The 53,741-nt window shown below is 52.4% G+C and overlaps 2 protein-coding genes across 2 annotated transcripts; both read right to left on the bottom strand.

The window, feature by feature from the left end:
- Positions 1 to 11,127: 11,127 nt before the first annotated feature.
- On the bottom strand, positions 11,128 to 14,145 carry LOC119101001 (trichohyalin). Its single transcript, XM_037224236.1, has 3 exons — positions 11,987 to 14,145; positions 11,691 to 11,755; positions 11,128 to 11,350 (listed from the first exon to the last, which is right to left on the bottom strand). The coding sequence occupies exons 1-3, from the start codon at positions 14,117 to 14,119 to the stop codon at positions 11,257 to 11,259; spliced, it is 2,292 nt and encodes a 763-aa protein (XP_037080131.1). The 5' UTR covers positions 14,120 to 14,145; the 3' UTR covers positions 11,128 to 11,256.
- Positions 14,146 to 27,380: 13,235 nt separating this feature from the next.
- On the bottom strand, positions 27,381 to 53,466 carry LOC119101004 (cartilage oligomeric matrix protein). The gene is made up of 20 exons (XM_037224241.1): positions 53,329 to 53,466; positions 48,719 to 48,889; positions 48,046 to 48,269; positions 41,086 to 41,209; positions 40,436 to 40,600; positions 39,823 to 39,984; positions 38,559 to 38,678; positions 38,047 to 38,255; positions 37,198 to 37,455; positions 36,646 to 36,750; positions 36,006 to 36,113; positions 34,473 to 34,641; positions 33,694 to 33,871; positions 33,050 to 33,331; positions 32,232 to 32,353; positions 30,333 to 30,420; positions 29,799 to 29,982; positions 29,353 to 29,466; positions 28,810 to 28,933; positions 27,381 to 28,122 (listed from the first exon to the last, which is right to left on the bottom strand). Exons 1-20 carry the CDS (start codon positions 53,411 to 53,413, stop codon positions 28,004 to 28,006), a joined length of 3,111 nt encoding a protein of 1,036 aa, XP_037080136.1. The 5' UTR covers positions 53,414 to 53,466; the 3' UTR covers positions 27,381 to 28,003.
- Positions 53,467 to 53,741: the final 275 nt, after the last annotated feature.

Below are 53,741 nucleotides of genomic sequence, written 5' to 3'. Positions count from 1 at the left end.
GAGAGAGAGAGAGAGAGAGGAGGAGAGAGAGAGAGAGGAGAGAGAGAGAGAGAGAGAGAAGGAGAGAGAGAGGAAGGAGAGAGAGAGGAATAGAGAGAGAGAGAGAGAGAGAGGGAGGAGAGAGAGAGAGAGAGAGAGAGAAGAGAGTAAGGAAGAGAGAGAGAGAGAGAGAGAGAGAGAGAGAGAGAGAGAGAGAGAGAGAGAGAGAGAATGTTGGAAATGTTGCTTAAATCTCGCGCGAGATTCAGATGTGGAGAGATTTTGAAAAAGCAAAACATGATACTTGATGTTTGAAATTTTCCAAGAATGAGAACCTAGGTTTGAAAATAACATAACCGAACAAATCAACTAACCATTTCCTCCCATCGGCGAAGTGACGCGGTATAAACAACTGACGGCCAAGTGCGCAGGCACACCAAATGCACAACAATGATGGGTTTGGCAAGAAAGTTTGTGTCAATAGGTACATTTACCCTACGTTCAGAGCTTGATGTGAGAGTCATTCACCAGTGTTAATGAGTTTTTTCAGAAGTAAACTAAGTTAAGACTTAAGTATCCAACCGATGCATACAGCATTGAATTTGCAATTATCCATTTTGTTCCTTTTACTAGACAACGTATTTTCACATTAAACCAGAGACCTCAGTCCATTCTCCGCTCCCCAGAGAGACACATTTTTTGACGCATTAGCTGAGCAGACTAAGATAGTTTTCTGGCTCAACCTCCCAACATATTTTGCAAAGCTGTTGCGGCCTCGAAAACGTCATAGTGCACGTGTTACAAGCCAGTGAGACATCTTTCAGTTTAGTGACACCCGGTATGATACAAAAGGAATCAAAATTTTGCCAAAAATTTCTACGAACGGAACTCACCGCCTACATTGGCGGTGAGTTCCAGTTCCATTCGGCAGGAAGGTCCAGCGGACCTTCCGGCCGAAGCTGAGGTGGGTTGCTCAGGTTCCCCATGAAAGCGCTTCGCTGTCACCCCGCAGACGCAGGTAATTCAGTCACTTTACAAAGCCCGACAAGTCGGCAGAATTTTTCAATCCCTCAGTTTTGTGTTGTATTCTTTCTTACTGTTAGAGCCCAAAGGCTCAAATCAATTTAAACCAATCAGTATGCGCTACCATGGTGCGAACAATGTTTAATGTTAGTGTCATAACGCAGTAATAATATTGCCGAACTAAAGTGAAAAACACGCACAGGCACCGGCACACACACACACACACACACACACACACACACACACACACACACACACACACACACACACACACACACACACACACACACCACACACACACACACACACACACACACACACATACACACACATACACACACATACACACACACACGAATATGTATACATATTTGCACATATATCCACACCTGCATATATATATATATATATATATATATATATATATATATATATATATATATTTGAGATGCACGAAAAGACCAGACGTGAACTTTGATATTTGAAGATTACAAACAGCGAAAGTTTAGGTTTGAAAATGAACTGAACAACAAAATCAACTCGCCATCTTCTGCCATCACTATGATGATGGCATAAACAACTAACAGGCAAGCGCGCAGGCACACAAAATACACAACAATGAATGGTTTGGCAGAGAAAGTTCGCATCAAAGGTGCATTTACCACAAGTTCAAAGCACAACGTGAGAGCCCTTCAGCACTGTGGATGAGTTGTATTTGCACAAGTAAGCTAGGCTAGGAAGTGTTCAATTGATGTGTACAGCATTATTTTGCAATGATTTATTTTGTTCGTCTTACCAAGAAATGTATTTTCTCATTAAGTCATAGACCTCAGCCCATTTTCCTTTCTCAGGAGCCACACTAACCTTGTTTTCCAGCTCAGCCTCCCAACATATTTTGCAAAGTTGCATTGAAAATTTCATTGCGCTCACATGCATGAGAATTACCAGGCTTTACAAGCCACTGAAAGATATCTCAGTTTGGGGACATTTGGTATGATACAAAACATTACACTTTGGCCAAAAGCTCTTATTGATGAAACCGAACGACTACATTGGTGGTTTTCGTGCTCAAACCTCAGATGGAATGCTCACAAACACAATGTCACATGCCCCTCCGGCCATCAGAGCCCACGGTTATGGCTTCTACCAGCGCTGACTGTCTCATACCGCCACGAAACGAACCGTAGACAACCCATCAGATGATACCACGAGCATTGAGCCAATCTGACCCCGCGCATCACACATCCGTTCTCCCTTACCCCGTTCTTATCTAAACACTCTTCTATCTCCTCCTCTCTGCTGTTCTTCGGCGTGAACTTATGGACAGATGACACAGATCGCTTGTTTAGCTCCAAGTTATTAATTCTAATTCCCAAGAAAACGTCTCAGGGTTACAACTAGCGACAGACGTGCTCATCTCCATGAACAAATTGCAAGTTGTCTGTGATATTCGAGACCGACTCTAAAATGGCTTTATCGATCGTCCCTTTGTCACCTACTCGCTTCACTATATGCTTCAACGGTGTTGTGTTGATAAAGGTATCTTGAGTGTTGGTGTGTTGACGTTGACCACGCTGCCAGCCTGTGGTGCTTGGCGCTCGCGTGGGTTGGGTTGGTAGTATATTTCCATTTACTTTGGTCTTTGTTTGTGTTATCGCCCAGGATGTCTGAGTTCTTACATCAATCTTCAATGACGCCTAAACAGTCAATTTCGGATTCGTATTTGCATCGTACTGCACGTGACTGGGTGCACATATCGACCCGCGCTTTTGTTAGTATAGTTGTCCGTTCCCTATTTGGCTATGTCGTGCTGGTTTTATGTCGGTGTTCTGTTCTATCGAGCGCTGAGTGCAAAATTGATAAAACTCTGGATTTTCTTGTATTTTTCGGTGTCATTTGGCCTCTTCAACGCACTCATCTGCCGCCACTACATTGCGTCGCCTGTCTACCATGGGAGGAAGGGGGGGGGCATCGTGGTGAATCGAATACTCTGGTTTCCCAGACGCGCAGCTTCACTACTACACTGTCGATAACCCCATTGTTAATGCGAGGCCACTAGGTATTTTTATATTTTTACTTTCTGATGACTTTTGGGCACATTCAATCAGGTTGGGCTTCACCATCGAGTTCATCTGTTTGATCATAGCCTTAGGCGGTTTAAAAGCAGGTATCAGCTCCTGTTCAAGTGCCGGATATCTATAATTGTGGCTAAGTTCTTCCACCTCGTGTTTAGATGGTTTAAAAATGACGGAAACAAATCGGCCAAAAAAGACATACAGACCAAGGTTCCTGCTCCTATTTGCACAGCACGTGGCCTTGGCTTTGGGCCTGGCACGGCGCACGTAACGTTGGACGCCTTCCTTTGTAGTATGTTTGTTAAGAGCGCAATCATATCACACCATGAGATACGCTTCTAAATTAAAGCAGTCGTGGGAACGGTCAGATATTCCACAAAAAATTTTTAGAATTTGCCAATGACCTGTAGCCCTAATACAAATCTAACTTCAATGTTTTGTGTGGTCTGAGACCGCAAGCTACGGCGCTATCGATTGCGATTTCAATTTTTTAATCCCGCCGACATTTCTTCAGATAAGCAGGGGAGCCCAAACCTGTCCCCTCCGGTCAAAGGTGTGCCACTGAGGAGCCAGGTCAACGCCGGGTGAACATCGAAGTCCCTCGTGTGATAAAGAGGTAGCTACGATCACTAATTTAAAAGAAGTTTATAAGCTGTATATTTATCAAGTATGACTCTACGTCAGTTTCTGAGCGTACTGGTAGGTTGACAGTTTTTGCTGTTGACGCATTGTATTTTAAATCGATGCTGAAAGATGCCTGAGAGCGAGATATATTTCGTTGCATCGGCTTGCCTGAACGTAATGTGTTGATCCCATTGGTTTATGTGATACATTTATCCTAGTCCAGTGTCACCATTTGGAAAGTGCTATGTGCTTGCGAATTCAAAAACGGACATGTTTGGTGAATCCGCGTTCATGAAACTTACACCTCAGTGTAGTGTACGTTTGTGATGTCAGATGTTTAAGATTAAACCACTTGGAAAAGGGCATTTTTAGAAGAAATAACAACATTTATTACAAAGCAGCAACTTCCACGGAGAGCTAGGAAAGCGCGTCTCCTACCTCAAGAAAACAAAAGAAGTTAAATGGAAACATAACCTAAAAATAAGGAGAATCCAAGGAAAAGGTATCTGAAAGCAAATTGATTCTGTTAAATTACTTTCGGGTGGATTCACGCGCGGTGAAATGTACGAAGTGTGTTGCGTCAAGAGGAATCTTCTTTTGAACAAGTAATATTGATCAGTTGCGGGGCAAGAAAAACAAGTGCTGGTACCACCCAGACAGTGGTTTCTAAGGCGAAAGAACCCGAATTACAAAACGCAGAGCTAGACGCGCGCAGCAATGCAAAACACGCAAATGGTCGGTAAGTTTTTTGCTAAATCCGTCGTTACCGTCGAACAACAAACGACCGATTAAAGCATAAACGAATGAACACGCATGCTGCAGTTCATTGATGAAGGCATCTACATTTGCTGGTAGTGATGAGGATGGAATGTTTTTATGCAGCTATCAAGCAAACTTGACACTCAACAGACCAGTCATTTTATATGTCGCGAACGTTTCAAAAGTTGTGCTTTAATTTAGCACTAAACAGGTGCATTAGATGCAATAGGAATGAGCGAGAAGAAATATGTGATACACGGGATAACAATGACTAAGTTGGCTCGCATTAGCGTGTGGATACCTCCCGACGCGTCTCCTGGCGTGTGAGAGAATCGTTGCCAGCAGCGGCCATAACCATGCATGGCTCATAGACGAAGGCGACCCTCGCGGTCATGCGGTACCTGCCGGGCACCTCCAGCACATGTCACCACCACCGCCCGTTCACACAGTATAAAACGGTCTGCCACCCTACTGCAGACATCAGTTCACAGGTCATAGCCCGTGTGCAACAGGCGACTTCACCAACAGCCATGAGGTGTTTTATGAGCATCTGTACGCTGCTGGCGACGGTGCTTGCCTCGCCTGTTCCACAGGGTGTCTCGTATGGGGCCCCGCCGCCGCTAGACACCGTCGATGTAGCTGGCCCGGGTCAGCTCGGACCTCTGGGGGACCGAGGTCGACTCGGCCTGGGCCGGGCTAGCTACGGCGGCCGTCTGGGCGGTCCTCAGAGACGTGCTCTAGGGAGAGGACCGCTGGGACGTCCGCTGGTAGGACAGCGAGGCGCATTCGTCGGGAACCTGGGCAATCCACCTCAGCTTCGGTCAATTGGTCTCCTGGACGGGCCAGGCATGCCATACAGCTTCAGCTGGGCCGTAGACGAGCCCGACTACGGCAACAACTACGGCCACGCCGAGGAGAGCGACGGCATCGTGACGCACGGCGAGTACCGCGTGCTGCTGCCCGACAGCCGCACTCAGATCGTTACGTACGGGGTGGAGGGTGACAGCGGATACCAGGCGCAGGTCACGTACGAGGGCGAAGCGGTGTTCCCGCTGGCGGGCGAGCCTGGCGGACTCTCCTCGCCCAGCACCAGCTACAGCTACTAGCACGCAGCCGCACCTGGAGACTGCAGCCAATGAACGCGTCGCTTGAAATGACCCTGAGATACGAGCGTGTATACATGGTGCCGAAGTGAGCTGTCTTGCAATGATTATGCGTGTAATCTTTGAACCGCAATGATACTCACTTGTTTACTGTACCGGGCTGTGCCTGGCATGCTTTTAATCTGAAAGGGTTGCGAATACAACGGGACACAAATTACATGATTTTTGTGGGTATCGCTCGTGCGGATTCAGCGTAGGCATAACCACCGACAGCTATAAAACAAATTCCAAGATCGAAGCATCCAGTGTTCATGTCATCCACGATCGCAAGATTCAACGTCCATAACATCCAAGATGCATACGGTTTCGTATCCACTGGTGTCGTTCATAGCATCCAAGCGTGCAACGTCCAAAGTCGTAACATCCAATGCTCATAACATCCAGCGATCACGGCACTTAAAACCAGTTTAGATTTTTGCCGCTAGATAACACTATAGTAGGATCTTGTCTTAGACTCCTGTCACTAGATGGCAGGGCAATGCATTGCGCCATTCTTGTGGACATAGAAACAATATTTGGCCCAGCTGACGGAGACAGAAACCGAGACCACCGGCGCGGGCTGCGTCAGTCTCCAGCACCGTCCGCCGCAGCGGATTGAAAAAGTCCAGCACGGGAGGCCACAGCAGCGCCATCTTCACGGCGGCGAACGCCTGATCGTAGGCCGGCGTCCATAGCCAAGTGTTCCGCGGCCGCAGCAGCTGACGGAGCGGCTCAGCGGTCGCGGCGACGTCAGAGGGAAAGGACCCCAGCTGGTTGACTAGGCCGAGGAATGATCTCAGGTCGGTGATGCTGCTGGGCTTCGGGAACGACTTCATGGTTCAAATCTTCTTATCGTCACCGGTGTAGCCAGTCGAGCTGATGCTGCAGCCGCAGAATTCTACTTCTGCCTCTGCGAAGCTGCACTTTTCCGGGTTCAGGGTGATCCCATGCTCTTCGCACCGCTGGAGTATTTGGCGCACATGCGCCACATGGGCTTCGTGCTCAGTCATAGGCGAGCACAACGTCCACCACTTTGCAGGTATTCGGGATGTCTCCCAGGGCGGCATCGCCGCGCTGGTTGTAGACATCACCTGAGCTGACGATGTCCATCGGGGCCCTCTTGTACCTGAACCTGTCTCACGGCGTGATGAAGCACGTCAGATCTTGATCCTCCTCTCTCATTGGGACCTGGTGGTAGCCGGCCTTGCTGTCCAGCTTGGTGAAGACCGTCGCGCCAGGCGTGATTGCTGCCACCGCGTCCTGCGGCGAGCGGACTGGGTAGGCCGGCTTCTTTACGAATCGATTCAGCTTCGCAATATTGACTATATGAGGCGGAAACCTAACACTGCACCATCTGGCGACCGCTTCGCCACCGGGACAATGGGGTGACACCATGGCGTGGGGTGCTCGACGAGCTCCATGATGTCCTTGTTGAGGAGGTCGTCCAGCTACTCTCTGACATCCTGTCCCCAGCAGAACGGAATGTTCCTCGCTGTCGATAGCGCATGGGGGACGGCGTCATCTGTCAGCTCTATTCGCATCGGCTCACCCACCATCTTCCGTAGAGGTGATTGGACGTCGAAGACGCGGGGAAACTCAGCCTTCAGTGCATCGAACTGGTGTTTCCGTTGCTGGGCCGAGGGGGTGCCACCGGTGCTCTGCTGTGCTGGGGAGCCGCCACTGTTCTCTGCCCTGTCGGGGCGGCGCCGCCGGTCCCAGCGAGGCGCTCCGGCTTTGCTATGGGCGGTTCCATCTCTGTGTCTGAGGACGAGCCGGCTTCTCGCTGCTTCGACGTAGCTTCTTGCGCGGCGCCGTGCGCCGCCGCCACTGACACCGTCGGCCCTGTCCCGGCACCGGTAGCGCTGAAGCTGGCCGCGCCGCTGTCCGGGACAGACGTGGTCCCGGGGCGCCGGTACCCGGCGGCCGGCGGAGAGCGCGCCGCGGGCGGTGACGCAACGGTGACATGCTGATCCGGCGTCAGCTGGCGCAGCGGGCCGCTGCTGACCTGTCGAATCTGCGCCGGGAAGCTCGGAGGGAGTATGCCGAGCTCCATGCAGTCGTGCCAGGACAGCAGAGGGCTGTGCAGACCGCGAATCGCGGACACATCCACTGTCCTGACGACGTCACCCAGCTGCAGTGTGACGCTGCTGGTGCCGACGCACTCCATTCCCCAGTTGTCGGCGTTCAGCAGACGTGTGACTGGCGGCTGAAGGTCCTTAGCACGCAGGCCCATCTTTTCCGCGCTGCGAAGCGATAGGGCTGAAGTCTCAGCTCCTGTGTCCGGTGTCCATTCCGTCTCCGACACGCCGCCGTCCGCGCGGCGCAGCTGCAAACGACCGCGCGGGGTCCGACGGGCCATGTGTCCTCGTTGCAGCAGGTCAGCTACGTGTTCCGTGCGTCGGATTGACGGCCCGCGCTCCGAGCTCACTTGAGCGTACGCCACCAGCGACATCCGCCGGCGACCGCCCGTCGACCTTGCACGGCCACGCGTCGGTGTCGACGGACCGCCGTCACGGCCGGCCCCGGTGGGACACGCAGCGGTGAAGTGTCCCACTTGACCGCAGCAATGGCATCTCCGGGACGCCGCCGGGCACGTTGCACCGTCGGTATGGGGCCGCGCACCGCACTTCCAACATGTCGGCCCGGCCCGGCCGTCTGTGCCCGAGACGCTGGGGCTGCGGCTGCTGGGGCTGACCGCTCGGCTGCGCGACCGGCGGTAGCTCGAGACCTTTGAAACCGCCGCTGAGCCGCCTATCGCCGTGCTGGTGTTCGCTGCATTTTCCGACGCCCGGCATATGTCGAAGGCCTGGCGCAACGTCGGGTCGGGCACCTCCAGCATGCGGCGGCGAGCCTCCTCGTCGTTCGTGCCAACTACCAGCCGGTCGCGCAGATGATCGTTGTGGCAGGCTGGGCACAAATCACAAAATGCAGCGATCTCACGGAGGGCGCACAAATATTCGTTCACCGCCTCTCCGCGCTCCTGTACCGGAATATCAAAATCTCGGCGGTCCAGCACAAGATTTCGTTGCCGCCGCAGATGGCGAGCATTGCGGTGATAGTCACATCGATGTCCTCTTCGCTCGTGGATATGGGCAGACTAAAACGCACGACTCTCAGTCACTCGTCGTCCAGTGATGTCAGCAGCGTAGCCCGCTGCTCGGTGGGCAGCAGCTCCGACAGGCGCTCGGAGACGCGGAACTCCTGGAACCGGTAGCGCCATGCATCAAAGTCCCGCAGGATGCAGAGGACGGCAGCCGCGGCGCAGAAACAGTCGATCGCCGGCGCGGCGGACCACCGCTGGCTGGCATTTGTGGCGCGTTGAGTCACCTGGCTCGCTGGCTGCGCGGCGGCTATCCCCGGTGACATGACTCGCGTCATTAGCTCGGTCATCTGCTGTTGCTGCGTGACCAGCTGTGTCAGCACATCAACTGTGGACGTCTTGTGCTCCTCCGCGGCGGCCTGCATGGGCTGTAAAACCGCTGGCGGCGCCTGCGGCGCCGCCGCCGCCGCCGCCGCCGCCACGTGCGCTGCTGCTGGCTCGGGGCCCAGCGGATGCTGTGCCGCCGTAATGGAGTTTTCCACCGCAGGATCGTGTCCTACCGACCGCGCCATGTTATGTCCGCGCGGGTGAGTGTCTCGGGTTTGACCCGCTATCGACAAATACGATCGATGCTTTGTGTTTCAAACCCCATACGCGCACGACTCGGAGTCTTGACGGCAACTGTATTTCTGTGCTGCCACACCAAATAAACAAAACAACGGGCTACCAAATCCCTGCATCACTTTCCCTGTATGAAGGGAAATTATGCAGATACATTGCATCCCAACACTGGCCGGCGTCGTAACATCAAACGAGGCATGCATGATGAATATGTGGTTGAATCGAATGTACCGATATATTGTTGTTCTGCAATTTGTACTGGCACGGCTGGTTAGATTGTGTGTCGCTTTAAGGCATGGTCTTGTTGAGGTGAACGTGTAAGTACGAAAAACCTCCATTTCGAGATAATTTGATCCTTGACCTGGCGCAGTGCGGCCATTCGTTGAGCTAGTAGCATAGAAATTGTTACCAACCATGAGATCTCTTGACGAACAATACGGTGATGTTATACGCCAAGATCTATACTTATTTTGTTGGAAACGGGATGGGAGGTGGTTATATCGACCCTCCCCCCTATCAGTCGGCGTTGTGAAAAACGGCATACCAGGGCGAGGGTTAAGGTACCTTAAATTGGAAAACTCATGCACCTGCCAGTTCGCCTCTGGGCTCTGTCTTGTGCAGGGAAGTAGATTTATTGTACTCATTCGGTCTGTCCGCTTGTTTCACCGATATTTGATTTTCTTGTATGCATTACTGTAAGGAATGTTGCGAAAATTTCGGCTTCCGTTTGCCCCCTTTCGCATCCCTCGGATATGACCATGAATGCTAGTACGCCCGCGAGAGGCAGGCCAAGTTGACACCCCTCCCCCCCCTCCCCTCCCTCACCAGAAAAGAATTTCTTCAGAATCAGTCCCGAACGGAGCAGCTGCTGGTATGAAGGACGTCAGGACAAATTAGCGTTTGTGGTTCGCACAGCGGGCGGCAAAAGGGATTTGCCAAGAAGCGAACCGGTCGAGATTTGATTCAAAACTTTATTATAGACCATGTCATACCTCTTTCCAAATGGTATCGCTGATAAAATCATGCGTCTGATCTACCAATAAGTGAAAAGTCCAAAAAGTGGCATGTTTCATCTTGGCCTAGCCAATGGGAATGAAGTCGGCCGGGATAAGAGAAATAAAGACATGTGCTTAGATAACAAATATTTGTAAGTTGAATAACACCATGAGTAACACAGTCCCCGACTCCCATGTCACGTATTTCAGGCTGCTTTTTGCGGCTCGGGAATTGGAACTGGAGGCTTCTTAAATAACGGCATCCTGTCTCTATGTAAGAATTGGGAACATGTGGAACAACTAGTCGCATTCGTTACCAATTGTATGACTGATTTTGAGCGCTGGTGGCATCGATCAAGTATCGGTATCATAGCTAAGGGGTGGACTTTAAGAAAACTCTAACAAAGACGCAACTTTTCCACCCGCCAAACCGTCACATCAGACCTGGCAAGAACCCACAGGCTTTTGGCCGGATTTTGAGCCAGACTTGGACAGACTTCTGTGCAGACCGTGTGAAATATGATATGAGGTGCTGATCGCCGTCATTATTGAGGTGAGAACAATGGCGAAAATAATGTTCCACGCAACAACTTTAGGCTGCCTACAACATAGATAAAATGCCAATATTCTCTAAAAGTTTCAGTATTTGACCGGCATAGAAATAAAGCAAGGGCTCGTGACCAGCATGGACATGGTTGAGGCTGGTGGATGAAAGCTGTTCTCACAGCGTTTGCGCCGTTGTGCTGAAGTCATAGCGTTTGAGGGCTGCCGGTGCTAAGTTAACGACCAACAACTTTTATTGATGTGTTGCTTCGCCGGTTTGCTGCAACCACTACTCACTGGTTCAAAACGCGTTTTATGAGGTGCATAATATATTTCACAGCTAAATTTCATAACGATGCGCAACTTATTAACAACAGCGCTCTCGAAGCGGTCTAAAGGGCAGCCTGAGAGCACCGTAACCAAGTGACGAATAACAATGCGAGGTACGGGTCGATCTAGAGGACCTTGGTCTGCGGACGCAGTGTCCAGAGCGCCAGGCCGACAACTCCGGTCCAGAAAGAGGTGCCCAGGGACGCACCGCCCATCGGTCTGCAACACAGAACCCGGCCCGGGTCAGGTCAGGTCCGACACCTCCATCAGAGCAGGCACCACTGGGCCGACCTTATCTCGGTGGCAGGTTGACCGCAGCCAGCACCCTGACAAGCACTATCAGAGCAGCGGAACGGGGTCAGTGCAGGCGCACGTGACATCGAGCACGCCTGCACGCCTTGCGCCGCCAGCGTCAGGCACCATGCTGGCTGTTCACGCCTTGAGAAATGTGGACAGCTTTGCTTTTGCATCGTCACAATGAATATCATTAACATAAATGTAACGTTGTAGACAGAAAGTCTGGTGCGTCTATGCTGGTAACAAGTGCGACGTTACTTACTTTGAATAAAACGGAACGTTGCTGTACTTCGGTTTCAGAGACGGCTTCTTGACGCGAATCGATTTCTGTGGGGGATTGATTATTACTAAACATTACTTCATGTCGCAACCAGAAATAATCAAACATCAACATGATGACCAGTATGCGGTAGTGACTACGAGTCGTCCCCTGAAGCATATTGAAATGAACAACTACTCCCAAAGAGGCAAGACAGGGGACACTTATATGCTTGAACATGATGTTCATTCGTTGTCTTAAACCACAAACGCTTCTAAATTTATTAGTAGCTTGCTCACCGTGGTCTCTTCGGCATTCAAAGAAAAGGGAGCAAAGAGCTCGGCATCAGCAGCATGCCTCGGGAGCGTTGTCTCCATGTTAACAAGGTTGTCGGTTTTTAGGCCTTTCAGTTCTAGACGGTGTTCACTGCTGCCTTGCTGCCAGTCCTCCCATCGATGCTCCGTGGAACGCCTGTTGCTGGCTTGTCTGGCTTCCACTCGTCGCAGTTCAGAACGCCTGTTGTCACCTCGCCGGGCCTCCAGCCGTCGCTCCTTAGACTGGCGGTTGTCGACACGTCGAGCGTCCGTCTGTCGCTCTTCAGACCGTCTATTGCCAACACGCCGGGCATCGAGACGTCGCTCTTCAGACCCCCTGTTTTCAGCTCGCCGGGCCTCCATCTGTCGCTCTTCAGACCTCCTGTTGTCAGCTCGCCGGGCCTCGAGACGCCGCTCCTCAGACCGCCTATTGTTCACACGCCGGGCCTCCATCTGTCGCTCCTCAGACCGCCTGTTGTCAACACGCCGGGCCTCCAGCCGTCGCTCTTCAGACCGCCTGTTGCCAACACGTCGGGCCTCGAGACGTCGCTCCTCAGACCTTCTGTTGTCAACACGCCGGGCCTCCATCTGTCGCCCTTCAGACCGCCTGTTGTCAACACGCCGGGCCTCCAGCCGTCGCTCTTCAGACCGCCTGTTGCCAACACGTCGGGCCTCGAGACGTCGCTCCTCAGACCTTCTGTTGTCAACACGCCGGGCCTCCATCTGTCGCCCTTCAGACCGCCTGTTGTCAACACGCTGCGCCTCGAGACGTCGCTCTTCAGACCTCCTGTTGTCAACATCCCGGGCCTCCATCTGTCGCCCCTCAGGCCGCCTGTTGCCAACACGCCGGGCCTCGAGACGTCGCTCTTCAAACCTCCTGTTGTCAGCTCGCCGGGCCTCCATCTGTCGCTCCTCGGACCGCCTGTTGTCAACACGCCGGGCCTCGAAACGTCGCTCCTCAGACCGCCTATTGTTGACACGCCGGGCCTCCACTCGTCGTTCTTCAGACCTCCTGTTGTCAGTTCGCCGGGCCTCCACCCGTCGCTCTTGAGACCTCCTGTTTTCGGTTCGCCGGGCCTCCAGCCTTCGCTCCTCAGACCGCCTGTCGCCAACACGCCGGGCCTCCAGCTGTCGCCCCTGAGACCGCCCGTTGTCAACACGCCGGGTCTCCAATCGCCTCTCCTCAAGACGTCTGTTCCCCACTCGCCGGGCTTCCAGCCGTCGCTCTTCAGACAGCCTGCTATCAGCCCGCCATGTCTCCATCTGTCGCTCCTCAGACAGCTTGCTGTAGACAGGCTGGGCCTCCGGCCGTCGCCCTTCAGACCGCCTGTTGTCGACACGTCGAGCCTCCATCCGTCGCTCTTCAGACCGCCTGTTGTCGACACGCCGGGCCTCCATCCGTCGTTCTTCAGACCGCCTGTTCTCGACACGCCGGGCCTCCATCCGTCGCTCTTCAGACCGCCTGTTGTCGGCACGCCGGGCCTCCATCCGTCGCTCTTCAGACCGCCTGTCGTCGACACGCCGGGCCTCCGTCCGTCGCTCTTTAGACCGCCTGTTGTCGACACGTTGAGCCTCCATCCGTCGCTCTTCAGACCGCCTGTTGTCGACACGCCGGGCCTCCATCCGTCGCTCCTGAGAACGCCTGTTGTCGACACGCCGGGCCTCCATCCGTCGCTCTTCAGACCGTCTGTTGTCGACACGCTGGGCCTCCATCCGCCGCTCTTCAGACCGCCTGTTGTCGACACGCCGGGCCTCCGGCCGTCGCTCTTCAGACCGTCTGTTGTCGACACGCCGGGCCTCCATCCGCCGCTCTTCAGACCGCCTGTTGTCGACACGCCGGGCCTCCGGCCGTCGCCCTTCAGACCGCCTGTTGTCGACGCGCCGAGCCTCCATCCGTCGCTCTTCAGACCGCCTGTTGTCGACACGCCGGGCCTCCATCCGTCGCTCTTCAGACCGCCTGTCGTCGACACGCCGGGCCTCCGTCCGTCGCTCTTTAGACCGCCTGTTGTCGACACGTCGAGCTTCCATCCGTCGCTCTTCAGACCGCTTGGTGTCGACACGCCGGGTCTCCATCCGTCGCTCCTGAGAACGCCTGTTGTCGACACGCCGGGCCTCCATCCGTCGCTCTTCAGACCGCTTGTTGTCGACACGCCGGGCCTCCATCCGCCGCTCTTCAGACCGCCTGTTGTCAGCTTTTCTGGCTTCCAGCCGTCGCTCCCCGGACCGCTTGTTGCCCACTCGCCGGGCGTTTAGTTGTTTTTCATTGTGTTTCGAGGGACTGTGTTGATTGACACCTTCGTGTGGCTGGCGGCCGCTACGGTCTTGTGGGTCGACAGTCTGTGGGTGGTCGGCGGTGTGGCTTTCTGATGTAACGGGCTTTTCGGTTGGTTGCTTGATGACCTCCAGAGATGGCAGTGCATCTTCTGTGGGCTGGATGTGCGGCACTGGCGCGTGCCCGACGCCCGCGTCAAAGGCGGCGATGAAAAGCGCCCAGAGGAGACAAGTGCTCCAAAGCATCCTGCAAGGCCGTCATACATTTGTTATTGTAATGTTGCTTTCAGTGGGAAAGCGCAATGCGAACTTGTGGGTAGAACAGCGGCCAGGAGCAAATAGTGTTTTTTTTTTACAAACTAGTTGTCAATCGCTTGCCATTCGTGGCCTTTTTCAACGGACTGTTCTCATTTTGTATGGGGTTTTAAACTGGAAGATCCATCTTGAAAAAAATACGGTGCGGTTCACAATTCTTCCTTTCTTAAGATATCAGTCCTTTAGTTTCTGAGCTACACGCTTGCAAAATTGGGCAAAGTTATATCGGGGAAAGCACGTAAAGGTCACCTTGACACTCGTAACCTCACAACAACGTCATTCAAATCCTGCCGTTTGGCCAAGCAAAAATATAATGATCGATGCGGTCATATCTGGCGTTCGTGAGCCGATTTCCAGATATATCGGCCGTCAATTGGCTCTCAATCCATGATGTGCAAGGTACGATGACCCTATCAAACAACGACGCAGTGAGGAGCATATTTACTAAACAGATAATTGTGTCGTCTAAAGTAGTATTTTCTACTAAAAAAGCACACCAATGGTTGTAGGTGAGCTTAATTCATCTTATCTGATGTTTGTTTCCGTATCTCAAAATGTGAAATATGCCCTTTAAGCTAAAGGCGTTTACAGGCAAAGGAGGTTAAAGTTGAAGGTTCATAATCTTTTTAGTCACTTTTCACATAGAATCATCAGGGGAGGACCTTTGACGTTTTCCTTGAGAAGGGGGGGGGGGAGGCCAACCGATGAACCTTATGTATCCTATTTCCCAGACGCCATCTTTCACGGATTTCGTCCACTTAGTTCCGTAGTCATCATTTCGGCCCCATGCATTGCGTTTTCACGTATGTCGCGCAAGAGACATCGTGGCGGAAGTGAGGACATCGTGTGTGGACCTTTCTTTCAGTGTTGTTATGTTAGCATATTAAAAAAACACATACATACCCACCCGTGTTTACAAGGCTTGCGAACACCAGAGACACTGTACTGCAGCTCCAGGGCCGCTCCAAAGGGTCCCAAATTCTCCTTTCGAGAGGTACCGAATTCTAGGGGCACCACAAGATCCGTGACATGTCATTTCACAAAATCTTAGTTTGGTCCCTGGGGCGATGTGTCACCCGGTCGAGGGACACCCAACACCAGCGAAACACCACAAATGGCTCAAAATTCTTTAAATTTAAGTGATGTCAAATTTCAGGTGGTGCCACGAATTGACCAAAACTATTTGTTTTTACGAAAAAGCAGTGGCGCTAGCACCGGTCTGACCGGGGCACGTGACCAGTCTGAGGTCATTAAGCCCCCAGAGCCGACGATCAACGGTTCTTCGATCTGAGAGTCCTATGGGCAGGCCGGGGAGGGAGGGGGGGGGGGGGCATATGAAAGAACTTCAGTCAGAAGGCCGTACCCTCAGGTGTCAGTCGGAGGGCCTCTTGCACCGACTGAGGGTACCCTGAGACAGTGAGAGCCCTTATGTCAGTCAGCTCACTGAGACCGCCAATGCGAACAGTCGATTCCGCGCCGGTCTGGGCCCTGACGCCCTTTTCCTAAGGAGGGGCAGGACAGGGTCATGCAAACTAACACGCCCCTGAGTGACTAGTTCGGTGTCCTTCCCTCGGGTGGGTGCCAATTTGCCCCCTGCGGAGATCTCAAAAATTACATAGCCGGAGACACCAAAATTCACAGGACGCATTAGCTTGTACGTGGACCCACTTGTTTTGAGAATTAAGTTTCCTAGGTCATGACCTTGGGATCAAATAAGGACCAACAATATCAAACTTGAGTGTCTTAAGGGAAAGGTCAGCTAGGTCAGTTACCCTTTTTAATGTTTTCAATGTCAAGATGACCACACATCTACGAGATTGCTCCCATTTTGTCATTCGAACAAGCGACAGAGGTTATGACAGGCGGTATGTTCCTAGAACAAAATGTTGACCTGGGCCATTTTACGTCAGTGACCTACTTAGGCAGAGCACTTATACAAATATAAATTTGATTTTAAGCGGTTTGCTTTTCAACCAAATTTAAGGGCAATCTTTCAAACTATCTATATTCCACGGAACTGAGAGGGTATTGGGGGCCAGGATCCACATGGTGAGGGCGGGCCTAGCATTGTGAGGAGGCAACTGAACATTCGGGGGTCAGCTCAACATTGCAGGGCCACGCCTACTTAAGAGCTACGATGTCCCTACTGAACGCCATTGGGCTTCGACGTATTAACAAGTTCGATTTGGCCCGTTCGCCTGTTTGGTCATGTATCGGCTGGCTGGAGACGGCTGAAGACATGACAGCTCAAATGCTCTTTCACGTTTCTTATGAAACAGAACACGTATGCCAACTGACGAATATTCGGTGATTGATATTCGCAATATATCACGATATTCACGGGTTATCAGAAAGGTCTCCTGTCCTGGTTAATGCGTGTTTCTTTCTAATAGTCGTATGTTTTTATGAACACTCGTACAAATATAAACTTGATTTGAAGTGTTTTGCTGTGTTCACCGGCGCAAGAGAAAAATATCACAAATGAAATGTATATCGGCAACTTTGAAGAATATGTGTAGGGCAAGACAGGATCTCCTGATTAGCGTGTACCTATAGAACTCGTGCATCGTTTACGCGGCAATATTTATGTGAAGTTTTGGCTTCAATATTCATGAATGGATAGATGGATGCCATTACACATTGATTGCAACAGTGTGGCAGTACTCTCGGCAACGGTGTGGTGGCGTCCTTTGCTGACTAGAAAGGTACACAAGTGACAGTTTTTTCACTGTGCTGCACCTTTTGGAACTAAAAGGATTTTGGAATGACAATATCATCCCCGTCGTAACATAAATATAGGTAAAACGTTTTGCCTAGGCTTAGAACCTTTAAAGGGTCATTGGGAAATGGAACGGAACAAATACTTAGGAGCCGTTTCGCATGACGGGCATGAATGGATAATGAAGCTATTTTAAATGCGTTGGCCAAGCATTAAAGCAAGGGTGTGTCGCAGCACTTGGCCTTCTTGGAAAAGCCTTGTCAGAGGCCGTTCTGTCACCCGCTTGCAATGAAAAGATACCGCAGAACAATATAGCACTCTATACATTAGAACAATCAGTTCTCCAGTATTCTGGTGGTAGCCTCCAAAGTGTGCAGCGAAACTAGAGAACAACGTATGAGAAAGACTGAAGAGGTAATCTCGGCGGTGATCGTTTGCCGAAGCCGGTGGTCTCTGGCAGGTCTGACAATGTCTCTGTACGTGCCGGTCGGTCGCTCGACCTGAGCCCACCTGGTGGCTGGAGGGGGCGCACCGGCCCGACCAATCGGCAGCGTCGCTGACTGGATCAGTGCCTCTAGCTGGATGTCCTGCCGGCCGCGGCGGGCGACGTCGGGCGCTGTTTTCAGATCTCTGGCGCTGCTGGCGAGGTCGGCGCGTTATGTAGCGGGCGGTGCGCGTCGCTGCGTCGGCGGAGGCGTCAGCGGTGACGCAGGCCGCCGGTGCTGCCCACGCCCCGCGGCGTGCTGCGCTCGCCGATAGCACGCCCAGAGCACCCGCCGCCATCAGCCGCCGTCATTCGGGCGTCTCGTCTGTTTGGCCCAGCTGCTGACGACATTCCGGGAGGGGATGGTCTTCATATCCTGTTGAGAGCACGTCACGGTATCGACATCTTTCAGTTTCCAAAGGACTACCATTGCAGTGTGTCATCCTATGGGGAATGTGCGACGATTAGCCACACAACACAATTAGCCGTTCAAGCTTGTGTAGCCCTCGCCGGACGAAACAGCCCGGTAAGATCACTGGAGTTCTCCTAAAATCACCGTTAAGCTAGTAAGTTTATTATACTAATAACTTCATTTCCTAGTCTCGCCACAGTTTGAATCAATCTGGTATGATTTTAAAACTTTGTCTTTGATTGCCATAGATGGCAGCATTGCCAAGGTTATGTCGATTGTCTTTGCCTTTCTGTTCACGATGCGATTCTCGGAACAATCTCCCCAGCTGTGAAAGTTAAGTGAAACTACTCAGGAGCCAGCAGTCACCACTGGTCAATAAGAACTTTAGCCTTTATTCTAAAAGTTGTTAGTCAGATTTGAGTATCTTTGCAACATTGCCTAACAAGAAAGGTAACAAGAAATGTTTTTCACGATCATTACACACAAAAGCAAGTCAGGCTGGAGCAGTACAGCGACTTCTGTGTTAAAAAGAAAAGAAATCCAGACAGGATACAAAGCGGGTCGGTGTGGCTTGGTTATAAAAGGAACAATAGCCATAGGTTTGTGATTGTTCTTCATGTGGTATAGACTAAAATGTTAAGAAAATAACAGGACAAACGTTTCACCGTTGCGGCTTCCTCAAAGTGAGCATTTTTAGGGTAAACAAAATTCACAAACTCCTAAAATTTTAAGCCACGTGTTTTTTGACGCCCAGAATAGTTTCATTACAAAAAACATCAGCTCTTGATTATGTTTACCTGCGTTACAGAACCGCTACGTGAACGAGGATATAACATATGATGATCACACAGGTGAAATCCTCATAAACAAGTGCAGTCATCACATGCCGTTTCATCATTCGTATGTCACCTCTGCAGCGTTGGTAAATATCTTCCAGAGTCGAAAATTATTCCCCATGAGATGACTGCAGACGTAAAAAACATGTTGTTCAGAATTTCGCGAGGTCATGAAATGTTCCTATTCTAGAAACTGGTAGTGACGAAGTCGTAACGGTAAAACGTAACGGTGTAGCTTCTATGGCCTTGGTTAAAACCTTCCTCCTGATTTTTGGCCCATTTTATATATACCATGACACCTAAGGGTGAAGCAACAGGGGAGGGAAGGAACGGACAGGCTGGCCATGCCCCTCACTTTTCAAGGTGGGGGACAGTAATGACAATGCCCCCCCCCCAAGTTTCAGGCTTAATTTTCGTTAAGCTTACTTTTGTACTGCCTTAAACATGCATGCCAAGTTACTTAGTTCACCACCCATCTTCCTTAAGCCGCACTGGGCAAAAGTGTGTCATGTGGTAAATGTCAGTCTCTTTTCCAACCATGTGCGGAAACGGAGATATTTAGCGGTAAACCCCGAGCTGCTCTGCAACCAAGGGTTCTGTTTTGTCTTTTCATATAGCCCTGGTTTTTTCTGCCTGACTGCTTAGCCTTTTCAGCATGGAGTTTAAGATGGATCTGTCATAGGCGTTTGGTAGTAGACGTACACCAGTACGTCAGGTGCAAGCAAGGCTTTTAGATGGTGTCGGGGTTTCATGTACATTTAGCAAAATTATTGTTAGCACACTATCTGGTTGAAAATTTTAAGCAGCACGTAAATGTCCCAACTTTGCGAGTGTTTTACGTAGACAACAAAATGCTTCGACAAAAACTTATCTCTCAAAAAGTAGTTGGCGAACACCAGACACACGGAAATTCTAGCAGTCAATGGGCCATTGATTCGAACTCGAAATTCTGATTATCATGTAATAAATATTTATGATCGCATTTTGATATATTTACTTTGGAGGCAGATCTCTCTCCCCAAGGACTCCAAATCTCCTCCCGCTGTTGTTAGTTCGTGTTCTTGGGGTAAACAGCGTTGAAAATGACCTGAGTTCATCAGTGCAAGGCAATGTATTATATATAAATTTGCAAGGAACATTACTTACACAGATAAGACAATAGTAATAGTATTCTTCCTCGGAGAAAATCCAGGAGAATGAAAATATGGTTGGGTTGATATTTCGTCAACATGCCTTTATCGAAACAACAGTAAAAGTAACTTCAAAATTGCCTGCCTATGATCGTGCTTGCCTATTATCCCACCGCTTTTTCGGGTTGTTTTTTTTAAACAGCAATCCACTGTGTTTTTTCAGGACACCAACGTTCAGGGGATTACATAAAGAGGGAGTGACAGCCATCACCACGATACAGTGTCTATCTAAGAATAAGGATACGCGTATACGTGTAAATAATGACGGATTTAACCAAATAGGCATCACGCATCGCACTTCATTCAAACATGCAAGCGAGTTGAAATAAACAGACATCACACATCGCACATCAATTATCCATGCAAGCGATTTCAATTGGACATGCACAGCACATCACACGTCAGGCATCACTTACCCATGTTATGTTACATATGCTAAGATTTGGTGGCCAACTTTTTATAAGAATAGATTCATTTATATTCCTGTCTGGGTGGTCCTGTGCTTTGTGCATGACTTTGAGCTCAAAAGAGATATAGGTTCCATACCTCCCTCGATTTCAGCCTGAGCGTGTTTTGCCAAAAATGGTCACCAATGGGGGTATTCCCTGTTTCGTTTTGCGCGTCTCGCAGGTGTTCATTATGTCTGAAGCGGATAGGGGGCATTGACTCCCCGGCATAGACTATGTCCCTTCCGTCTTTTCCACACAGTTTATACTTGATTTCGTAAACCACGCTTTTTTGCGTGCAAATCCCCTGAAACCCAGAACTGCATAAATGGCATCTGTTTGCGCTCGGACACTTAGGCTTCGAGATGGAAGGTTTCACCAGATACTTTTAAATCTTATTGTCGTTTTTCCAAGCTATGCACACGCGCAGTTTTAACTTTTTAACAATGTGTTTAATTTTCCAAAGCAAATGCTCGGCTATGCAGGGTAGCGTTAACACGCGCCCGGGTGGCCGGCTAGATACCCTTCGCTCGGGTGTGGGGGGGGGGGGGCAATTTGACCCCCTGAGATCTCGAGAACTAAGAAAGCTGGTGACACCAAATTTACAGGGTGTGTTGATCTGTACGTGAACTCACTTAGATTAAACTTTCAAGTTCCTAAGTCATGACCTTTTGGTCAAAAAAGGTCAACAAGGTCAAGTTCCAGGTTGGTCTCCAAAGTGCCCCCAGAACCTGGATAACCGTTTCTAAGCAAAAGGTCGCATTCTTTATCAAGGTCAGTGACCTTGTTTGACATTTTGAAGGCCAAGGTGACCAAAATCATGCAAGATTGCTTTAAGTGTTACATTTGACTACGGGACAAGGATTACGCTAGACAGTATGTTCCTAAAACAAAATGTTGACCTGGGTGATTTGTGGTCAATGACCTATTCTGACCTCCAAGAAGTCCATGGAAGATGTATAATGCGGTTCCTGCTGTCAATAAATTCGAAATGAGCACCAGAAACTGTCCCATACAGCAAGCCCTAGAGTAAGAAAACAGGTTAATTTTGACCTTGTTGTGACCTTCATACCTGACCTTAGGTCAATGCAATTTGCTCATTCAATATTTTTGGTACCTAAGAAAGTATCTCAGAGTTGTATGGCTTCGTCAAACACTCCGTTATCGTATCAGATTGGACGATTCCCTAGAAATTGCTTTCGCTGAAACCATGGCCTGATTTTCGCCTGCCATGGGTCAGTGACCTTACAAGGTACGTCTAAATTTGTTATGTCAAACAATCCGCTATTTATTTGTCTACAGCAATGCAAAATCTGGCGCGGCTACGCCACACCGTTCGGAAGCCATCCTGGAAAAACCTACGGGGGGTCAATTTGGCCCCCACCCGAGCGTGTGTAAACAATTTGTCTTCCGATAGGGCGTGTTCCCTCCTCCTACCACCCATCCTTTCACGCGATCTAGACCTTTTACTTCTTCCAACATTCTACCTAAAAGTTGCGGAGAATGCCAGTGGCCCAACAGCAAAGCCCATGTTTTGGGCTGTGTTTGTTGCCCATTGTTTTGTTTATGCTCTTTCTTTCCTTTTTACTACTTAATGAGTTGTTTAGAGCCCTATGAAACATGTTACGAATAATGTTGTGCTTAGTGGTTGATTGTTTTTCAAAGCAATGCTCATCTATGTAAGGCAGCCCAGACGTATGCATGCAATGAAGTTGCAAAATATGCTATGACCCTGCCTCCCCCACTTTTTGAAATGTACCTACGGCTGTGATGAGACCTACGGTTATTGTTACTTCTCTGGTCATGATGTCAGCCCTCAGCCTCGCCCTCAACCACATCCAGTGCGGCTTCAAACCCTTTGCTATATTTTAATACCGGATATAAGATCTACCCGCTTTACAGTTGAATCAAGGAACCAACGAAAAGATTATACCGCACAAGTTACCCAATGCCAACGAGTTAAAGCTGGCTTTCTTGACTTGGTGTTAAGAAATGACCAGTGTTGAATACCAGCAGACGCTATTTTTTTTAAACCATTCTTGTTTATTTGACATCCAGTTTTGTGACATCCGGTGGCATCAGGTCGAAATTCTGGTTCACTTAAGAAGGGTTATGGCAGGCCACCTTGAAATACACAAGCCGAATGATACTTGAAGCAGTGAAAGCGAACTGTACAAACTGTACAAGGTACAAAGCTGTATAAATAGCTGTACTGAAATTTACATACACTAGTTTTAATGAACAGGATGTACATTACATTGTATTCGCGTTCGAACTCAGCGGCGAGTTCCCATTTCCACAAGCTCTACCGCAAGGGTCAATCCCATCCATTTCTCGACGATTATTCGAGTATTTTTTTCTCTCCAGATCGCTTTCTTTAACCTCCACAGATCAATGAAGCTTCAGAATTGGGATATCCTGACGATAATTGGTTTCCACCAAATGAAACAAAACCGATGTCATATTGCTGCTTGTAATGTCTGCTTGCATCACGCTAAAGAATCACATCTGAATGCCAAAGGTCAAGATCACTCAAAACAGGATACTGTTACACTTCTTCGTATGTGAAGCAGTTTCTGCAGCACGGGAGCAAATTGGTTCCCATAACGTCTGCTTTCATCGCATCTGACAAAATAGCTAAAGACCAATGTTCAAAATTGCGCAGAATCGATCGCTTATTATTGTTCGCTGTGAAATAATTGCAATGCAATTGGTAGTATCTTTGCTCTCGTTACGTCTATTATTAAACTATCCCAAACACTTTACCCTCACCCGACGTAGCCATTTTCCAACCACAGTCCACGAGGGGCGGGGGGGGGGCGCGGGGGGGGGGGGGGGCTGGGTGAGCTGGCAGTCACCCTACAGGCTCCCGAACTAACGCAGATAGAGTATCAGAATAAAAAAGTAGGCATGCTGTTCTCGGTCAAAGCTGTCTAAACATATCCAGTTTTGGCGTTAGGCCAATCCGGTCACGATGATCATATTAAAGATGGCATGCCACGAATGAGATCAATTATATCTATGACCTCTTTTTAGTAACTCTATGACCTATTTCTATAGTAACTTTCTTTCTTCCTATATTTATTTTTGCGAGGGATGTAGTACCTTTCTTGTTTCGTTTTTTTATATTTGTGCCGTAATGCTTCTAGAGGTCTAGCCACAGCATTCGGCCACCGCTTCAGCTCACGGTGGTGTGGAAAAAGGCGATCCGGTTTGCAAATCTGGTTTGAATCCAGATCCAGATCCAAAAAGTGAATCTGGTTTGTCTTATTCAGACAAGTTCTAAAACGAGGCAGAAATGCAAGCATGATTTTGTAGGGAGGGCTCGGGCTGGGGGGGGGGGGGGGGCATTGGGCGGGGTGGGCTTTAGCTCCGCGAGAACTGATCACAATAATTTCTCACTCTCTATCAGGAGCTATTTACGGTGCCAAAATAAAAAGATATGGGCTAATGTGCCCTCCTCTCATAGCTACACTTATGGGAACGTATGGGGAGAAGTAACCTTTGCAGCTGCTGAAACACTAATTGCGTGTATCAAAATGAATCGACAATACATGTTGGAATCTTAATTCGTGTATAGCCTTCAAATGTTTAGAGTGGCTGGTAAATAAGGTGTAAAGGTCGTATTTTATGAAACTACTCCCAATTTATGATTGTATAGTTAACAAACTATCGTTTTCCGAGATAATTTGAAACATATTGGCGCGCTTCATTCCCAAGCCCCTTGCGGTGGTGAACATGGAAATCACGTGTGGTTGGGCTACAACTCAAGGCATTGCACTGATTCGACTACGCAGTTTTTCACGCACCACAGTGCCGGAGCAGTAACCGCGCCTCGGTCGCGTCATGTTTGTCTCGTCGCCGTGAACGACGCTGTTTATCGTCTGCAGCCAGCCGCGGCGCATTCGCTGCGTGCCACCCATAAATACTGTTCTATCTAGAGCGACAGGCAGCGGAGCAGAGCTTCACCACACACTACTCCGGCCGCGGCCAGTGTGGCGTGTTATCACCGGCTCACAGAGTCCTCCCCCCCTCCCCCCGCCCCGCCAGCCCGAACTTGGTGTCCATTCATCCTCTACTCCGTGGCCCCTCCGCGTGACGCGGGCTGGCATTCGTCACCTTGTTCTCCAACAATTTGGTCGTTGCCCCCATGCCCTTCGTTTGCCTGTTCTCCCGGTAGAAGCTAAACCAATGCGTGTTTGTCGCATAGTGATGTAAGACATTTTCATGACGCGCCATACCATTACGTGGCAGGTCATCTGGTGCTAAACAGGGTGCCAGTCCATGTACGCGCTCCTGAGTCACGGGGTCGTCTGTGCGTGGATATAATTGCCATATTTCTGGGTAGCGGCCAACGGGAGCGCCACAACGTCAACAGTCGCCCGCATGATAGGTACCTGGTGTCCTCAGTTTGCAGTTGGATCTCCCGCTGCGCTGACATCGTTCGCACGTGGATGCGTTATCGGCTGAGCACTGACGGAAGCCACCGATTCCTGTTCCCAAATTGCATGCAGTGATCGGTGTTGTTCTGGGACTCAAGGCGATGTAGATTGTTGATCTGGAGGCGCTCAGAAATGCGCTTAATTTCTGTTGATGTTTTTTTTTTACAGGCAGTGACATTTGTTGTAGGTTGGTGGTGCGTTGTGGCATATATGTGTGCGCAAAGGTATAGTGAAAGTGCTGGATAACTGTATACATTAATTACACTATGTATCGTATGTTTTTATCAATACGTTGCGTTCATACCTTACTGCACCACGTGCGGGAGGCTGTTGAGTGTTAAGCGTATGTTTTCGTTCTCAGTACAATAACGCGGACATCACTGAATGGATTCAGATGTATTGACCCGTTTTATATATGCCATCATAAATGACCTCGACAAGTTTTCCTAATCTATCATTTCATAACATACCTCAAATGCCTTTCGGGCGCTCCCAAGTCAACCGCAGAAAGGGCAAGTTCTTTCCTCTTTGACAACTGGGAGAAACTGATAAGTACAGATAAAGGTAAGGAAGAGTGACTAACCTCCAAAGTTTGTGTAGTATGCATCAATTTTTCTCAACGGCTGTAGTTTACCTATGTTTACTTAGACGTTTCGAAGGAGTAACACCTGAAGTGCTTCCTGCATTTCGTAGGGTTATTGGGCACTTTTCAAGTTGCCACGATCGTCCGCTCCATCCGCGGCACGACCAACCGATCGTCCGCTCCGTCCGCGGAGCGACCAACCGATCGTCCTCTCCGTCCGCGGCACAACCAATCGATCGTCTGCTCCGTCCGCAGAGCGACCAACCGATCGTCCCCTCCGTCCGCGGCACGACCAACCGATCGTCCGCTCCGTCCGCGGAGCGACCAACCGATCGTCCGCTCCGTCCGCGGCATGACCAGACGATCGTCCGCTCCCTCCGCGGAGAGGCCAACCGATCAATGTTGGACCGACCTTGATGTTTACTGTACACATGGGCTGTCGTGCAATGCTGGAAGCTGTCCTTGCAGCTAAGCGAGATATTTAGTGATAAGATGATGCTCTCCTTTTGGGCAACACCGTCGAGCCAACCTCGTGTGACGTACACCGACCGCGAGCTCTACATGCAAATCCCTCCACGCAGACACCTGACTTTTCGTTGATATCGTTTAACTTTATTCAGAGCGTTTTAAGATATGTAATGCGTGGAAAAGTCTGTATAAGGGATTGGATACACATCTTGAAGTTGACTGCAAAACACAATAATAACATTGTTTCACAGTTGCAGCCATTCACAGTTTGTTACGAACGTTTTTGTTTCTCCGTAAAATACGACCAATTCTACACAAAGATGTCGCAGACTTTACTCTTCTACATGATTGCCACTTTCACGATGAATTAATGCTCTGGGTTTTTTTTTATTGCTAAAACGTTTCTATAAAGTTTTAGTAAAAACGAAACACTGACAAAGAGACCATTGTATTCGTGCAATTCTATTAGCATGTAATAGATAAAGCACATGCATCCAACAAGTGAGAATAAATGTTCCTTATTGAACGAGACCCTTAATGGACATTTCTTCAGCCCATGCCTGGAGCTCGCCCAAATTCTAGGAAAATATTAGACCTAGCAATCAGTAATGTACATCGATCGACGCTGTTGGATGCCAACTGATCTATTATTGTTTTCATCGGTGCTGTGTGGAGCAAGGCGGGCTTTGATGATCATTTATGTCAAGGATCATTAATCTTGGATCGTCCATGCAAGCTCTGTAAGTACTGCAAATAAGCTCTGTCAGGTCCGCGTATCTTTAAACAATGACGCTTCAAGGGCATAAGGGCTTGTTTTGTCCCGCCCGCGTCAGGGATGCCAACGAATGGTTGCGCTAAGTTTTGAAAAATTTCGATAGCAAGGGATCTGGCATCACACCTGTTCATAAAACCATAATCTTTTCATTGCCAGTTAACCGTAATTTTATACAATTGTGCCACTTTAAAAGCAAATTTGTAAATATCTGTGAAACATTTCTGGCTAGAAGCCGTTGATAAAAGGTGTGTGGCTACAAAATCAACGCTGAAAGTTTTTTTACGGCTTTAAAACTGTTGCATGTAGCCCTTCGTGAAAAAGCTAATGTTTCATTTTTTATCCATGTTCACAACAAGCATATGGGAATAGATTGAGCCGTTTAGTATCGTTCACCATCGCAACCTTATTCTTTCGGCTGCAAGGGAAACGCGATGTCAGTGAAAATATTTATTTGTTAACACTGGTTGCAACTTTGCAGCCTTAATGTGCATAGGAAACAGAACATGTTGAAAATTATGTATCTTCTTTGGCCAGTTTTCGATGTTGAAAAATTGGATGCCCTTTAACGAGATGAGAAAGTATCACTGATGAACTCGTCAGTTACAAGTTTTAAATAGCAAGACAAAACTAATGGTGATGCCCATTAGTTGCTCAACACATGACAAGTCTATAACAAACATGTGACATTCTGGGATGGTGCAGTGCGGCGCAAAACGTAAGCCTTAAGCGTGCTAACAATGAACCAGAACGAATGTTAACCCGTGTTTCCGATACGCAGCCTTTGTGAAAGCAACTTATCTAAGCAGAAAGAAACAGAACTTGCATATGTATCGCGCTTATGCATATATCTGGCATCGCATATGCATATGCCCAACTCGGTTCATGTGTCAAGCAAGCGGCCCTTACACCTTTACAGTCCAGGCAAATCGCGACGCACGAACACATCATCGTGGGCAGTCCAGCGTGGTGACGGGGCTGGCGGCTGCCTGGCTGTACCCGGGGCGTGACGTCACTGATTCTCCAGTGACCCCCAGGCCTCCCTTCAGGCAGCGAGAGGCCGGTTAGAACGGCGGCAGGGTCCCCAGCGGTCCGCTCGGCACCGGCACGTTCGTGCGGTCCACGTCCACCAGCGCCTGTTGCTCGGGCGTCAAGCTATCGTACACCCCCTGGGGCACCAGGTCTGTGAACAAGCGTACGGCCGTCATCAGGGGGTGTGGGGCTGGGGTTGGGGGTGGGGGGGGGGGGGGTGGGACTGCCGACCTGACGAATATTGGGTCTCATGTTAACGTCTGGACAGGCTGACGAGAACATCACAGCTTGAACGATTTCGTTGGTCGACGTGCGTTGGGATCATCTCTTTTGAGCTGTGATTATAGGAATGTTGGATATGTTCGTCTTCTTGCTCAGCAATTGGCATACTTTCCATACCAATGCGCGTTGATAATTGACTCAAGATGTGGGTGCGTGTTATGTGTAGCAGGAGTCTTACACTCCGCACTTACTGAATCCTTCACTGTTAATATTGGTTGTTCGATGCAGTCACAGCAGGATACACCGTAAAGGTACACTGTAAGGGTTGGTGCTGTGGATGAGTATCCGCCAGAGGAACTGAGGTGTGTGAACTGACGTGGGCACGCTTATTGTATCCTCCTGATGAGCTCTGGGTCACTACCATCCCTGTTGAAGTCATGCCCGTTCATGGAAGTAACGCTTAGCTGGACAGCAGTAATGTACAAATTCGGCTCAAGGAGCGTACGTGTGCCACAGGATACATCAGGCCACGGAACGCTAACCTCATTCGTTAAGGCGAGTGACGCTCCCCGACCCTGGCACAGACTATATCACGCCACTCGGCGCTCGGCCATACCGTTACATCTGTAGACCAGGTCCGACCAGATGATCATCTCCTGCGAGAAGCTGAACACGCCTATCCTTCCTCCCTTCAGAGTGCCGTCGAATATGTTGCCAGAGTCGGCCACCAGATCCTCGCCCTGCGAACGGGCGGCGAGGCCGGCGGCACAGTCACCAGTATGACGCCCCTCTACATATGAGACCGGGTCGTCAGGAACATCACGCCGTGTGATATACCGGTCGGCAAGGAAGATGGCTGACAAGAACGGTGCTTGTGGATTGCAAAAGTGAGCTGGTGATGCCTAACTCCAAAATTTGTCTTGTTCGCACTATTCATGCAAACATGTGCTCATCAGTAACTCACGACTCTCATTATAGCCAAATGTCAAAGATGAAGGGCCGCGAAAGACTCGAGCGTTCACAGAACCATATCGGGACGTGCTCAGCGAAATGTATTCGTTGGTAAGACACCAGGGATGCTGGATGTTCATGGAGCTATTTGCGGTACAGAGTGGTGGTGCCTGCTATTATCGTGGTATCGCGGAACCGGCTGCTTTACCTCGTACATCCTAAGTCGGATGAGATTGATCTTGGGCCGGTGTATCAAGCTCCACCGGTAGGCAGTCTTCTGTCTCCAGCCGACGTTTCGAGGGTCTTTCCATAGCAGCTTTACCTGGCAGGCGGCATATTATGCGTGTGTCATGCACAACGAGCCAACATCGTGTGTCCACGTGGCGTAGAAACAGAATTGCGTCATATTACTTTTGCATAGCCATACTCTCAGCACGAAGCCAGTGTCGCACAGCACTTCTAAATAATGGATACGGTAGGAGCCCAGCTATCCCACTCCTTCAAATCTGGTTAATAAGCAGCATCGCAGTGCATTACACTAACCAAGCTGAGCCTGAAAACCCCACGGTACCGACCCGCCAGCCACCGACAACGAGGCCGCCTTGAGTCGTGATGGTGGCATCGGCCAGCGCGCGGCTTCGACCAGCGCCTCACCTGGTTGAATGTGTCGCCGGTGTGCCAGAGGGCGTTCCTCATCATGACGCCGGGGCCGGTGTCGGATTTGACGGCCTTGAGCTGCACGCCCGGCTCGGCCACGGCGCGGAACGGCGACGACTGCCAGTACGTCTGCGTGTTCTTCTTCCACATGACTGTGTAAAAGCGGCCGTTGTCCTGGTAGCTGGCGGGGAGGGCAGGTGCCTGACGTCACCCGGATGCCGCCCCGCCGCCGCGTGCCCGGGCAGTGGGCGACGACCCATACATGCTGAATAGGCTCGGCCTTGCAGCCACCAGCGCCGGGCTCGACAGCTGGTTCAAAACCGCGATAACGAAATGCAATAAATGCGACAGAAAATATTTCAATTCGTTGCAACAACCTAGGACAGTACAGATGTTGCGCATGCACTGAGGAAAGAATAGAAGAGAATATACATTACTACATGAATGTGATCACCGCAAAATAGTGACTGGATTTTGAACTCTGGCAGCGTGGGTTTTCTTTCTAATAATCAATAATGCAGCAGTTCACACCTGAATACGAAACCAACGTAGTCGTCGTCGATCTCTGTGTCGATGAAGAACGTCCCCTCAAAGTCCAGTCCACTGAAGCGGTGATACCCTGTAAGCCAGCGATTGATGCTGAGTCCGTAGCGCATAGCGTCAGATGTACATGGTGCAGGATGAACACTTTTATCATCGTCCTGAAACTCGGTATCACGCAGCTGCAAACCAAGCTGTGCGCCCCTAGTCTGTTGTCGACCAACGCAGTTCGGGCGTAAAGGCTACGTCCCCTGACAATGCTATTCCTTAATGACAGGAACGACGGCAGGGGGCCCTTGAAATATTGACCACCAAATATTTGTCTTCACTGGTCGGGTTAAGCAATGCGCATGATATAACACGGCATGCACCATGATAGCAATATAATGGTGTACGGTATATGGTATAGTGGTCACCAATATAATGGTAACGAGGCGAGAAGTGACGGGCCCTAGCTGATGAACATTCGAAACAAAACAAAAACATGACAAGGCAACACCTTTTAAAAGACAGCCTTCGATGAGTGTGTATATGTTAGAAATTCGGTTTACATATGAAAAATACAATGAGGTTTGATAATACGTCAATGACTGGTGAAAAGCATGAAACCAGCCTTATCGGCTACGGCAAACATCTTTGCTGCCTCCTTTTAATACAAAGTGGGTAGAAATCATGATCACTAGCACAGCACCCTGAATACCAATGCAGGAAAAACGCGCATTATTTGTACAGTAGCATGAAAAGTTTCCAATACCATGGCATGAACAAAGGTATCTCAATTTTTTTAGTTAACACGCGTTCGGGTGAGGCTCACTGGTCCAGTTAGAAGGCTTTGCAAGGTGCCTTCTGAATGGCGTGGCACAGGCACTTCAGACTTTGTAGGGCTATAGCCAGTTGAGTAGCGGATCAGTGTGTATACGAAAATAACGGTACCTTGTAGAACCCCGGCCTCTGGCTGGTCAAAGTGGGGACATGAGTGTCAGCGAAAGCAGTTCCTCGGAATCGTTCAATCCGATGTGGCAACTGATTACTAGACGAATCCATGCATCTCCGATATGTTTTCAAAGGCAACGAGATAACTGATTGAGAATTACAACTTGTTCCATGGACCTTGGGTCCGGTATGAAGGTGGGACCGGAATCAACACAAAACTGCTTTTGTACTAGAGAAATTCTTTTGTGGGGTAGCTTGACGCTCGTTTCTAAGTTTTTGACCACACGGAAAACACACATATTGTTTAGATTCCATGAAGGTCAGACAATATCACTGACCTAAAGTGATCCGGGTCAACCATTTGTTACTGGGAATGTGACTCCAGCGGAGTAACTGGCGTTAATCTGAATTAGAAAGCAAAGAAATCTTAAAGAGTTTTGGTCACCGCGATCTTTTAAAGCTTCAATGAAGTCATCGACCTAAAACGAACGCCAGTGACATTTTCCTTTAAACAGATATCTTTGGTGAAAGGTGGATGGAAGAGGATGCCTGAAGGCACTTCTGACACCGATCTGGAGTTGGACCTTGTTTGGCTTAATTTGACTCGAATGCCAGGACACGGGATTTCAAGGCTTGACGCACGTCAGTTCCCATACAGGCCTACCTACGCTGTGAATTGGGGGTCTCATGATCACCGTGGTATGTGACACTCTGGCGCGTTAAGCGTCCGGAGAAGGTTTTCTCTGATGCTACGTAACGTGTTTGTACTAGCTGTGTAATGTATGCTGCGTGCAATGTTCGTGCCTGGCACGGTCAGTCATGTGGTATGTAGCCTGGCACGGTCAGTCATGTGGTATGTAGCCTGGCACGGTCAGTCATGTGGTATGTAGCCTGGCACGGTCAGTCATGTGGTATGCAGGTGCTGTTGACGTGTGCAAGTTGTCCGTCACCACCCACCGACGGCCAGACCAGGGTCGCTGTTCATCGTCTGCACGATCTCTGCGCCTTGATTGTAAATGACCCACTTTGGGTCGATCTGCGACTCCCCGAACGGATCAAGCACGACGGTCTGGTACGTCCTGTGGAGAATAGGAGAGAGCAGAGCCTGATGTAATATCATGAATGCGTACAGGGACACCAAATGTTCCCAGTATATACGGAGTCAGCATGGCTAGCATAGCCTCCGCCCTCGGGTCGGCGATTTTTATTTGAAGCCGCTGTCCGTCTGAAGACAGCGAGTGTTGTAACCAGTACGCGCCTGTAAATGGTTCAGCAAACTCGTCTCAAGAAGTGGTGCCGAGGAGACATGATCCCCGTTTGCCCTCATGAGGCAGACACGCAGTCGTATATCCGGGCGGCGTTTTCCGTTCGAACAGTGGTTACTTCTCTCCCTAGACGTCTAACAGTCTCCTCCATGCCACATAACAAAACCTCGCACATGGGAAAGCCGGCGGTCTCCTTTCCTATTCCATGCCGGAAGACTGTTGGTCTTCTTTCCATCCAGAAGACGAGCAGTCCCCCAATCCACAACAACGGCCGGACCGGCTCTCATCTCCATCCAGAAGACGAGCGGTTCCCCAACCACACAACAACGGCCGGACTGGCTCTCATCTCCATCCAGAAGACGAGCGGTCCCCCAATCACACAACAACGGCCAGACCGGCTCTCATCTCCATCCAGAAGACGAGCGGTTCCCCAACCACACAACAACGGCCGGACCGGCTCTCATCGACGCCACATCGCAATCCCGGCGATGCCCTCCTCATCGATCGTACCGGAAGTCGGTGGCGAAGATGCGCGAGTTGTTGGGACAGTTATCCATGATGTTGGGCACGGTGTCGCCGTCGTTGTCGTCCTGGCAGACGTCGCCACGGCCGTCGCCGTCGGTGTCCCGCTGGTCGGAGTTGGCGACCAGCGGGCAGTTGTCGCTGGGGTCGGGCACGCCGTCGTCGTCGTCGTCCTGGTCGCAGGCGTCGCCGACGCCGTCACCGTCCGTGTCCAGCTGGTCGGCGTTGGCGACGTCCGGGCAGTTGTCCGCGCCGACCTGGAAGCCATCCCTGCGACGTCCGAGACGACCAGGTGGTGTCAGAGGGCGACGGGCGGGAGGCTGGTGCTACTACGGGGCAAGCGACGCTACCACCGTGGAGAGCGTGTTATCACGGCACTGACAGCGCAAGGAGGGGTCAACAAATTATAGTTATGCTGCTAGTTGAGGTGATTTCATTAAGCGGTTTTTTTCAAATATCGCATCTTCAACGCACGCGAACATAAAATTGCCAGTTCAAAAATGAATGCGCATTGTCACCACTCAATCCCGTGGGTAGCTCGGCACTCCAGCATAGCCTGTCACGCAGCGGAGAGTCTGCCGCCTTCTGCAGCTCCCGCAGCTGCCTCCCCCTCGCCTGCCCGCGAGCCTCACGAGTCGGGGTCGTCGTCCGTGTCGCAGACGTCTCCCACCAGGTCCATGTCGCGGTCCTCCTGTGCGGCGTTGGCCGCCTCCGGACAGTTGTCGCAGGCGTCACCCCTTCCGTCGCGGTCCATGTCGCGCTGCTCCGGGTTCGCCACCAAAGGGCAGTTGTCGTCCTCGTTCAGGATCTCTGGTGACAGGGGCGGAGCTCGCTATTACCATCCTGCTACACTGGAAGTTGGTGCAGATGGCATCATTTAAAGGCGTAGGCGTGTCAGAACCCGTAAAGGAGCGGCTGAGTCCCGATGGTCTTTGAAGCGCGCCTGAGATTTTGTTAGCGCACGACTTGACAATGCGTTCTGCTGGCCTTTTCTGGAGAAGGTGACTGACTCAGTATCCACGCTATGTCCTTGCATGCAATATAAGTGCACAAATCACACACTACATGGGGAAGGTATTTGGTGACAGATGTGTTAATGGTTATGGAAGCCTCCTACTGCGATTGAGAATATAAACAACTTCTGCGTTCCACTGAACCTCCAGGTGTTGAGTTTGCACTGGGCTTACAGCACATATCACCTGGCATACTGCGGATGGCACGGTTCTGGATTGTCTTCCTTATCGTCTCCTTCCCGCCTGCATTATCATTCATCACGAGTTCAGCCCTACCTCCCATTCAGTACTATCGTCAATGTCGGGCTCAGCACTGCCGGCAACTCGCTTTGGTCCGGTTAGAGTCCAGTCCTGTCCGCCACCCGTCCACATCGTGCTCAGCCCTAACAGCCACTCACTGTCGTTGTCCATGTCGGGGTCGCAGGCGTCGCCAAGGCCGTCGCCGTCGGCGTCCTCCTGGTTGGGGTTGGGCACCGTCGGACAGTTGTCGCAGACGTCCCCCCGCCGGTCGGCGCCGGCCGGCTCCGAGTCACGCTGGTCCACGTTACCAACCAGCGGGCAGTTGTCCTGCGGCGCAGAGGGCGGCGGAGCGTCGAGGGCGGCTAGCGCTGCAGGGCCGAAACTGGGACCGGGGTACTGGGTCCCGTCGAGTGCCTTTCAGTGCGCGGCTTGTATGACGCACGCGCTACTAAACGTCCCGAGCTAGTGTTAGGATCTGTCTCGGTGAAAGGGCTCATCACCGATCGCTGACCGATCGGTGGTGACTATTGCCATCTGCGATCATTCGCTGGCTCAGAGCACTGGCTGACAAGGTGAGAAAAGGAACAGGACAGCTCAGGTGTGTGTGTGGGGGGGGGGGGGAAGGGGGAAGACGAATAGATGAAAACCAAGCTCGTATTGATAGCAAGCACCCTCCAATCCAAGAGGCCGATGACAATCACGGTTTTTTTTTAAGGACGTTTCAGCTTACCAGGCCATGTTGCACAGTACAAAGATCTAATGCAGAGTTAAGCGAACCACAACACTTGCCGATACGCTTACCGCAAGTGAGAAAAAAAGGCGCATCTCGTGATGCACAAATGACAGATCTATATTGCGTCACGAATAGGTTTACGCTGGTCACGTTCACGGCAAAATGTATCACCCTTTGGGCAAAAGCAAGTCAAATTTCAGAACAGATTTAATGTCAAAAGATGGAAAGACGCAGTTACATCACGTTGACTTGTCCGGCTCCTGAGCGCCGCTCTCACCGGCACTGACGCGACCGCGCCCCGTACACCGCTCTCACGGGCACTGACGTGACCGCGCCCCGGACACCGCTCTCACCGGCACTGACGCGACCGCGCCCCGTACACCGCTCTCACGGGCACTGACGCGACCGCGCCCCGGACACCGCTCTCACCGGCACTGACGTGACCGCGCCCCGTACACCGCTCTCACGGCACTGACGTGACCGCGCCCCTACACCGCTCTCACGGCACTGACGCGACCGCGCCCCGTACACCGCTCTCACGGGCACTGACGTGACCGCGCCCCGGACACCGCTCTCATCGGCACTGACGCGACCGCGCCCCGTACACCGCTCTCACGGGCACTGACGTGACCGCGCCCCGGACACCGCTCTCACGGGCACTGACGTGACCGCGCCCCGGACACCGCTCTCACGGGCACTGACGTGACCGCGCCCCGGACACCGCTCTCACGGGCACTGACGTGACCGCGCCCCGTACACCGCTCTCACGGGCACTGACGTGACCGCGCCCCGGACACCTCTCTCACCGGCACTGACGTGACCGCGCCCCGGACACCGCTCTCACGGGCACTGACGTGACCGCGCCCCGGACACCGCTCTCACGGGCACTGACGTGACCGCGCCCCGGACACCGCTCTCACCGGCACTGACGTGACCGCGCCCCGGACACCTCTCTCACCGGCACGTTGAGCACGTTGTCGCCGTCGGCGTCCTCATCGCAGGCGTCCCCGGTGCCGTCTCCGTCCGTGTCGTCCTGGCCCGAGTTTGGTGTTCCGACGCAGTTGTCCTGCAGCGCGTCGAGTATGACAATTACCCAACTGAAGCCTAGCTTGAGTAACTCGAGCAGTACTTGGGCTTAGGGTACGTGCTACAGGATGAACGCATATGACATGGAAATTATTCAGTTTTGCAGATGTGCGAGTACTGCGGTGGTATTCAGTACCGTCGAAAGCGGGAACAATAAACTGGCCATTTGCGATATGCTTAAGACGGATTTCGCCCACCAAACACGGCCTCATTACCAATATGCAGGACGGTGGAAGCGGGGTTGGAGCGCGAGCCGCCCACACCTTTGAAGAAGTGCGGCATCGACGCTTTTGAGTTTCATTAAAGGCAGCCGAGAGACAATCTTTTTTTGTCGGACCGCCGGGTGCTCTTCTCTCTAGCAGATCCCCTAAGGCGACAGACCTACTAGCATCCCGCCAACACGATCGCGCGCGGAAAACAACCGCAGTGTTTTGCCGCCAGCGACGGTTCCTACTGACGCTGCACGATTCACGGGACACCTGCAGACGGCGCACTAACAGCCAGCGCCGTACCTTGGTGCAGGTGGGGTCGGTGCAGGGCAGCGAGACGTCTGGGAACCGGTCCAGGTCCGTATCGGGGGCGCACAGCCGGCCATTGCCTGCCCAGCCCACATTGCACTGCGCGGCACAGGAGGGCGCACCCGTCAGTTGGAACGAGACACAAGCTGGGTGCTATCTGTCATCTCTATTCCACTGACACGATCAGTCAAGGTAGCTTATCTTTCCGTTGCGACGTGACCGAAATTTTCACGCAATTCTCGGGTTCCGCTTCCGTACGCTCGGCGCTTGTAACGGGAACCCCAGGCTTCAGTCAGGTTTCAGCAGTCAGGCTTCCCAACGCAGAATATCACACTATTCAAAAATACGCGAATAGCGATTCCTTATTTTCCTAGATATGCACGTTTTGCTCAACACTAGCACACCGATGGATTGAATAAACCTGCCCGTATTCCATTCACGATGTCGATAGAGTGCAGCATCTCGAGCTGCGCAGCCGCTCGAGCCGCGCAGCAGCTCGAGCCGCGCAGCCGCTGACGGACATTGCGCCCGGCGTCCGGCGCCCACCCTGCAGGTGTAGATGCCGGGCCGGTCGGTGGTGAAGCATTGGGCGTTGCCGTCGCACCGTGTGCCGTCCGGGCAGAGGCCGGGATGCTCGCTGCAGCCCTCCTCCTGACTGCCGACGAAGCCTTCGATGCAGCCGCCGCAGCGGTACGAGCCGTCCGTGTTGATGCACTCGGAGTTGGGCACGCAGCGCTCCTGCTCGCACTCGTTGATGTCGTGACAGCGCTGCTGGTTCAGGCGCGCAAACTCCAGGCCCTTGCCCTGCGGAGGCGCGGACAGGGCTCAGCAAGGGGCCGTCCCACGGCCGGGGTCCTCACGGCAGCTGCTGTGCAGTTGTACAGCGCCCGATCTGCCAGCTGGGTCAGCCCAGCTGCTGCCACATAAGTGTAGCCGCAGTCGGATCAGCTCCACTGCAGTCCGATGAACAGGAGTAGCGTACTCTGCACGACATGGTCACTCAGAGATATGTTGATCATCACCAGCCATATTGCATGGGGTGCAGGCGCGCACGTCTGGCAGCGTCTCGGCCTTAGGGGGTCCGAAACCTGACCTGTACTAAGGCGCTGCCCTGTAGTCCGGTCGGGCAAGGGCCGGGACCCCTGCACCCCGGCGCTGCCCTGCAATGCGGCCGGGCAGGGACCGGGGTCTCACCTGCATCCCGCCGCTGCCCTGCAGCCCGACCGGGCAAGATCCGGGGCCCCTGCACCCCGGCGCTGCCCTGCAGCCCAACCGGGCAAGGGCCGGGGCCCCTGCACCCCGGCGCTGGCTTGCAGTCCGGTCGGGCAGGGACCGGGGCCTCACTACACCCAGGGGCTGCCCTGCAACGCGGTCGGGCAGGGGCCGGAGTCTCACCTGCATCCCGCCGCTGCCCTGCAGTCCGGGCGGGCAGGGGCCGCAGCGGTAGCCTCCGGCCAGGTTTTGACACGGCACGCGCGGGTCGCACGGCTGAGCCAGCCGGCACTCGTCGACGTCAGTGCACTGGCGACCGTCGCCCTCGTATCCAGGCGGGCAGGCGCCGCAGCGGTAGAAGGGCGCGTCCGCCACGTCCTCGCACTGCACGCCTGGGGAGGGGGCAGACGGCATGACCCAACTGACGGACGGCATGGGTAGACGACAGTGGGAGGGCAGCGGACTGCTTTGACCATTGCATTGCTGGCTGCTAACCCGCACAACGGTCGTGAGTGTGAAACCCGCTCCAGCTAGGACGCGTCCCTTTCACAAACTGCTAGGCAATCCACTATCACAGCGCGGAACAAGACGGCCTGGTACATGCGGCGTACCGTGCCAATTCGAAGTAGCGACACCCACAGGGTAATGAACGAACACCTGAAGCGCACACCTGCCTGGCGAGTGGAGAACTGTACCTGGGAAACAGGGCCGCGACACGCAGCCCCTGAGCGCGGTGCAGGTGGTGCCATCTCCTGTCATCCCTGGCGGACAGGGGCCGCAGCGGGCGCCACCTGCCGTGTCGCGACACTCGACACCTGGCGGAAGGCGCAAAAATCACAAAAGAAAATGGTGGTCATATTGTCCAGCTTGCGAGGAGCTTTTTTGAGATTGGTAATAGGATGTAGCCACTTTATGCATGTGATTGGTCGGGCGCTGCCATACGTTAGGAGGCGGCATGGCCGAGTGGCCAGCGCCTTCGGCTCCCTGTGGGGGGCCCGGGTTTGGACCCTGGTTTTGCCATGACTCCTGAGTATAGCCACCGCATCCGCTTCCGTAGAAAGGATCCTAACGCGCGGCGCACTCCGCTTTAAAAAGGAAATGTTTATGCGCGCTGCTTCTTGAAAAAAATGAGCACGTGGCTTGGCTGGTCTACGTCACAGCATCACGGTTGCTGGCATAATTATTGTCCACGATGTGGCCATGCTGCACTGAAGGCTTGAGGGAACGGGGTATACAGGTCCAAGACAAGCTATTTCGTCAGAGAAGTTTTCAATGTAGGAAATCAAACAACTTCTCAAACCGGAAGTTCTCCGGAAAGCTGTTTTGTCTGTTCCGATAGCTCAGTTTGTTAGAGCGCGTGTCTTCCAATCCACCCACCAGTGGCGGGGTAGATTCGAGTCGCTTGAGGCTCTCGTTATTTGCTCTTGACTGGGATGGCCTGTGGCCGTTGGCGGCGGGTACGCTAAGGGCCAGATGATCTCACAGAGACGGATGTGCCGTGCCCAGCACCGCGGCACGTTAAGCTTTCTCCACCAAATTCTACCGTTTACTTATAATCACGCGCTCGGATAGTGACGGCCAAGGCTCACGAAGCAATACTGCTTAGCGTAGGCTACCATCCAAGAAATGCATCCATTCCAGCGCTTTGGACAAAATCTTGCAGAGACGTGCTGGCTGTTCAGCTCACTGAGGTAAGCACCTTTGAGACCTCGCAGTGAGGCTCATCGAGCAATTAGGAGGATATACCGTACCATGCAGCATATATGAAATATTACTTAAATCTACCAAACCAAAGTTCATCTCGTGTGCCCCGGCTCAAAAAAGATGCGGACGTCTAAGCAATAGCATTCCATGTCGCTTGTGATCACTACAAAAAGCATGGGATGACATATATCTTCATAACAGGTAACCCCCTCCCCTCCCCCACAAAGACCCACAACAGGTGTCAACCACACGTACCCTCGTAACAGGTGTCTGGCTTGCAGATGGGCCGCGGCTGGCAACGCCGGCCATCTCCGACCATGCCTTCTGGGCACGGGCCGCACCGAACGCGACCCTGCTCTTCCACGCAGCGGACCCCCGGGTAGCAGGGGTGCGTGCTGCACGTCTCCCGCAGATTTTCTGGTCGGGACAGATGGCAGCACTGTTACATTCATATTCCGATTAATGCTCCATTTCACAACAGATCCACAGCATGCAGCATGCTTTATCATTGTTGCGCCCTGTAAGCTAAATGCATCATAGGCCAGATCGTACAGAGCAGTTCAGCACACGCTAACCAATCATCTGCCTATGAGCACACACACGCTGCGCATCCTCGTGCTGCACACGCAGAGGGCGTCGCTTTAGATGGGTGGGCACAGGCGGTACAGTATGAGCGGCACAGGCGGTACAGTATGAGCGGCACAGGCGGTGCAGACGGCCCCGAGGGCACAGGCGGTACAGGTGACCCCGAGGGCACAGCCGGTCGGGGTAGCACAGGCGGTGCAGGCGGCCACGAGGCACAGGCGGTCGAGGTAGCACAGGCGTCACAATCCACAGAACCGGGGCGCGAGACGCCGGCGGCACTGACGGGGTCTGCAGGCGTGGCAGCGCTCCATGGTCTGACGCATCCGCACGGCCTCCGCGCTCTGGCGGTCGAGCGCCGAGCGCAGGTCCTTGATGGCCCCCACCATCTCCGACATGGCCTTCAGCATGGCCGGATCAGTGCGCGCGAAGTCCTTCGCCGGCTCGTCCCCTGCAAGGTGGCACACAGAGCGAGACCGCGTCACCGGCGGTACAGCTGGAGCGGCGGTGTTGGACACGCGGTCCAGAGCGCGCTGTATAACGGACGAGAGGAAACGGTGCGGTGGCAGGGCAGAGGTAACTCTCGCTTTCGACTGCGTGGAGCCGTAATTGCTAGCATGCGAAGATTTTGCGTTCAGAGATGATTCAACGACACGGTCCAGTGTGAAAGACGCTGGACGGACCGAGACTCGCTCTCTCGGTGATCATGGCGTCTGAGACGCAGCGTACCTGAGGGCCTAGTCTGGTCCAGCCCCCTCCGTCCCTTGGAAGTCCAGATGCCTCACCTCCCCCCCCCCCCCCCCCCCTCTACCCTCCCGATAGTGGGAGGGTGGTTCTGCGACGCGACGGTTCTCGTAGATCCCGTTCTTAATAACGTCCGTCTGGGAACTGCTGGGAGATCCGGAAGCATGGCTGTAGTTACAAGGCGCAACTCACTCTCTCGAGAGTCCTGCGCGGCCTGTAACGACTGCGGTCTCCAGCCGGAGCAGCCGTGCTCGTAAAGCACAGACGCCAGCGAGGTCTGGTCATAAACGCGTGCCTGCAGCCGCCGGCCGGCCACCTGAAGGCATGTCGGACACGACTGAGAGCACGGCGAGCACGGCTGAAGACACACTGAATACGACTGAGGGCATGCCGAACACGGCTGAAGACACACTGAACACGACTGAGGGCATGCCGAACACGGTTGAAGACATGTCGGATACGGCTGAGAGCACGGCGAGCACGGTTGAAGACGCACTGAACACGACTGAGGGCATGCCGAACACGGCTGAAGACACACTGAACACGACTGAGAACATGCCGAACACGGCTGAAGACACACTGAACACGACTGAGGGCATGTCGAACACGGCTGAAGACACGCTGAACACGACCGAGGGCATGCCGAACACGGCTGAGGACATGTCGAACACGGCGGAGGACATATTGAACACGGCTGAGGGCATGCCGAACACGGCTGAGGACATATCGAGCACGGCTGAGGATAAGCTGAACACGGATGAGGGCACGCCGGGCACGGCTGAGGACGTCTTAGACATGACTGCGAACACACCGAACACGACTTAAGATGCCCTAGTCACAGTTGAGAACATTCCGGACAGAGCTGATGACACATCGGGCACGACTGAGGACGCCCTAGGCATGACTGAGGACATGCCGGACACGACTGAGGACATGCCAGACACGGCTTGGGACGCCCCAGACACAACGGAGAATTTTCAAAACACAGCTGAGGACATGCCGTATACCGCTGAGGAAACCCCAGACACAGCTGAGTACACACCAGGCGCGGCTGAGAACACGCCGAACACAACTGAAAATTGGTCAGACACGGCTGAGGGCGCGGTGGACACGAATGGGGACACGCCGGACACGGCTAAGGACATGGAAGCCATGACTTAAGACACTCTGGACACGTCAGAGGACAGGTCAAGCACGATTGACATCACATCGGACACGGCTGATGATAAGCCGGGCACGATTGAGGGCATGTCGGACACGGCCGAGAACACGCCGGACACGAATGAGCGCAGGGGAGAAAACTGAGGACGCTTCGGGAGCGCTTATGTCAGCCATGAGCGCGTCATTGTCATCACTTATATTACCGATAAGCCGTATTCTTCAAGTAGATAAGTGGTATAACTATGAAAACACCGATTGCAGTCCGTTTTTATATCAATGTGCATCATTGTTATATTATCTCTCTGATTTCCAAGGTACTGAGCTCAGAATTCGTTAGGAGTGCCGCGATCACTGGGCAAGGTGTGCCAGCCACTGTAGCGCATGATGCGTGTCCTGACGACCAACATTATACCCGCTGCCTACAGGACCGACGTTACACCCACTGCCTGCAGGACCGGCGTTACACCCGCTGCCTACTGGACCGGCGTTACACCCGCTGCCTACAGGACCAGCAATACACCCGCTGTCTGCAGGACCAGCGTTACACCCGCTGCCCACAGGACCAGCGTTACACCCGCTGCCCACAGGACCAGCGTTACACCCCCGCTGCCCCAATGGACCAGCGTTACAACACCGCCTGCCCACAGGACCAGCGTTACACCCGCTGTCTGCAGGACCAGCGTTACACCCGCTGCCCACAGGACCAGCGTTACACCCGCTGCCCACAGGACCAGCATTACACCCGCTGCCCACAGGACCAGCGTTACACCCGCTGTCTGCAGGACCTGCGTTACACCCGCTGCAGACAGGACCGGCGTTACACCCGCTGTCCACAGGACCAGCGCCACACCCGCTGTCTGCAGGACCAGCGTTACACCCGCTGTCTGCAGGACCGGCGTTACACCCGCTGTCTGCAGGACCAGCGCGGCTGAAGTCATCCTTTCCACCGTTGACGTCAGCGCTGCCACGCCTCAGCGGAGTGGAGAAGGGAGGGGGCGCTGGCGGAGGTACGTCCGTCGGCTGTGACGAGCGCCCGCACCGCGTTCGCATGGTTCACATTACCAGAAGATTCGTGCCACGCACTCCTTAGGACATTCACAGACGTTCAATATAAGAGCGTGGAAACGCCCCAGTGAGCGAGGGACACTTCTTTCTACTTCGTTGGCCCCTTCTTGGGCTTCAAGTCCAATTTGTTATGCCAGTTCTGCATGTGGATTACCGTAGCATTAATGGTCAGCTTCCATTGAATATGGGGTCATCGTCCCTTTGGCCTTCAATTTTATTTCCACCACTCGCTGTACCAAGTCTATCAGTGTACGTCAGCCTGGTTGCAGGGCATCACGTTTTATGGTCAGTATGCCAGCACCAGAGGTGTTGTTTTCTGGAAATTATTGTCCAATGAAGTCCAAGTTGTCTAGAAGTTCTTCTTTAAGTCCTATACATAGCCTTAGAAAGTACCAACTGTCCGCCCACGAAGTTTCCAAAAAATCAGGTTGTCCAAAAATTTCAAGTGCTGAAACAACAACAGCCAAGTGCTACCATCAACAACCAAGAGCCCCAATCACTACTCGCCTAGCTGCATCCACTCATGCAGATCGAATGGAAAAAAGAAGTGATGGCTGAGTGATGTGCATCTGCAATAAAAACTAAGATGCATAGCAATTTACGACACGCCAGAATGACATCGGCTGTTTTTTTAAAACATCCAAAGATTTTTACCCCTGCCCGGCCTATTTCCAAACTTAGCTTTATAAGTTTCTGGAGTTCCAAAAATATTGACACCAATCGGCACCTCTAGTCCCCACCCAGGCTAGAAAACCAAACAGAGCTGCGGTCAGGCGTGTGACCTTTGGTTGAAGCCGATCATGCTTGATATGTCCGGTCCACACGGGCGGCACAGCTGCTTCCTCACGAAAGCGCAAACCAATGCGCCGCATTGTGTATAATTTAATCGCAAATCTTAAACATTACATGTCTGCCAATTACGTAAGGCACGTTTACTCTAACGGGGAAGTCAGATAAACCAGATAACAAGACGTAAAACAAGTCATGAGAACAGCGAATGGCGCGTCTGTTCGGAGCGAGCGGGGTCATGGGCATTAAAGCCCCCCGAACATGGCCAAGGCTGCTTTAAACAGACCGCGGTGCTCTGGCGTGCATTGCCGCTTGACGGCATCAACCACGGGGGTCCCTGTGATACACAGCTTTTAACTTTACAGGCCAGATGGAGCGATCCCCGTCCCACACGACAGCCATACATTGGTCTCGAGTGTCCAACACTCACCACAGAGACGACAACGGACATTAAATGGCCTGCCTCTTACAGTCGACATGTGTGGCGATCACACTCACTGATGCGCGTTAAAAAGTTTGACTACAGCACCTCGCAAGGCTCACAAGATCTGCACTGTCGTGACCTTGACATTGATATCCTAGCGCCACTGTTAAACCATTGACACATTTCGGTCATTTTGGTGCATAACATAACTCTTCCGTTGGTCAATGTGATGAATCCTTTGGTTGTGACCACACATGGGCTGCATCTGGAATGGCATCGTCATAGTTCATGAGAACTGCTGAGATTCATTATATATCTGCTAACTACCTATTTGGTGCCGCAACGTACGCTTAAAATTCCTCAGCGAGGCCAAATGGAGTGCAGAATGCGGCGGTTGCACCAAGGAGCGCCGATTCTATCACTTCATCGCCGCATGGGCCTACGGGAACGAAATGACTGGGGTCTCCGAGATCTGCGTTGGAGCCTGCTAGAAATTGCTGCTCAGCTGCAAGCGGGTTTTGGGCTCAGCTCACTGCAATCGTATTGTGACGCACTGCATTGTGTATGAGATACCCCCCCCCCTCCCCCCCCCCACAAAGGGATATGCATCAGCTTCCGCTATGAAGATGGGTAGACCGGAGGCGTAATGTGCATTTGAACCTTGTATTATATAGTCATATCAGTTACCATGCTGGAAATAGCCGCCTTGCAGCGCACAAAGAGGTACGGGATTGCCAAGGACATTACAGTGGGATATGTTGTAAACATGCTCGCCTATGAACATTCCCATAATACGTGCAAATTTTAACAAATTACACTATCACCTCTATATGTCATAAGCATGCTCATGTATAAATATTCCCATTTTATGTGCAAGTTTTTACTTGATATGTTCGCTTAACTAGTGCCTCGTGGTATGCTGAAGGTCCTTTAACTTCGGCAAAGACCTCATGATGCAAAAAGATAAAAAAACTTAAGGTTCTTTTTTTTGCTTACATCTAGTAGCTTATACCTTCCATTTAAGCTCCCTTTCGATGAGTGCTGCAACTAGAAAAGGTCTTACGGAACGTAACGTAACGTGATGTAAAGACTGCTTTACTACTTTTTGTGATATGCAGACAAATATGTATATCGTAAACAAATTATTCGGAGCTACTATACCACGCAAAATAGCCGACAGGCTTAAGCTCGTGGGTAGCGTTAATTCAAGTCTGAGGCGGTCGATGGCCGGCTATGGGATGCACTTCCAAAGCTCCAGAACTGCGCGGTTCCCAACTCGTGCGAAGCGCTATATTCGGGGGAGCGCGCAGCTGCCGGAGCTCGCGGCATGTCTTCCGCGTGACTGCATGGTCTACGGGCTGCCGATGACGGCATAACTTCGGAGGGGTGGATAAACACTGTCCATGACGCTTGCAAGCGGAGCGTCGACGAGCGGCCCCCGGTCCGTGACGGTCGGGCCGATGCCGCCGCTCATACCCTGGCCGCGCTCACTGGCCGGCGGCCCCCGGTCCGTGACGGTCGGGCCGCTGCCGCCGCTCATACCCTGGCCGCGCTCACTGGCCGACGGCCCCCGGTCCGTGACGGTCGGGCCGCTGACGCCGCTCATACCCTGGCCGCGCTCACTGGCCGACGGCCCCCGGTCCGTGACGGTCGGGCCGCTGCCGCCGCTCATACCCTGGCCGCGCTCACTGGCCGACGGCCCCCCGTCCGTGACGGTCGGGCCGCTGCCGCCGCTCATACCCTGGCCGCGCTCACTGGCCGGCGGCCCCCCGTCCGTGACGGTCGGGCCGCTGACGCCGCTCATACCCTGGCCCCGCTCACTGGCCGACGGCCCCCGGTCCGTGACGGTCGGGCCGCTGCCGCCGCTCATACCCTGGCCGCGCTCACTGGCCGGCGGCCCCCGGTCCGTGACGGTCGGGCCGCTGCCGCCGCTCATACCCTGGCCGCGCTCACTGGCCGGCGGCCCCCGGTCCGTGACGGTCGGGCCGCTGCCGCCGCTCATACCCTGGCCGCGCTCACTGGCCGGCGGCCCCCCGTCCGTGACGGTCGGGCCGCTGCCGCCGCTCATACCCTGGCCGCGCTCACTGGCCGACGGCCCAGCCGCGGTCGGACGCGACGCGCCGCGCGTGCAGGGAAGCATCACGGGCCCCGTGGAGCGCCAGCAGGCCCGTCCAGCGGCCGTGGCTATAGTTAGACGCGACATTGGCTTGGAATCTGACATTGACATCATGCCGTGCCGTCTGGGTGCGCGTTATGTGTTAGCGTGGAGGAGGATAGGATGTAAACGTCGTTTGGCCTTTTTGCAAAGTGTGGCAAGTGGGTCTATTCTATTGAGTGTCCACGTGCACTAACGTCATCGGAACAGAGAATTGGTGAGCTGAATTCTAAATAGTGGGCAGCATTCAGGCTCCTTTACAAACTCCCAATAATTTGGCGTTTGCCTGACGGAAGAGTGACTGGCAACGTTGAAGCGACACCTCTTCACACAGCAAGGCCGTCGATACAAAGATCTGATGCTGCTCAGCAGACTGCTCACCCTTCTCTATCGGCGTGGTCTGTGCGCACCGCCGACTAGCCATTCACACATGTCTTCAAATCGCTTCCAAACAGGAAAACCATCCACCACCCCATCTCATGTATCTTCTTCTGCCCCATGCGGCTGCGTTAGTCTGTGCGTCAGGGATACGATAAGAGTCGTACACCCATGGTACTTACAGATGCTTCACAACACTTAAAATATCTGCAATTCCTGAAAATTCGCATATTTTCAGCTCTGGAAAATGCCGGCGGCTGCTTATATTTTACAGACATTAGCGAGGAAGCAGCCAGAATTTGAGACGGGAGGATATTTTTACCAGCGATTCCTAGCCCGTGGGCGGTACCTATGCACTGCCAGGAGCCTAACAGATCCCACAGACGCTGACAGGTACAGCTCCTGGCGTATCAATATGCCATTGATGTTGGTTTTTCCCTAATGCCTTAAACAGTCGTTTCAGCTGCGTACCGTACATATTCGCTCGACCATCCGCCAGCCTTGGTACTAAAGTAGAGGTGTTGTGCTCTATATCTCTCTGTTCATATCATTCTCTATTGCATTTAAAACCACGCTAGTTTTCCTAATCGTCAAATTCCAAAATTGTATTCAGTGGGTCCGTGGTGAAAAGCTGTGCTCGAACCTGGCGAGGGAAGCGGACAGAACCCCCTAAGCCCCTACTCCCTTTGGTTGCCCCACGGGATAATGGATACTTTCCGCAGCAACAGCGGCCTGAGCACTGAGTACGGTCGGAGCACCGCACGAGAACACAAGCCGTGTAAGCCGTGTGTTCCGCTTAAAGCAACCACCACGCACGGGAGCAAGGACGCTCAAGCTCCATAGATGCAACACATGATTGCAGCGCATCTCTTTGCCAAACATGGAATTCTGCACGTTCGCTGAAGTCAATGAATCTATCACTGACAACGGGTCTCATACAGACCCAGTTAATACCCCTGCAATTACTCTGCGTTTTATTTAAATAGCACGCGCTTATATGTTTCATGGAACATATACAAAAACAAAATTCACGTCAGTTGCTGTCGTCAGCTTTCCGTGTCTACGATTACGGACGCGCGGCGCGGGCGCACACATCTGTGACGTTCACGACCGTTGCATGCTGTGAGCGCGTAACTGCAGCCGGACGGCTCGAGAGCGTGCGCCGTGCTCCTGGACTCACCACCGAGACGGTAGAGGCGGCGGCCTCCGTGTACATGCCCTGCAGCGACAGCGGCATGTGGACGGCGCCCTGGTCCACACAGTCCACGTACAAGTGGACGCGGGCGGACGGCTGCTGCTGCTGCACGTGCAGCACTAGGGAGCGGATGACGCCGCGCCGCCTGATGGTCTGCACGGTCCACCACTGGCGGCGCAGCCGGCCGTGCTCTGTCGTCCGCAGCGTCACTGGGGGTCAGCGCCGCTGGGTCAGTGACCCATCAGGCCCGGCCGGCCGTGCTCTGTCGTCTGCAGCGTCACTGGGAGTCAGCGCCGGCTGGGTCAGTGGCCCATCAGGCCCTGCCGATGCCCACGAGTGTGCGTGCGGCCCTCGTCCACCAAACTCGATGAAAACAATGTCATCGGACAACTTAATGACATTTATTAGAGGGGCTGATGAACGTGCCATGGAAACCAAAGCAACAAATGACTGTCGAGAAAATACAGCACGTCAGGTGGAAATCACACCCTTGCAATGGCGAGGATCAAGCCTATCGTTCTTGCCGCTCACAATGACAAAAGGTCGACACTGTCAGCCAATATTCTAATTGGTCACTTAAATACTTGTGGGGCTTGAAGAAGCTCATTAGAAAACGCAATAAGTTATGGTACTTTCATTGCATGCTTTGTCAGCTTACCTCTTTGCTTCGCCCTGTCCAAAATGAAAGCCATCTTGTGTTGGCTCCCTGTCACCTCCACCTCCAGCAGGACATGAAGCTGGTCTTGCGCCACTCGCCTCGATTTGATGTTGCTGAAGACCAGGAAGAACTCTGGTTGTGCCACAACACGCTGGAACTCCTCAGTCAAAACTGCAACAAGAGTGGTTTCGTTTCAGATAGCTGACCTATACCCACCGACATTCTCTCCTTCGCAGGTCAGCTTCGCAGTCATCATGGCAAGTAGCAGTAGGAACCGGCTCACCAACCAGCGGTAAAGGTCGAATCTCGGAACTGGTTTAACGATCTTGCGCCGTTGCACCATGAGGAGCAATCAGTGCAACCTCTGAACCAGTTCGCCCTTGAGCTCGGCGAGGCGTCGGTCACACGGCTGTGGGTAGGCTGTCCACGCCCCCGGCTGGCGGCGCGGAGGCGTGGTGACCACAGCGCTGCAGGTCGAGAGGGAATCAGCTGACACTCTGCAGACGGAGTCACAGGCTGTGTCCTCTGAACTGTCTGCCGCCAGCCGAGCCCATTGTATCTCCTTGTGGTGCTTAAGATCAGGAGCAATTGGCAGCTAAATAGCGGGAGACGTCGCGGTAATACACACGGGTCAACTGTCTGTCTTGTCTGTGGGACACTGCACGAAGAACTTTATCGAGTTTAACAGCCGCACGGTGAATGAGGGTGAAAACGAGAGCGTGTTACTGGATTACGATACTCAAATTCAAGTTAAAACCATAAACCAAGTAAAGCATCAAACTTTGGGATGGTTTTAATTTCAACTACCCAATGTAGCTTATTTCCCTTCTCACCTTTTTACGGACAGACAGCTTTGCATCCGCCGGTAGAAAATTCACACAGATTTGGGCGAAACTTAATGCAACTCATTGAAGGTTCATTGTATGATTTTGAAGCGCAGAGTTAAAGGCTGTTTGATCAGGCTTTATTTTCCTGCTAGATTGCCTAAGGTCACTAACAAAAAATAGCAAACCATGGCAGAATGACGCAACACGTTGAGACGCCGGGCCAAGGGTATGAACCCGTGATCCCGGAACACGCGTCAAATCATCTAGACTGAGAAAGGGCGGACAATCTTGCTGACACGAATGTGCGTCACTGTGTGCAGCCAGTCACCCCAAAAGACAGCACTCGGGTGCAAGCCGTGGATCCGCCCAGTTCTGAGTTCGTTTTGCGGCGGGGGAGGGGACGAAGCTGTCCTCTTCAGGGATTAACATCGGATCTCGGCAAGCGGGGTGAATAAGGACTTGAAACCGACTCCGCAGTAAAGGTGAATGCGCCATCCACAGATCGTCATACCGATTGGACACTGCCCGGCCCATATGTGCGATAGTACACAGTCGACGGAGAAGCGACCGATGTGGTTCCAAAACGGCCAGGAACACCGAGAAAGCTGGTACCTAAAAACCAGGCAGATAGAATTGCGTAAAGAGGCGCTTGCGTTGGCAGTGACGCGAAAGCGTGGGAGTTATTTCTCTCAGATGTTGAATTTATGAACAACATCGCCGTCAGTAAAGTCACCACTGAGTTAAGCAAAGTGTAGGGGCGAGCAATTAAAGTTCAAGTTGCATCAGACCGACTACCGCTGCCAAGGCGTCGGCCGCGTAGCGGAGCCAGACGCAGGCTGTGGCTGACGCAGAGGCGGAGCCAGGCCCAGGCTGTGACTGATGCAGAGGCGTAGCCAGGCCTCGGCTGTCGCTGACGAAGAGGCGGAGCCAGGCCTAGGCTGGGGCTGACGCAGAGACGGGGCTGCGAACAGCTTAAAAAAGGCCAAATAAGGCAAGCCTCTCGTTGAACGGAAAATATAGGCTAACAGCCGTTGGTTGTCTGTGTTCTCTCGCTGGTGACCACCACAACGTCGAATAACCCAGCGCAGAAAGTAACCGAGCAACGCTCACACAACTGGATACGTGTACTCACCAAAACACATGTAGAACCTGGTATGCATAAGGTTAACATTGATACAGATAATTCCAGATTTTTCGTGAGTGAAGATGTTCGACACGTTGTCCTTTCAGCGCTGGCCATACTTGTTCGCGTCTGTCACGCATCGATCTGAACAAGTTCCTTGGATCGGCAGTGTCATGGCCGTACTGAATCACGCTGTTTAAGGCGACTGTTCATGGCGAATTTAAACTGATTGATGGAGGGGGTATGACTTATCAGTGAAGAAGTTAAGCTGATTGAACCAATGATGACGTCAGCGGCCTGCTGAACCGCAGTGGTCCATACCCGGTCGCTCTCAAAGAGCTGGAAGAACAGTTTGGAAAGCTTAGCTTTGTCGTAGAGGCAAACACGGACACGCATATACCTACACCTAAAACACTCCCACCCAAAGAAGGGCCCTCTTTGTCCTGTCTCTTTTGGCGAGGCTACATCGCCGATCTGGCTGCTTCAACAGATGTGTCGTATGTCGCTGACAAGCTGCCACCGCATCTCGCCTGACGCTGGAAAGCGCAAGCACGCGCTCTGGAGTCACGGCAGCCTACACTGGCCGATCATGGCGGCTGGCTGCGGCACTGCTGACTGCTGGACGCCAGCATAGAGTTAGAGTCACAGCTTGACTCCGCGGCATGGAGTCAAGCGGCGGAGGTATGCGGTCACCAGGGGATGGCGGGCGGCAGCGTGCAGTGCCCTCTTACGGTGGCGTTATCGATGCTGATGTGAAACGACGCCAAGGAAAACTGCCGACTGCGACTGGATTTCTTATTGGAAATGACACCGCTTAAAATCCGTCAGGATTTCCCCACCTTAAGACATGAGCAGCATGCGCAAGCTGTTTCCTGATTTTGCCACGCTTCCTTTGCCTAACCCTCACTATGCGAGAAGTTTTCATTTAAAAAAACCTTTTCCGTCCATTCGGCCCTCAGGTTTCTCGGAGTATCTTTGGGATGGGTTGAGGACGGCGTTGAAATTTCAGACGTGTGAGCTTGCATCATGATACACATCTTGCAAAGTTCGGTTTTCGACGTTTACTGTTTCACGATCTGCAATCTTTTTCTCGTAGTCACATCACTGACATTCTGCCAAAAAGTGTAAATAAGGTTCATTTGACACAAGAAATGTATTCTGAAGTGGAATCCTTGACACGTCTTTGTATCAGTTTCACTCAGTGTTTATTATTACTCTTTATTTCACTTATATCTATATCACAAGTGCATACATGTCATAATAATGGCTTTAACCGGGTCAGGTCATCCGAGGTAAAGTTAGATCAAACCTTTACAGAACTTTTACTTCACTGAATCAGTAAGAGGTAGCCAACGCCGCCTTCCACAATATTGTATCATGCGCAGTTCTTGAGATACATGAGTGCGTACATTGCTCATCTAACACTTGGACCTGATTTGATATACGTGAGGTCGCATTCACCATTGTTCAGACGCATCAGTCTTATGCAGCGTGACGAGTGCTTTCCAATTTCAATCTCTATATTGGTCTAGCTCGCTTCGTTCTCGTGATCGTGGGAGACCTTCGAGACCCCGCTCGCAGGACGAGGATAAACAAAGAAAAAAAGAAACGTTATTTCTCAGAAAACGATTCAGGGTCTGCTTCAAAGACTACCGGGTAATGTCAGCGGCCGGCTGGAAGCCGTGGGCGAACCGTCATGCTGGACATGGGAAGCCGTATGGCCCTAGTGACAGTACTGTGGCTGCCTGCGGCCACCCGACGGCCGCCCCAGCCGCAGAGGTGGGACTGGAGGGACCTCTGCAGGAGCTGCACCTGTCCACGGTTCATCGCATTCAGACTAAACCGTGTGTGTGTTTGAAGAGTGTGTGTGTGTGTGTGTGTGTGTGTGTGTGTGTGTGTGTGTGTGTGTATGTGTATGTGTGTGTGTGTGTGTGTGTGCGTGTGTGTGTGTGTGTGTGTGTGTGTGTGTGTGTGTGTGTGTGTGTGTGTGTGTGTGTGTGTGTGTGTGTGTGTGTGTGTGTGTGTGTGTGTGTGTGTGTGTGTGTGTGTGTGTGTGTGTTTGTTTGTGTGCGTGTGTGTGTGTGTCACTCAAACACCACGACTGGGCGTCTTCGGTCATGCAGTCAACTGGCCGGAACAACAAAAAGATATGGCAAAATCTAGCAAGCTTTAACCTGGCCGAGGCCGTGGCTGCAAAACTCGACGCCTTTTTGTTGAGCACAGACTCTTTCGGGCTGATGTTGCCGCGGGAAGCGCGTAAACGTCCGCAGTGCTCAAGTTCGTGCGGAGCTCTATGCAATTGACCTGTACACCAAGTTTGGCTCGAAGTAGACCAAAATGCCTACCGACGAGTTTCAGATAGAAACACTTCAAACGGAGTTTTTGTCACAGTGAAATCAACACACTGCTTGCCCATCTTTCCTTTTTTCTAGTGCGCGTCTTTTAAACAGATGTGATAAAGATCGTACGTATGCGTGCGCCGGGCCAATCTCCAGCATTCCAAGTTGAGTTTTGTGTCTGAAGTTCTAAATCCGGGCATCACTGGCCGTTTCCGTGTCACGTTAAGCTTCCGCCGCGATATCACCGACCGCTCGTTCGGAGCGGCGCCTGGCTGACGTCGGTGGAGCGGGCTGCGACAGAGGCCGGCGATGGCGGCTCACCTTTGCTGTAGACGGGCTGGACGGCGCCGCTCGGCTGCCCGGCCCCGGCCAGCAGCAGGCTCAGCAGCACCAGTCGAGCCGCCATGCCGCCACGCTCGCCGGCCCGCGCTGCCCTCCCAGTGAACGCCGAGGCCGCACTGAGCTGTGCCCACTGAGGCACGCGCCGCGCTCTGGCGACGGCGGAGGCGGAGGCGGAGGCGGAGGCGGCGGCGGCGGCCGACGAGCGACACCCGCAGCGGGCGGCGCGGCTGCTGCGGCCGGCGGCGTGCGCTGAGCCATTGTGTTTAGAGACGGTATCCGAGCTGTACACGGTCGCAGACACCATGCCGAATGATGCTGATCCGAGCTGGGGCTGGGGATGATGCGAGCTGAGCTGGGGGATGCTGATGGCTTGGCGACTTATTGCACGGAAG

The sequence above is a fragment of the Pollicipes pollicipes genome, unplaced genomic scaffold, assembly GCF_011947565.3.
Source record: "Pollicipes pollicipes isolate AB1234 unplaced genomic scaffold, Ppol_2.1 Scaffold_4881;HRSCAF=5763_pilon_pilon_pilon, whole genome shotgun sequence".
Lineage (NCBI taxonomy): Eukaryota > Metazoa > Arthropoda > Thecostraca > Pollicipedomorpha > Pollicipedidae > Pollicipes > Pollicipes pollicipes.
This window is presented reverse-complemented; position numbering and strand designations above follow the sequence as displayed.

Coding starts and splice junctions, on each gene's coding strand:
- LOC119101001 (XM_037224236.1), bottom strand. CDS start 14,119: ATGGAGGCCCGGCGTGTCGACAACAGGCGTTCTCAGGAGCGACGGATG. Junction 11,756..11,986: donor TGAATGCCGAAGAGACCACG/GTGAGCAAGCTA, acceptor AATCCCCCACAG/AAATCGATTCGCGTCAAGAA. Junction 11,351..11,690: donor AACGTTCCGTTTTATTCAAA/GTAAGTAACGTC, acceptor TCTGTGTTGCAG/ACCGATGGGCGGTGCGTCCC.
- LOC119101004 (XM_037224241.1), bottom strand. CDS start 53,413: ATGGCGGCTCGACTGGTGCTGCTGAGCCTGCTGCTGGCCGGGGCCGGG. Junction 38,256..38,558: donor GTCGCGGCCCTGTTTCCCAG/GTACAGTTCTCC, acceptor CCCCCTCCCCAG/GCGTGCAGTGCGAGGACGTG. Junction 36,114..36,645: donor CCGACCCCACCTGCACCAAG/GTACGGCGCTGG, acceptor GACGCGCTGCAG/GACAACTGCGTCGGAACACC.